The following is a 72,089-nucleotide window of genomic DNA, read 5'->3' on the forward strand; positions in this document are numbered from 1 at the left end:
AAGACGCTGATTAGACAGCATGATTCTGGGGGGTCTGAAAACCAGTCAGTCAGTACGTTTACATGGACATCAATACTCCGATTTTAATACGATTAAGACAATACTCTGATTAAGAGTCTACCATGTAAACAGAGATTTTTCATGACCTTAAGTCTTAATCGAAGTAAACACAAATCGAATTAAGACATGTGGAGTGATCCTATTTTAGTCGCATTATTGAAGGGCAGTACAGACATGTAAAAACCACACTATTACCGTCGTGTAGGACTTTTCGCCGCATTTTGCGACAGGACACACACATGGCAGTGGTCAACCGTTTGACGGCAAATAAAAGAGCTTCAACACCGCCGTCGTCTGTATGTACGTACAAATAATTAACACTTTTGCACTTGAAGCGTTCATATAACAAAACTGTGTATGGCATCATAACGAAGACGAACTTTGATGGCGTCGTGTGGTGACGTAATGACGCATTCCATTAATCAATCTATGTACTATAACATGTAAAACGGGAACATGAAAGGATTATTCTAAAAGCAACTCATGTAAACACCTTAATCATAATATTGTCTTATTCAGAATAAGGTAAATAATTCGATTCGATTACGATTGCATTATCATGCTGCAACATGAGGTGATGGTCGTGGATGAATGGCACAACAATGGGCCTCAGGATCTCGTCACGGTATCTCTGTGCATTCGAAATGCCATTAATAAAATGCACCTGTGGTCGTTGTCCATCACATACGCCTGCCCATACCATAACCCTGCTGCCACCATGGGCCACTCGATCCACAATGTTGACATCTGCCCTGTACAGTGAAAACCGGGATTCATCCGTGAAGAGAACACCTCTCCAAAGTGCCAGACGCCATAGAATGTGAGCATTTGCCCACTCAAGTCGGTTACGACGACGAACTGCAGTCAGGTCGAGACCCAGATGAGGACGATGAGCATGCAGATGAGCTTCTCTGAGACGGTTTCTGACAGTTTGTGCAGAAATTCTTTGGTTATGCAAACCGATTGTTGCAGCAGCTGTCCGGGTGGCTGGTCTCAGACTATCTTGGGAGGTGAAGATGCTGGATATGGAGGTCCTGGGCTGGTGTGGTTATACGTGGTCTGCGGTTTTGAGGCCGGTTGGATGTACTGCCAAATTCTCTGAAACGCCTTTGGAGACGGCTTATGGTTGAGAAATGAACATTCAATTGACGGGCAACAGCTCTGGTGGACATTCCTGCAGTCAGCATGCCAATTGCACGCTCCCTCAAAACTTGCCACATCTGTGGCATTGTGCTGTGTGATAAAACTGCACATTTTAGAGTGGCCTTTTATTGTGGCCAGCCTAAGGCACACATGTGCAATAATCATGCTGTCTAATCAGCATCTTGATATGCCACACCTGTGAGGTGGATGGATTATCTCGGCAAAGGAGAAGTGCTCACTAACACAGATTTAGACAGATTTGTGAACAATATTTGAGAGAAATAGGCCTTTTTTTGTACATAGAAAAAGTCTTAGATCTTTGAGTTCAGCTCATGAAAAATGGGGGCAAAGACAAATGTCGCATTTATAATTTTGTTCAGTGTGTATATATATATATATATATATATATATATATTTTAGTTGTTACGGGGCTGACGAGACGAGAGGCGTGCGGATCCATGTGCAGGCTTTTATTAGGCAGAGACGTGGTCATAACAGGCAGGGTCAAACAATGGCAAACAGGTATGGCAGGGACAAGACAAAGAGTAAAACTTAGGGCAAGCGTGGGTCGACGATCAGCGAATAGTATCCAGAGGGGCGAGACAGGAGAGGTAATCCAACAACGTAAGCGATAGTCCAGGCAGGGGAAAACACAATCCGACAAAGGCTAGGCAAGGCAAGGCTAGGAAAACTAATATGGCTCTGTAGGGCAGCAATAATGCGTACAATACTCTGCAACGAGGGAGAGAATGTCCAGGGTTGAAATAGTGTGTGTGATTAGTGATGCTGTGTGATCAGGTGTGCGTGTGATTAGTGCAATGAGTGATTGGTGACAGCTGTGTGCGTGTGATTGGTGAGATGGCTGATGGGAAATGCAGTCCATGTGATGTGTGGTGTGAAAGTCCATGTGGTGAGCGGGTGATCTCTAGTGGTGAATGAACGGGAGTGCAGACCAGATTCATGACATTAGTGGTGTCAATCGATTAAAAAATGTAATCGCGTTAATCACAGTAATGGGCTGTGATTAATCATGATTAATCGCAAATTTAAAATACTAGGATTTACCTGTAAATGTGTTGAAAAAGAAATGCATGACAAACTAGTTTAAGGAAACAGAACCTTTCACATTTCCGCCAGGTATGAGACATAATCCTTATTATTCTTTTATTTTTATTCAGCCTTTATACTGGCAATAAAACGTTTACCAAGCCACATCGCTTCAATCCCAGTATACATTTACCCAACTAAGTATTTCTAAATAAATACAAAACATTTCTTGCGACTTTACGTGAAGTATTATGACAAAATACATTATAAAGAAGAATTGGACCTGTTCTGCAGCTGCATTAGAGCTAATATTAGCATCATGCTACATAAGACAATTTATGAGATTAATAATACACTTTTACTCAGAACTCACATTAAACTTTGTAATAACTTCCTTTTGCGATAACATGTGGAATTTGTTTGTTTACTGTTGTTAAAATATGCTATTTATAGCCTTTTATATCACTGCACAAATTAGTATTTCAGATGTACAAATTCTCCTCAAGAAAATCACATACAGACCATATCTATCGTAATCGTGTGTTTATTATCTTATAATAGTGGCTGTTGTCATGTTTATTTCTGCTGTGTAAAAGCCTTAACATGTATGCTCTGCTGAAACTCACGTTGTTTGTGATGCTACAACAGCCTCTCCATTGTATATATTGTGACGGTTCCAGTGAGTAACCGGTTAATTCTGAGTTGCAGGTGATTGGCTGAAGGGAGTGGTTTCACACCTGAACGGAATCATGGCGCTCTTATGAAAGACTGGGACAGCTCTTCCAGGAGTGAGTGGAAGGAAGTGGGGACTGAGCTTCTGAGATTCTGCTGTTTTTGTTGCTCCGTATTTTGGGTTCCTTATGAGGCTATCGGAGAACTGCTGAGATGTGAGGGATAAGGGAGATCATCGCCACCTTTGATTCATCTCTCTTGGGTTGGCCGTTGCTTTCGGAGGTTTTCTGGACTGTGAATGGTTGGACTGATGTCTTTCATAAATGTTACACATTTACACGCACTTGCTGACACACTGATTACCATTTATACTGACGTTTGATGTTGTTCTGTCTTACACGGATAAATAAATTCACATAATTAGCTGTGATGTGTGGTGACTCCCTTATTTTGTTGCATTTCAGAAAAGAGAGCGTAACAAATGGGGGCTCGTCCTAAAGCGAAATTATAACGTAACCGGATGAAATTTGTTTGATTAAAATTTGGTATGATGTCGAGTAGATTGAAGTAAAATGTGTGAAATAGTGAGCTTTCGGTATGTGCGTTGTTGAGAGATGCACATAAATATTGTGTGTTTATTGTCTCGTGAGTTCGAAGGTAGTCCTCATTAAGGGTGAGTGCATTTTTCTTTTTGCAGGTGACGCATTGTTCATTTTCTCCTGGGTAGGAATTAGCAATGCTTAGCGTTGATTTGTTATTTTGCCTTTTTTATTTTTGTGCAGGCTTTTGGGTGAAGTACACCGCCGTGGTTGCGAATTGAGCTGTTTGTTCAATTTCTAAACTATCGGTATTTTGGTGTTTAATGTCGCTTTACTCTTGAAAGCTGCACGAAGACTAGGCATAGGTTAGTTTAGTGGGTTGGTAGGCAGTTTAGAAGGGGGAGAGTGAATAATTGTTTCAACTGTTTTGTGTTCCGAAAGGGAAATAAATGCACTGGCTTTGTTTAAAGACGTAACATTTTATGAGAACAGAATGTCATCTATAGAAGAATTTATTCAAGATCCATCAGAAGAGATATTAAATTATTTTGTAAAACAACAATTATGGGAACTTGTAGATCATTTTAAAATTTGTGATGTTGACAAGAAAATACGGAAAAAGGAACTGCGTTCTGTTGTGAAAAATTGGTTATGTGAAAATAGCCTTATGGTGGCCTTTCCACAGAGAAAACGCGATGTTGATGTAAAAGGTTCGTTAGATATTTTCTCTGGGTTATCTTTCGAGGAAAGGAAAGAAATCTTACAAATGCAGCAACTTCATGATAAAGAGTTGATTAAAGAGACTAAACGTTATGAATTGGAGGTTGAAAAAATAAGAAACGCGAATGTGCTCAGACAACGCGAGATTGAGTTTGAACAAAGTAAATTAGAGGCCGAGAAGTCCGCACAAGATCATGATCTGCAGGTGGAGCGGTTGAGATTGGTGAAGGAAGGGAGAATTATGTCAGATGTTGGGGAGAGAGGTTTATCTGGAGGGTTTGACTTGGCCAGTAATTTAAGGCTGCTTCCCAAGTTTAATGAACATGATCCTGATGTTTTTTTTTCTTTGTTTGAAACTTTGTCTGAAGAAAGTAATTGGTCATTGTCTATCCGAGTTGTCATGCTTCAAACGGTGATTACAGGCAAGGCACAGGAGGCATATGCAGCACTCACGATGGAGGACCGAAGGGATTATGACACGGTAAAGGTAGCTATTCTGAGGGCCTACGAACTGGTTCCTGAGGCCTATCGCCAGCGATTTCGAAGCTGGAGAAAAGGTGATCGCCACACACTCTGAGGTGGTGAGGGATCTGGTTTCTTATTTTGATCGTTGGTGTGTTGCGTCCGCTGTTGATGATTTTGAAAAGCTGCGTGATTTGATCATTTTAGAGCAATTTAAAAATATTGTGCCGGAGTATATTGCTACATACATAAACGAAAAGAAGCCTAAAGACGCAACGGAGTTTTGGCAGATGAGTATGTATTAACGCATAAAAAGGTGTACAGAGAAAATAGATCAGGTCAACAGAGTGGCAACTTTAATGAAAATAGAGTTGGCTTAAAGAAATTTGAACACCCTTATTCTTTAAAATCAGAGAACAGTGGTTGGGTGAAGACTGACAGAGACCTAGTGTGTAATTATTGTTTTAATCTGGGACATTGGAAAAATAAGTGCCCAGTTTTAGCTGCAAAGTGGAAATCTGGAAAAAATAAATCCCAAACTAATTATGTTAATCCTGTGTTAGTGACTGACCTTATGGACACTTCAAATTACTTTGATCATGGTACTTCCATAGTGGTTGGAGATGAAGTATGTGAGTCCAAAATATTAACCAGGAAAAACTTTGTACCGTTCATTACGGAAGGTTGTGTGTCTTTGCTAAACTCTGAGAATAAAATATCAGTTAAAATCTTGAGAGATACAGGCTCATCAGAATCCTTCATTCTTGAATCTGTTCTGCCCTTTTCTGAGGTATCAAGTGAAGGGAGGAGTGTTTTGATTAGAGGAATTGGATTAAACACTCCTTCTGTTCCTCTGCATAGAGTACACCTGACGTCCGATTTGATCTGTGGAGAAGTATCCTTTGGAATTCGTCCATCTTTGCCAGTTGATGGGGTTACTGTCATCCTGGGCAATAATTTGGCTGGAGGTAGAGTATGGCGAGATGTGATTCCACCTCCTGAAGTAGTGCCTATCCCAGTTACGGAGAAATCTGACATTCTGCATCAAAATTTTCCTGAAGTATTTACAGCTTGTGTTGTGACTCGTGCGAGGAGTCGTGAGATGTCATTTGAGAAACAAGAAGTGTCAAAATATGTTGTGCCTGGTTTGTCCACCCTTTCACCTATTTCGCATAGGGAGTTGGTAGATGCGCAGCAGAAAGACCCTGAGTTGCAGAAGTTGTTTGATGCTGTTATTCCGTCCCAGGAGGTAAGAAGTGCTGTTAGTGGATGTTTTATCCAAGATGAGATACTTTTAAGGAAGTACGTCCCTTGTAGAAAGGATTTGTTGGATGAATGTGTAATTCAAGTGGTGGTGCCGAAACAATTTAGAGACGTAGTACTACATCATGCACATGGTGAAGTTGCTGGACATTTAGGAGTAAAAAAGACTTATGATCGAATTTTACGACAATTTTATTGGCCCCATTTGAAAAAGGATATTTCATCTTTTATCAGAACGTGTCACACTTGTCAGGTAACTGGGAAGCCAAATCAGTTGTTGAAACCAGTGCCTTTGAGTCCCATAGTTGTTACAAGCAAACCGTTTGAGCACTTAATAATTGATTGTGTGGGACCACTGCCTCAGTCTAAATCAGGGAGTGCATATCTGTTGACCGTAATGTTTCAGGCAACTCGCTATCCAGCAGCCTATGCCATTCGAAAAATTACCACCAAAGCAGTTGTGAAAGCTTTAACTCAGTTCATATCTATTTTCGGAATACCTAAAATCATTCAAAGTGACAATGGTACTAACTTTACGTCACAAATGTTTGCTGAGATTTTGAAGGTACTTAAAGTGAAACACAATCAGTCAAGCATGTATCATCCTCAAAGTCAGGGTGCGCTTGAACGGTTTCACCAGACTTTGAAGTCACTTTTGCGTGCTTACTGTGTGGAGCTAAACCGTGACTGGGAGGAGGGTTTACCCTGGCTATTACTTGCTGCAAGGGAAGTACAGCAAGAGAGTTTGGGATTTAGCCCAAATGATTTAGTTTTTGGTCATCGCGTACGTGGACCTCTTTCTGTTTTGCGTGAGGGACTAGGTGAGGAGGATCCTCCGCAAAATTTGGTTGAGTATGTGAATGGTTTTCGCAGACGTTTGTTTTTGGCTGGATTGACTGCACAGAAAAATCTTGCTGTGGTGCAAGAGAAGATGAAGCAGCACTTTGATAAGCATGCTGAGGGTCGTGTTTTTACACCAGGTGATCAAGTGTTAATTCTGTTACCGTCTCCTGGATCCCCTTTTTGTGCTAAGTTTATTGGGCCATATACTGTTCTTCGGAAATTGTCTGATGAGAACTATCAAGTTGCAACCCCAGATAGGCGGAAATCTAAGCAGTGCTTCCATGTAAATTTGCTTAAAGCTTATCGTTCTCGAAATTCTGAAATTCAACCAATGAAATCAGTTGTCCCTGTTGCTACTACTTCTTTTGAGTCTTATCAACTTCCTGTTGAGGGGGGAGAAAATATGGTTGTGAATGAGGACATAGTTGTTCCTGAAGATTGTGTTTTGCTTCCTCGATTAAAGAATTCAGAGACTCTTCAGAATTTAGATGCTCTGTTTTCACATTTGACACAGGTTCAAAATAAAGACCTAACCCAGTTGTTATGGGAGTTTCCTGGCTTGTTCTCAGATATACCCACTCGTACTCATCTGATACAGCATGATGTTGATGTGGGAGATGCGCAACCTATTCGTCAACGTTTTTATAGGGCTCCAGTCAGTAAGAAGAAAGCATTGGAATCTGAAATTCAGTATATGCTTGAGAACGGAATAGCTGTTCCGTCATGCTCAAGTTGGGCCTCACCTTGCTTGTTGGTGAGGAAATCAGATTCAACTTATAGATTTTGTATTGACTATCGCAAGCTTAATGCCATCACTAAGCCCGATGCTTTTCCACTTCCTCGAATGGAGGATTGTGTAGATCAGGTGGGTACAGCTAATTTTGTGAGCAAGCTAGATCTTCTTAAGGGATATTGGCAAGTGCCGTTAACTCCTAGAGCTAGAGAAGTAACCTCATTTATTACATCGTCTGGATTATACTCGTACTCTGTTATGAGTTTTGGTTTACGAAATGCACCTGCCACCTTCCAGAGATTGATGAACCGAGTGGTTTTTGGGCTGGAAGGTTGTGCAGTGTATTTGGATGATGTTATTGTTTTCAGTGAGACCTGGGAACAACATTTAGTTCATCTCCAAGCTCTCTTAACTCGCTTGGCTGAGGCATGTCTTACAGTTAACCTGGCTAAGTGTGAGTTCGCTAAGGCTACTGTAAGATATTTGGGAAAAGAGGTTGGCCAAGGTAAAGTGTGTCCGGTTCAGGCCAAAGTTCTAGCCATTCAGCAGTTTCCTTCTCCGTCCACTAAGAAAGAACTCATGCGTTTTCTAGGGATGGTTGGTTTCTGTTTTAACTTTTCGACTGTGGTTTCTCCACTGACTGATTTGCTTAAGAGTTCGGTGAAATTTGATTGGAGCGAAAATTGTCAGAGAACTTTTGAAAATGTTAAACCGTTATTGACCACTGCTCCTGTTTTGGCTGCTCCGAGGCTGGAGATGCCATTCAAATTACAGGTGGATGCCAGCCAGGTTGGTGCTGGAGCTGTCTTGTTACAGACAAGGGAGAATGGATTGGACTATCCAGTAAGTTTCTTTTCTCGTAAATTTAACACTCATCAGAAGAATTATTCAGTGATTGAGAAAGAGGCTTTATCTTTAATTTGGGCACTTCAGTTCTTTGACGTGTATGTGGGGGGAGGAATGCCCATAGAGGTGTATTCCGATCATAATCCTCTAACATTTTTGCATTCTTTACAGTCGCCGAGTCAGCGCTTAATGCGTTGGATTCTCTTTTTATAGCCCTATAGTTTGATTGTTAAACATATTAAAGGATCGGATAACGTAGTGGCAGATGCGTTGTCTCGTGTTCCTGAGATGACCAATTAACTACCATGGTTGTACAGTAGTTTCTGTTTTTCTGTGCTCTTTTGTCTTCTTAATTTGCTTTCAGGATCCAGATTGCTGGTGGCAAGGTGGGCCGTGTGGGAGAATGGAGAGAATTGTGAAAATCATGTTTGTACTAGGATCAGAGGTTGTATAATAACATGGGTATAGGAATATGATTTCTAAGGTTATGGTGGTGGGATTTGTTTTTTGTTTTTTTTAATCTGGTTTGGACCAGATCTTTTTTTAAAGGGGGGTGTGTGACGGTTCCAGTGAGTAACCGGTTAATTCTGAGTTGCAGGTGATTGGCTGAAGGGAGTGGTTTCACACCTGAACGGAATCATGGCGCTCTTATGAAAGACTGGGACAGCTCTTCCAGGAGTGAGTGGAAGGAAGTGGGGACTGAGCTTCTGAGATTCTGCTGTTTTTGTTGCTCCGTATTTTGGGTTCCTTATGAGGCTATCGGAGAACTGCTGAGATGTAAGGGATAAGGGAGATCATCGCCACCTTTGATTCATCTCTCTTGGGTTTGGCCGTTGCTTTCGGAGGTTTTCTGGACTGTGAATGGTTGGACTGATGTCTTTCATAAATGTTACACATTTACACGCACTTGCTGACACACTGATTACCATTTATACTGACGTTTGATGTTGTTCTGTCTTACACGGATAAATAAATTCACATAATTAGCTGTGGTGTGTGGTGACTCCCTTATTTTGTTGCGTTTCAGAAAAGAGAGCGTAACAATATACAGTGGGGCAAAAAAGTATTTAGTCAGCCACCAATTGTGCAAGTTCTCCCACTTAAAAAGATGAGAGAGGCCTGTAATTTTCATCATAGGTATACCTCAACTATGAGAGACAAAATGAGAAGAAACAAATCCAGAAAATCACATTGTAGGATTTTTAAAGAATTAATTGGTAAATTCCTCGGTAAAATAAGTATTTGGTCACCTACAAACAAGCAAGATTTCTGGCTCTCACAGACCTGTAACTCCTCTGTCCTCCGCTCGTTACCTGTATTAATGGCATCTGTTTGAACTCGTTATCAGTATAAAAGACACCTGTCCACAACCTCAAACAGTCCAACTCGAAACTCCACCATGGCCAAGACCAAAGAGCTGTAAAAGGACACCAGAAACAAAATTGTAGACCTGCACCAGGCTGGGAAGACTAAATCTGCAATAGGTAAGCAGCTTGGTGTGAAGAAATCAACTGTGGGAGCAATTATTAGAAAATGGAAGACATACAAGACCACTGATAATCTCCCTTGATCTGGGGCTCCACGCAAGATCTCACCACGTGGGGTCAAAATGATCACAAGAACTGTGAGCAAAAATCCCAGAACCACACGGGGGGACCTAGTGAATGACCTGCAGAGAGCTGGGACCGAAGTAACAAAGGCCGCCAGGGACTCAAATCCTGCAGTGCCAGACGTGTCCCCCTGCTTAAGCCAGTACATGTCCGGGCCCGTTTGAAGTTTGCTAGAAAGCATTTGGATGATCCAGAAGAGGATTGGGAGAATGTCATATGGTCAGATGAAACCAAAATAGAACTTTTTGGTAAAAACTCAACTTGTCGTGTTTGGAGGAGAAAGAATGCTGATGTTGCATCCAAAGAACACCATACCTACTGTGAAGCATGGGGGTGGAAACATCATGCTTTGGGGCTGTTTTTCTGCAAAGGGACCAGGACGACTGATCCGTGTAAACGAAAGAATGAATGGGGCCATGTATCGTGAGATTTTGAGTGAAAACCTCCTTCCATCAGCAAGGGCATTGAAGATGAAACGTGGCTGGGTCTTTCAGCATGACAATGATCCCAAACACACCGCCCGGGCAACGAAGGAGTGGGCCTAGCCAGTCTCCAGATCTCAACCCCATCGAAAATCTTTGGAGGGAGTTGAAAGTCCGTGTTGCCCAGCGACAGCCCCAAAACATTACTGCTCTAGAGGAGATCTGCATGGAGGAATGGGCCAAAATACCAGCAACAGTGTGTGAAGACTTACAGAAAATGTTTGACCTCTGTCATTGCCAACAAAGGGTATATAACAAAGTATTGAGATAAAATTTTGTTATTGACCAAATACTTATTTTCCACCATAATTTGCAAATAAATTCTTTAAAAATCCTACAATGTGATTTTCTGGATTTTCTTTTCTCATTTTGTCTCTCATAGTTGAGGTATACCTATGATGAAAATTACAGGCCTCTCTCATCTTTTTAAGTGGGAGAACTTGCACAATTGGTGGCTGACTAAATACTTTTTTGCCCCACTTTTGCCCCACATATATTAGAATGTCGTGAAAAAGTTAATTTTTTAATTTTTTAAGTTAATTTTAAGTTAATTTTTTCTTGCAAGTTATTTCAAAAAGTGAAACTTTCATATATTTTAGATTCGTTGCATGTAAAGTAAAACATTTCAAAAGTTTTTTTGTTTTAATTTTGATGATTAGAGCTTACAGCTCATGAAAGTCAAAAATCAGTATCTCAAAATATTAGAATATTTACATTTGAGTTTCAATTAATGACTGTCCCTACAGTATAAATTCCGGGTATCTCTTGTTCTTTGAAACCACAATAATGGAGAAGACTGCTGACTTGGCAATAATCCAGAAGACGATCATTGATGCCCTCCACAAAGAGGGTAAGTCACAGAGGGTCATTACTGAAAGGTGTGGCTGTTTACAGAGTGCTGTATCAAAGCATTTTAAATGCAAAGTTGACTGGAAGGAAGAATTTGGGTAGGAAAAGGTGCACAAGCAACAAGGATGACTGCAAGCTTGAGAATACAGTCGAGCAAAGCTGATTCAAACACTTGGGAGAGCTTCACAAGGAGTGAACTGAAGCTGGAGTCAGTGCATCAAGAGTCACCACACTCAGACGTCTTCAGGAAAAGGGCTACCAAGCCACTTCTGAACAAGAGACCACATCAGAAGCGTCTTACCTGGGCTGTGGAGAAAAAGAACTGGACTGTTGCTCAGTGGTCCAAAGTCCTCTTTTTTTGTCACAGATTACACATTGCACTGATTACAGCTGAAACCCATTAGACACGTTTTATAAGCCTTGGACTTTCTTTCCCTCTCTGCCGAGTATTGTATGCATTTTACAGAGCCCCTGTTAGTTTCCCTAGTCTTGACTTGCCTGTTTCGGATTGTGTTTTCCCCTGCCTGGACTATTGCTTATGTTTTGGATTACCTCTCTTGTCAAGCCACTTTGGATACTGTTCGCTGTATCTGACCCACACCCGTTTGAGATTACTCTTTGCATTGCCTATGATATACCTGTCTGCCATTGTTCGACCCTGCCTGTTAAGACCACGTCTCTTGTCAATAAAAGTCTGCATATGGATCTGCACGTCTCATGTCTCGTCAGCCCCGTAACACTTATACTTATGTTTTACAAAACAAAAATCAATATTTACATTCATAGTACCCCATTGGTAGATTCACAAGTGAGGGTTGTGTAAACAAGACACACGGATATCTCTTTTGTCTTGTATTTCCTGCAAGAAAAATTCCATGTCCTCTACTCTCTGAAAAGTTGAAAAGGAAGGGAGCCCAAATTTGTTCTTTATCCCTTTCACTTTCATAAAACATGGTGTTATGAACAAGTCTTGCATCGTGATAGCCAACAAGGCATCATTCTCCTTCATCCTTAAGATCTTTGGCAGTTCAATCTTCCTTGCAAAGTGGTGTTGGTTCTCCTCCACCCACTTACAGGCCAGCTGAATGTTTTTCATCACTGCTGAATCCTGTGTGCAATATAAGAATTCCAATAATAATGTAATTAATGAAGTGCTGCTCATAAACACCTTAATGAAGCAGGAAAGGTAAATACATAAGTCAAGCAATACATAAACATTCCCTCTACATACATGGATTCCTGGTGTTGGGGTGATCTCCATGATATCTGACTCCGGTGGAGTGACTTCCATGTCATCTGGATTTGGTAGTTCTTGTTCCTGGGAGACTAGTTGTTGGACTTGACTGTGGGAAGTGACAAACATTTTTAGGCATGCATTGCTTTATTTTTTACATATTGCCTGCATACTGCAAATGCACAGTATGGAGGTTTTAATCAAAAGTGTAGTTATCAATATCATACCTTGTCAGAGGAAATGTCTGAATTAACTGATAGCACCACCACTTCCTGATTATAGGCATGCCAGACTGATAAAAGATAGCAATTGAATATCTTAGTCATTTTTTTTTTATTATTATTGCTGAAAGTGTTCTCTCAGTCCTTTTTGGAATAACTATAAACTGATGCAAACTCACCACAGCAAAATCAAATGGCTTTGAGAGTGCAACATGGAGTGCATACTAAAAAACAAAACCAAAACTATATTAACAAATGTGGTGTTTAGCACACAGACACAGCTGAATAGCAATAATAAGACCACTTACCATCAACATGAATACCCCACAATCAATTCCTCCTAGCTGAAGAGTGGCACCCTGTTAATTATAGACCTTATACAATTGGACCATATACAATAAATACAGTATATAGCTGTCATGTCCGGTGATTATTTTTTTGTTTAAGTCTTTATGTTTGTTTATAGTTTTGTTAAAAAAGTGCACTTGGTTTACTCAGTTCACCCAAAGCGGGTTATTCATGACAACTGTGTACTGCATTCTTTCTTAACACTCCACTACAGGTATGAAAAGTTCACAAGCAAAGAATTTAAAAAGTTGTACCTCAAAATCTGTCAGTACAGACATGTTCCAATGGCCGGGAGAAATGTGATTTGCCAATTTTCTAAAGTAATACAACAATAAAAAAAAATATTCTTTATTTACGGGCAATCACATGCAAACAAAGACATACACTCTTAAAAAAAGGTGCTTAACGATGCCATAGAAGAACCATTTTGTCTAAATGGTTCCATAAAGAACCTTTAACATCTGAAGAACCTTTCTGTTTCACAAAAGGTTCTTCGTGGCAAAAGAAGGTTCTTCAGATTATAAAAAGGTAAGAAAGAGATGGTTCGTTAAAGAACCTTTGACTGAATGGTTCTTTGTGGAACCAAAAATGGTTATTCTATGGCATCGCTGTGAAGAAACTTTTAAGCACCTTTTTAAGAATGTAATTGATCATGTTGCAATAAAAATGTTAGAGCTTTGTTAGAGCCAGGGTTTTGATTTTACTATGATTGAATTATAATTATATAATACTCAAAACCATAACTGGCCGAACATAAAAGTATGAGCTCAAACAGATCCACCATATAGTTCATAATGCGTGACACATTTCAGTTCATGAAGTCGAATGAAAGTACTATTCCATCACTCTTCACAACTGTAAAAAAAAATAAAAAATGTTTAGCCAGTTCCTTTAAAATGACGTAAAGACTATTACATAATAAAACAACTGGTTTACATAAGAACACAGACATTAATTTGTGTTAGTATGAACTCCAAACACATGCATGTTATTAGTATGAATGCAGAACAGTAGAACTTGAAATGTGCTATCCTCAGGTAAAAACCTGAAGATCTGAATGTAACTCCCATCTCCAAAGTCTCCAGGGTTCATGGAGTCAAAAAATAAAATCTCCCTTGACTTTGGCTTAAGGATCTGTGAAAGAACATGACATTAGAAATTGGTGATGCACAGAAGAAGAAAATTCTTGGCCAAAGCAAAACTGAAGATACTGAGCTAAAATTGTAAGTGTATATTTTAAAATTAGCTTTGGTCTGAAAAACTAACTACAAATTCTATTAATCTTAAAATACTTTACAATTGTAAAAAATTATTTCCTTCCATTAGTGTGACTTGACCTCAAAATTACTTTCAAAGTTTAGATAATAGGCTACCAACAAACCTACACCCTACAACAAGAGATGTCTGGTTAGTTTGCAGCTTCTATCCTGAAACTTAGGATTTCAGCTGAAAATTTTCAATGGCCAATATTTTTGGTGCATCCTAGAAGTTTGGACCAATCGAGAGCCCATAATGCACACTTGTGTAATTATGGACATAACAACCAATAAGTACAATTACATTATGCATAGCAGGCTAACAGCCACAGCCATATCACCCTGCAGCCCAAGACTGGTTGTCCACTGAAGCTAAGCAGGGTTGAGCCTGGTCAGAACCTGGATGGGAGACTCCTGGGAAAACTAGGTTGCTGTTGGAAGAGGTGTTAGTGAGGCCAGCAGGGGGTGCTCACCCTGTGGTCTGTGTGGGTCCTATTGCCCCTGTATAGTGATGGGGACACTATACTGTCAAAAAGCACCATCCTTTGGATGAGATGTTAAATTGAGGTCCTGACTCTCTGTGGTCATTAAAAATACAAATAAAACCATGGCACTTCTTGTAAAAGAGTAGGGGTGTAACTAAATTCTCTCCACTGGCCCTTGTCAATCATGGCCTCCCAATAATCCCCATCCACTTGATTGGGTCTATGACTCTCTCTCCTCTCCACCTGTAGCTGGTGAGCGCACTGGCGCTCCAGGTGGATGCTGCACACTGGTGGTGGTTGAGGAGAGACCCCCCACATGATTGTAAAGCGCATTGCGTGTACACGCAAATAAAGCACTATATAAATACATCATTCATTCACTCATATGGAAAAATGTAACTTACACATATAATCCAGTGCCCTGACTCCCATGAAGGAAGTAAAATTAAGTCTTTGGTTGCAGCATCATCCTGTGAAATGAGAATCATGGTGAACCACAGTTATGATGATTAATATCACAATATATGATTATTAATTTCTTGCACTAACAATTCATATCGTAACATAAGCAAATAATTAAAATGTGCGTGCCACATATTTTAAAGGATACTAACTGGTAAAGCTGGCAGAGGATCACTGTTATATGGAGGCAACCACATGACCACCACATAACTGTTGACAGCAAACACATCTTTGCCCTGAAAAGATAGAAACACATAGTGCAGTGTGACATTAAATATTTTTCATAACCCCTGAATTACTAAACACAACAAAAGCTATCAAACTGACCTGTGAAGCTGCAAGCGCAGCTATGAGCTGAAAGCACTGATTGCCAATCTGGTAAAAAAATATATGGAAGAATATTAGTAAAGTTGCATTCATATCAACCCAATGTCATCAGCAAAATAATGCCTATGAATAGATATTTACTGTTGCCTCTAATTCATCAAAGGCCAAAGACCAAAAGTCACTTCTCTTTAATGTTAGGGTTGGGCTCAGCTGAAGTAAATCTTCATTTGGATCTTTGGCTCTATCCAAGACATACACCAGCTGATAAAATGAAAAAAAAAATTGTTATGTAACTTAGTAAAACATACACATATGAACAGTAATCCAGATAACAATATTTATGACAATCATTGAAATATGAATAAATTACCAAATTCTGTTGTGCTGGGAGATAGTCAACATCCCATATCCTCCTGCCTGCATGTTCATCTGTTTGGCTTGTCGTTACACCTTGAACTAGGTCAGATGGGCTAGGACAGTCTTAAGAGAAGATCCATATTTGTAAATGATTTTTTTATGGTTTTAGTAAAACTTGTTTATAGTTGAAGAAAGTTAGAAAAGTAGTGTACAATCACAAGTAAAAAAAATAAAATAAAATTATTGATCTGAACTCCTGATGTGAAAACGGGAGCAGTAGAAAACATGAATTATCATGAAATATTCCCCAAGATAAAGCAGATCCATACTGTTAAATTCAGATGTATTATTGCTTTTTATTTAGTTTTCTGTCACTCACTGGATTGTATTGTTTCCTCTGCTTCAGTTGGTATCTGTGCAGCTGTGCCTGTAGTAAAACAAAACAAAACAAAACAACAACAGTACAGATTATAAGATAATAATGCAGATGACCATTCAATGTTAAACAACTGACAAAATAAACAGCTTAATTAATTTATCCATTACTATCTGACCGTTGTCATCCAGCTGCAGCCGAACATCTTTGCCCACTACTTTCTGGATGCTGGCTTTAGTTTTGGTATTGCATTTTGTGTTGTAGTGGTGTAGTATGTTTCTCATCACGAAGATGTGCTGAGAGGGTGTGAGGGTATTCAAAAAATAGTTGTTTTTCCTAATTTCTGCAAATAACTGTTCAGCGCACTGGCTGTTAACTCAACCAGCCAGTTCTGGGACAAGTCCAATCCTCCGAAGGGCGTCTCTAGCATCTTTTGTATACAGTGGGGCAAAAAAGTATTTAGTCAGCCACCAATTGTGCAAGTTCTCCCACTTAACAAGATGAGAGAGGCCTGTAATTTTCATCATAGGTATACCTCAACTATGAGAGACAAAATGAGAAAAAAAAATCCAGAAAATCACATTGTATGATTTTTAAAGAATTTATTTGCAAATTATGGTGGAAAATAAGTATTTGGTCAATAACACAATTTAATCTCAATACTTTGTTATATACCCTTTGTTGGCAATGACAGAGGTCAAACGTTTTCTGTAAGTCTTCACAAGGTTTTCACACACTGTTGCTGGTATTTTGGCCCATTCCTCTATGCAGATCTCCTCTAGAGCAGTAATGTTTTGGGGCTGTCGCTGGGCAACACGGACTTTCAACTCCCTCCAAAGATTTTCGATGGGGTTGAGATCTGGAGACTGGCTAGGCCACTCCAGGACCTTGAAATGCTTCTTACGAAGCCACTCCTTCGTTGCCCGGGCGGTGTGTTTGGGATCATTGTCATTCTGAAAGACCCAGCCACGTTTCATCTTCAATGCCCCTGCTGATGGAAGGAGGTTTTCACTCAAAATCTCACGATACATGGCCCCATTCATTCTTTCGTTTACATGAAAAACAGCCCCAAAGCATGATGTTTCACAGTAGGTATGGTGTTCTTTGGATGCAACTCAGCATTCTTTCTCCTCCAAACACGACAAGTTGAGTTTTTACCAAAAAGTTCTATTTTGGTTTCATCTGACCATATGACATTCTCCCAATCCTCTTCTGGATCATCCAAATGCTCTCTAGCAAACTTCAGACGGGCCCGGACATGTACTGGCTTAAGCAGGGCGACACGTCTGGCACTGCAGGATTTGAGGCCTTTGTTACTTTGGTCCCAGCTCTCTGCAGGTCATTCACTAGGTCCCCCCGTGTGGTTCTGGGATTTTTGCTCACAGTTCTTGTGATCATTTTGACCCCACGGGGTGAGATCTTGCGTGGAGCCCCAGATCGAGGGAGATTATCAGTGGTCTTGTATGTCTTCCATTTTCTAATAATTGATCCAATAGTTGATTCCTTCACACCAAGCTGCTTACCTATTGCAGATTTAGTCTTCCCAGCCTGGTGCAGGTCTACAATTTTGTTTCTGGTGTCCTTTTACAGCTCTTTGGTCTTGGCCATGGTGGAGTTTCGAGTTGGATTGTTTGAGGTTGTGGACAGGTGTCTTTTATACTGATAACAAGTTCAAACAGATTCCATTAATACAGGTAACGAGTGGAGGACAGAGGAGCCTCTTGAAGAAGTTAAAGGTCTGTGAGAGCCAGAAATCTTGCTTGTTTGTAGGTGACCAAATACTTATTTTACCGAGGAATTTACCAATTCATTTTTTAAAAATCCTACAATGTGATTTTCTGGATTTTTTTGTGTCTCATAGTTGAGGTATACCTATGATGAAAATCACAAGCCTCTCTCATCTTTTTAAGTGGGAGAACTTGCATAATTGGTGGCTGACTAAATACTTTTTTGCCCCACTGTACCTCTCATGGAAAATGTCATATAGGGTGTAGTGGTCAGATGACCAAGTGATTGGGTGGCAGTTTGTGTCTGTATCTGTTTTCTTTGTTTTGAGCCAAGGTAAACCGACCTTTAGCTTTCCCTCACCCGCCAGCTGCAGATTGTCTGTGGTTGCTTCAGCCAGCTGCCCCTCATGTCGTCTAAATGGCAATTTTTCAGGCTGCCTCAAATTAGCGTGTTGCCAGTCCCCTTGCAAAGTCGTATATGGAAACGTTTGGGAAGTGCTTCCAGCTAAGTAAAATGTCCGCATAGTCTCTGGGACTCTCTGATCTTAAATTAAATTTTATGGAGTACACCACTGCACAAGAGCAACTGCCCAACCACCTATGGAAAACACATAATTGATGTAATAATAATGTATATAAACAATGTTTAATAAATGCTACAGATGAACTTGTATGCTTGAGCTACAAACATTACATTCTCCTGGCAGAAGGACTTTTTTACAACTGTAGAGCAACTACAGATCTAACTGCACAGTGAAAGATGCATCTTACCTGAAGCTCCCCAGACCTTCTCAAAGATCTTGTCGTAAGATGACCTGTTCCTTATTTCATCCCGCAGTCTTAGGATGAGGTCCATTTTTGAGCCTTTTGAGTCCAGGCCACATTGCTTGCACAGTTTTCGAACCATGTCCACCTATTATTTTAACAAGAAATAATATTTAGCTTAATTCAAACACAGTAAATTAATAATCAGTGAAACCAGCCATTACCTTGAGCTTAATTAGTGCATCTTGGAGCCTCTCCTCTGTCATTTGGAGATCTGCCATTTCAGTAGCCTGTCTTGGTGCATGAAACTTTTCATGTTCTGTGGGTCCAACCCAAGGAGCCCAGTTGTTATAACTTGGAACAAAGCTGTTTGCATTGAACTCATCATTGCTAAGTGCATGGCTCGTTCCAAGATGGTCTTGAGCAAGACACTACAGTGACTTTATTTAAATGCAGTTGTGTGCTTTTATATTAATTGAGTCCAAATTAAAATTGCAACATAGAAATGCTGTGCATGCTGCTGCAGAGAAAATCTTGATGACTGAATGCCTATGCAAGCTGCTGCACAAGAGACTGAACTGCTGGGAGCTCCATTAATTAGGCATATAGGTAGCTAGGCAAATGCCTATTTTACTTTAACATGGTGTCTATGCCAGACGCGAGCGGCACAACATGACAAAGTCAATAGACCCGTTACGATAGGTAAAGCTGTCCGCAATGTATGCAGCGCGATGCGCCCAACACAACAAAACTTCTGCTACTGCTGCTATTGATAATATTCACTAACATTTCAATACTGAGTTGAAGTACGTGCTGTTGCTGTTATGATATTCACAATGTTGTAGGAATTTACTGTGCGAGCTGTTTCAGTTGTAATATTTACTCAGAATTTGCTACGCATAATCTACTGCTGCAGCACATTTCTTTTTATTTTTTTATTATAAGTAATAAATGCCTATTACATTTTAAAGAGTTAATTTATCCTCCAGAGTTATCACTAAAATGCCATGCAACTAAAGTGCTTTCTGCTGCCGCTGCTATATTAGCAACAATAATATGACTTGCTATGCATGCTGCTTCTAATATTATTTTTAACCTTGCATCTGAATTTGCTATGCATGTTATAAAATTTGCTAACATTGTGATCTGAATAGCTATGCATACTACTGAACAAAAGTACTTAGAATTGCTACTTCCCCTTTATTAAATAACCAAACAACCAATTAATGTTTATTTCGCTTTGAAGAGTTCTTTAAACCCTGTTGAATTGAATAGCAAAGTAATAAAATGGCTATTTCACCTAAAAATTCACTACCCTCCAAATGTTATCTTATTATTAAAATTTCATGCAAGCAAATGCACTTTCTGCTGCCGCTGCTATAATAGCAACAATGATAATTGGATTGCCATGCAGACTGCTACTAATATTTCTAACATTGTGTCTGAATTTTGCTATGTGTGCTGCTGCTATTAAAATTGAATAAACTAGCGATCTGAATAGCTATGCATACTGCCGCTACAGCTGCACGAAAGTACTTCGAAATGCTATAAGCATTTTTATTAACAAGCAACACAATCAAATAATACCTATTTTGTTTCGAAGAGTTCACAAAATCTACTGTAAGCCCCATTAAATAAGAAATAAAATGCCTATTTCACTTTAAAGAGTTATTTACCCCATGCGTTATCACTGAATTTCAAGCAACTAAAGTACTTTCTGCTGCCGCTGCTATATTAGCAACAATAATTGACTTCCTGCTGCTAATATTATTTCTAACATTGCAAATGAATTTGCTATGCATGCTGCTGCTATTAAATTAGCTATATACGATCTGAATAACTATGCATACTGCTGCAACAGCAGCACAAAGGTACTAAGAATTGCTGTAAGCCCCTTTTAAATGAAATGCAAATGATGCCTATTCGCTTGAAGAGTTCACGTACCATCCATTCTTATACATTGAAACTTCAGGAATTGTGAGTCGCTTTGTATAAAATCGTCTGAAAAATTAATAAATGTAAAATGTAAATGTAAATGTAAACTACGGTCTACCTACTGCTGCTGCAACTAAATGCATAATTTGATTTGCTATGCATACTGCTATTAAGATCATAGCCACTGGTTCCTCTCATCAACAACAGGAGTCTTGACAACGTTCCAGTACGGTGCCAGAGACTTTTGATGCCCATAGCAGAGTATGTGCCAGGCAAGACGCTTGTCGTTGCAGATACACTGTCCAGGAGCCTGCAAACTGCTATTACTAAAGAAACAGAAACACATGCGGATGTGGAGTGCTATGTGGATGCATATACAAGGTATATACAAGGTATACCTGCGACGTCCCATAAAATCGACTGTATCAGAAATGCTACTACAACATATGGTGAGTTGCAAGCCATAATCAAGCTGATCAGAGTTGGATGGGCACAACACAGGAGCCAAGTTCCGGTAGCAGCCAGAGAGTACACGGTTGCAAAAGCGGAGCTCTCAGAGCATGAGGGTTTAGTGATCAAGGGAAGGAGAATCGTTGTGCCAAGGGCAATGAGAAAGGAGATTCTGGCAAAGATTCACAAAGGTCACCAGGGCCTAACAAAGTCTAGAGAGAGAGCACAGGAGTCAGTGTGGTGGCCAGGAATTTCAGCGGACATAAAGAACACAGTGTTGTCATGTCAGATATGTCGTGAGCTGAGAAATACACAGCAGAAAGAGCCCCTGATCTCCACACCACTCCCAGAAAGACCCTGGAAAAGGATTGCGACTGATCTTTGTGAACATCATGGACAGAATTATCTAATTGTGTCTGATTACTATTCCAGATTTTTGGAGATACTGCACTTACCTTCCACAACAACATCTCATGTCACACAAAAGTTGAAGGCTGTCTTTGCAAGATTCGGGATTCCAAATGAGGTAGTGAATACAGTAGTGACAACGGTCCTCAGTTCTCCAGTGCTGAGTTTCAGGAACTAGCCAAGCGACTGGATTTCGTACACATTACATCAAGTCCTCACCATCCTCAGGGTAATGGTCACATTGAAAGGGCTGTGCAGATTGCAAAAAGAATCCTGAAACAGACAGATCCTCTGGTAGCTCTCATGTGTTACCGATCGACCCCCTGTGCCACTACAGGAGTTAGTCGGGCAGAGCTTCTAATGGGAAGGAAAATCAGAACAACACTTCCAACCCTAGAGAAGTATCTTCAACCCAAGTGGCCAAATAGGAAGTCTGTCATGCTGAAAGACAAATTAGAGAAAGACAGACAAGCTTTCTACTACAATTGTCTTAATGGAGCTAAAAATCTGTCAACACTGAGACCAGGTGACACTGTTCTTACCAAGCTGGACCATGAGAAGGTCTGGGCTTCACCGGCAGTGATCAGGCAAGAAAGTGTAACACCTCATTCCTATGTCATCGAGACGGACCAAGGAGCAGTACTGAGACGTAACCGACGTCATCTTCAAGAATTGCCTACTCCTAAGCCTGGACTGATACTTACAAGGTCTGGAAGAGTCAGTAAACCTGTTGTCAAGCTTGACCTGTAAAGAATCAGGAAGCTATATGCTCAGTAACTAGTTCTCACCTCGGCTATAATGATCTCACTTTTTGCAGACAGTGCAAAAGCAGAGTATATCAATATAGAGGTCCAAAATAACACAGCGCAATCACAATTTAATCCACAGTGTTTGACCGGGTTTTGATTTACTTATACTGAACCCCAAGTTGCAACATGCAAATCAAGTTTGAGATCATTTTCATTAAAACATCTAATTGCCAGATTTCCAGTGTCCAACCTATAATAATTTTTTTCTGTTCAAATAAAAATCTTTAAAGCCAGTTTTCTAAGTTTCACACTCTGGAGCAGAGCGGCAGTCCACCTGTCACTCAAGTGGCCGCGCCCTTAATTATGCAGAACTTTAAGGCTTAATATAATTTAAACGGATGAGTTATAAAAAAAAAAAATTCACCCCTCACAGTTGTCACGAAGGGCAAAATTACCTATAGACCAAAATATTTTTTTGAACCAGGCTATAAACATATTTTGTTCTGCTGTAAAGTTTTTTAACATGGGAGGTCTATGGGACTGACTCCCTTGTGGAGCCAGCCTCTAGCGGCCAATCGGTGAATTGCAGTTTTAGTCACTTCCGTGTTGGTTTCAAGAGAGGGAGCGGGAGGTTGGCGCTTGGTTCTTATTCATATTATTTTCCAAAATAACACAGCGCAATCACAATTTAATTGATTTACGGGTTTTGATTTACTTATACTAAACCCCAAGTTGCAGCATGCAACCTGCCTGTATAGCTTGCAGCCTGGGAGGGAGTGATAAATCTCGTATGTCTATAAAATTTCCAAAATTTTTATTTCATTGTTTCAAAATTTGTAGGAGGGATGCTTGGTTAGTTGATGAGTGTAGCCCTATCAAATTAGCGCCTCTGAATAAGATGTTCCCTTGACAGTATACATAATCAACCTCCAATAAAGATTTATTTTGTTTAATAAAGATAACTCTCTCAGACATCAGTGTGCCGTGGGAAGAATAGCAGAGACATGTCTGAAATCTTCAATCTTTATTAAGCAGTTTAAACAAATTATATTTTGCTTAGAAAGAAAAGTAACGCTCCAATTCTGGGTTTTCCCCTCCAGAGGGCGCGCAAAGATAAACCATGAAAGGAATCATTTAGTAGCCTACTCCTTAATACCTCAGGTGCAAAATAACAAATAATGCAACTAAAGAAAAACAGGAATAGTACAGATAGTAATTTATTATACTTTTAAGAAGAAACCCCTAGCTCAGAAGAAGAGCTATTCTAAAGATTACATCAAAGTAAAACAATAAAAACATATATATAAAAAAAGAAAGAATAAAAAAAAGTGTTAGCACTGTTGTTTGCTTATGGTGTGTGACAGAGCTTTTGGACCCAGTAGGCGTGACGTCAGACCTAACAAGCGGATAGTCGCGCTAATACATGGCTGGCTGTTGGGCTCTTGAATAATAATCACGTTGTCTGCGTTTGCCCAAAGTTATTTGTTGTCAAAACGCGGGCGGTGAAAAGGGGTATCCGCTTGCCATGCTAGCTGCAAAGCCAACGCAAGTGACCAGCGGGGAGAGGATTCTGCTTGGTCTTAAAGCCTTCGGCGAACGTGTTCCCAAATCAAACAATGATTTGTCCAAAAAGCCGAGTGGTTCTCACTGTTTCCAATTTACAGTTTTATATTCGTACGCTCTCTCATATTTAGGTGAGCATAGGCAAAATCCTTTTTAAGTTAGGTGATCATATTAATGACCTTTTTTTTTTTTTTTTTTTTTTTTTAAATGGAAATTGAAGAAATGCTTTTTATATATTAAATATTTATTTACATAGTAATTTCAGAAAAAGTTATGCCTATATCTACTAAAAGCAAGAATCTAACCTGCAAATAGCGTTCTTTGCACAAGGTAACACTGATTAAATTAGAGCTACAATAGCCTATAAACTATACAATCTGCAATGAAAAGTTAACTTCACTTATAAAGTTTGTGTCTAGTAGGCCTAGCTAAACTTACATTGCGAGGTGCGGAGTGTCAGAATATAAACAATACAATCTCTCTCTCTCGCTCTCTCGCTCACGCTCCCTCTCTCTCTCTCTAGATTTAGTGACAAACCTGTGAGCCTTTTGTTGAAATGTTAGCCAATAGAGACGGATTACGCCACTAGGCAGCAGTGATATATAAAGGGGGCTTTATAGACGCATTTGTACAGTTGAAAAAGACATGCTAAAGTATTTTCCGACAGTGAAGCAGGTAGCTGATAAAAGGACTTGAAAACACAATTGAAATGCAAAAAGGAACGTTCTTTAAAAGAATCCGATTATACCCGTCGCTTTGTCCGTTTAAAATGGAATATATATTCTGCTAAAACGTCTTCATTTCTTTTTAGATAGCTAATTCGTTGCTCGAATAAATATTCTCAAGATAAGAACCACAGTATCTTGCAAAGTCAAGAGGAAAACCGTTGATACTGACCATTTAACATCATGACAAGGTATAACTTTTTGTTGTGCTTAACGGTTCTTATTTCTTTGGGACTGTCCGGGAGCGATGAGCCGGACCTCTTTCAGGCTCCACTCAGTGAGATGTCCTCGGATGCTGGAGTCTCTCTCTTTGATCTGGAGGATGTGGACTCTCCAGAGTGTTCAGCGTGCGTTTGGAGAGAACAGAGTAAAGTCTTACGGCTGGAAACAATCAAATCACAAATCCTCAGCAAACTGCGCTTAAAACAAGCGCCCAACATCAGCAGAGAGGTGGTTAATCAGCTTCTTCCAAAAGCACCTCCGCTGCAGCAGCTTCTGGACCATCACGACTTCCAGGGGGACGCATCCTCCCTAGAGGATTTCATGGACGCCGATGAGTATCACGCCACTACCGAGTCCGTCATCACCATGGCCTCAGAGCGTGAGTTACAGAACTTTTAGATTTTTTTATTTTTATTTTTTACTTGTTTAATAAATTATGCAGCTTAAGCTTATGATCTAAACACTTTAAGTGTTATCTGCGCTCTTTAAAGGCAATTCCACATCTACTAAAAGTTTAGTGGCAAATGGCCATTTATTACATTTTGTATGGGACAAATGCGTAAGGTTGATCATAAATGTCAACATTGTAATGCTTTATAGAGAGAGAGAGAGAGAGACAGACAGACAGACAGACAGACAGACAGACAGATATATAGATAGATAGATAGATAGATAGATAGATAGCCTATACACACACACGCACACACATAATTTGAAATCTGCCTTCACTTGGTTGCGCTCGTGCCAGTTTACATGTAGGCTAATAAATCAATAAGGAGAATGTAAAAAGGCATGATAGACAGATGCGCTCAATGTCGCTTCCGAGTACATTATAATATATATATACATATATATTATATATACATATATATATATATATATATATATATATATATATAATATAATATATATAATCTGCATATAATATATACAGATTAGTATTTCAGATGATTAATAGATATTAGTATTAAAAATGATGTGCTTTAAAGCAGTTGCCAAAGAACCGTCTTGCACAAGCAGGCTATGTTGCCTTTAGTCTCTGCTAGAAAAAGTGTCCCAAAACACTGCTATTGTTTTCCTTACAGCAGCAGCAGCAGCGCCTTACGACTGCGCTTGCCTTTAAATGTGAAGTTTATAGGCATAGCCCGTTTTTTCACTTTAGTGCGGACACAAAGCCCGTGGAGGAGTTTGGGTCGAGGGGAGTGTGTGACCTTTTCGCTGAGAATAGCCGGGGTTCAACAACATTTACACACATAATGTATTCCGCACAAGGCAGATGAAAAGCCGAGCAAATAATCCGTTTTTTTTCTGACCAGGGTGAACAAAGATAGGTTTGTGTTCCCCTAACTAACCTCTGCGTTGATTGTCACACAGCCCACGTTCCCGCTGGCATAATGAACGCGCTTTACATTCAAGAGACGAATCACATAAATGATCATTTAACGGCTGCAAAGCTCATGGATGGCTTTTATAAATAGCTTTTTTGTTGTCATAGTTTGTTGTTGTAGCTGTGCAGTATGAGAACACCATGAAAAATGACTTATAGCTAAGTCATTTTGACCATCACATGGTTCACGGAGTGCATTTACTCATGTATTAAACAGCAACCGTATTTATTTATTTGTTTGTTTGAAAATTTAACTTTCAAAATATTTCAAGGTAGTAGAAAAGTTTCATGTAATTAGTCACATTTATGTTCTTTTTGTGTTGCATCCCTTTTCAAATTCTAATTTGAGTTTATTCAGTGGGCTCTCATTTTATTATATTCTTTTACTTCCTTTCTATTATTTTATTCTTATTTTGTGTTATATATAATATCCATTTTAAAGTTTAAATTGAATATCATAAAAATTAAACCATTACTATATTCTTTCAAGATTTTTTACAATGTTGTCTCTTTGCAGAGACAGTTTTCTTTTAGTTTATCTTTACTTTTACTTTATTATTCTTATTATTTTCAGTAATCCTTGTTTCTTCAGCTTCCCTCTCCCATCACTGCATCCATGATCATCTCCCATTCTCATTCTTTATAACACAAGCAGTCAGTTCTCCACTGGCTAACAAAAGCAAATGCTTGTGACATTAAATGCAATCCCACAAAAACAAAACTGTCTCTTTCTCACCAAAAAAAAGGTATTTCTCTCCTTATACCCCTTTATGTAGGCTACAGTATGCCCATTAAAAATAAAGTAAAATACATTACTCGACACATTGCTGCTCTTGTACATTCAAAGGAAAGTGTCTTGATAGATTTTCCCACTATTACAAGCTTATATTTTGGGTGCAGATATAAAGGTGGATATATGATATATTAGACGTTGCACTGGTATGTTTTGTTCTGCCTATGTTCTGAATTTGGCTGTGCATGTGTACAGGCCAGAGTAGAAAATTGACCATTAGAACTGTTGCCAGTCTATATATTTAGACCAGACCTTGTCAGTGAGTTTTCATAACAGCCAGTGGTTTTAGTTTTTTGTCAGTAATTTGTCTGCTTATACCCTCACCTCCCCCCCACACAATCACCCACCTCCCTGACTTAATTTTTTAATTGTTTTGTTAGATTGTTTTGTTTAACTTATTGCAATATGAATACATTTCCAAACAGTGGTCATTATGCTCTGCAACATTATACTTTTACTTTTTAATTTATTGCTTTATTGCTTTTTGTCTGTTTAGACAGCCATGAACTATCATCTATCAACCACCAAACTGTGCCAAATGCTAGGAGAAGACAGTAGAAATACAAAATGTAGGGCTCTCATTGTTATGAGAGATTGAATTATCTGAGATATATAATTTGCCATAACTTCTCTTTTTGTTCTCCAAAAATTTTACTCTGCAGTACACTCCCATAGAAACACACATTCATCAAGTCAGAGAGGAAAAGGCCTCCTATTGACAAGAAGGGTCAGAGAGTTCACAGCAACGTGATATATTGGATGAGGAGCCAATTAACCTCTTCAGGTCTTTTTCTTTGGCCGCAAAAGAGAACTAGTAGATTAAACACTACTACCCCCACCTAAAATGTCAAAAAGGACGGGTAGGAGATTAAACAACACTACAAGCACTGCCTCCCCCACCTAAAATGTCTTTCTCTCACACACACAAAAGTCACATACACACATATACACACATTCACAAACACCAACCCACTAACCACTCCCAACTAGGAAAAAAACCAAAGGTCTTTTATTGTGTTGACCCTATAAAAGGGTAATTTCCTGAAGGTGCAGGAACCATAAACATTAGAAGAGAGAATGCTAAAAAGACGAGACGGTTGTCCGACCATCCTCTGATCAATGGGAAGTGTGTGTGGGAAGTTTTTTTAGTATTAATTCACCATGTGAACACCTGTGTCTTAGACTACTCGCAGTCTTTCCTGTTCATCTGAGAGAGTGAAAGAGGAATAAAATAAAGGAAGAAAGCAAACTCATGTTTTTCTTTCCTGTTTTGTAAACACAAAATAATAAGTGAGGTAATTAAAGAACAGAAGTGTTGTAGAAATAACGCTTCATGTAGTCCATTTTTTTGCTAATAAACTTTCAATGGAACTGAAGTCCATTATACCCTGGGTACAATTTCACTGCTCTCTCAAGAATGCCTCTCTTTCTTTCTCTCGTTCTCTTTCCTCTTCCCACGGTTCAATGCTTCTCCTCCCCTTCTGGAGCAATTCCAGACCCAGATAAGCAGGTACTGAAATCATCACATACGACAAATAAAACTGCATCTCAAACATGTAAATATAAATTATATATATATATATATATATATATATATATATATATATATATATATATACACATACACACACATATATATACTGACAACTCAAAACTTGTAGTATTATGTATTATAACCTGAAAATATAATAATGTTTTGTAAGGATCTCTCTGGAGTTATATATGTACTGTTCTTGCATCAAGTAATGCCTGAGCTTACAGTAAAGTGAGTATAATCTCATTTCAATCTCATACTGTATATATCCTTTTCCCTTAGTCAAACTACATTCAAAGGCAATATATAAAGGTTGCAAACAGAACATGTTGCACATGAACATGGTCAATTATTTCATGATGATGAAACTGAGGCATAATTATGCTTTTGCTATATATTTCATTATAAATTTCTGTTGCCTTGGAATTGTTGAGGAGAATGATATTTTAGGTATTGTCTGGGGATTTAGCCAGCAATCATAGTCCATAAAAGAGTACCCATCAATTCTAAGACTTTGTGGGAATGTGCCTAAATATGCAGTTAAATGTTACATTAAAAATTGAATCTGAATTAGCAATCTGCTTTGGAATTTTCCCACACTGTCTGTCACTGTATCAAGATCATAGTTTATAAATCAAAACCTCTCTTTGATAGAGTAAGTGACTATTCCAGGTAGACCAGTGATTGACAAGAAACCGCTGAAAATTCTGAACAGAGTGAAACTGCAAACATGGATGAGTTATGTCATTAAGACAAATTAATACAAAATAGTAAGGTAATGAAGTGCAAAATCCCAGCTGCCTTATCCTTATCAGCCATTATGAACCCCTTGTAACTCTTAAACAAAGACCTATTTAAAAACCTTATGATTAAAATGAACTGGAAAAATACTTCCAGAACTAAGGCCACTGAAAAAGAGGATGGGCACTGTTGCACTCTATTGTGGTGCTAGAGCTTTACAGTTTGAACGATATGGCGTTAGAATGTAACAGCCAGTTGTTTAGCAACAAACAACCAATCATAAACTGAACAACACTTGCATCATTAAATAATGAACTTTCTACTGTCACAGAAACTTGTATTTCATTTCAGCATTTTAGTGAAAAATCAAAATGTCACCCTGTGATGATAATGCAGAATTGAATAAGTGAAAAGGCAAGGCATTACAGTGTATAAAGATCCCATGTGCTCCGTTCATCTAGTCAGTGAGATATATATATATATATATTATATATGTGTATATATATATATATATATATATATATATATATGTGTGTGTGTGTGTGTGTGTGTGTGTGTGGTATGTAAGAACACTATAAACAGATTTACAAATATACAATCTCGAAACATGAATACCCAGGATTCATTTGGAAGCCAAGCTAAAGACATATTGTTCAATTTAATATGTCCTGTTTACGAAGAATCACATGATAATCCGCTATAAGTATAGAATCACATACCACATGAAAACAGCTATTATTACAACAACAACCAAAAAAGGGGGGGCGGGGGGGGCTAGGTAATTCAACAATGCTGAGCATATCTGTTGAGTAATATCAACAAAATATGCACCATCACATATGGGATATACAGAGAGAAAATGAGGAGCACAGAGGTCAGAAGATGCCCCCTTTTTCATTGTCAGTCATCTCATTTTCAGTGCCAAAAAGAAAAATAATGTCAGCAAACATGAATATAAATTAATTCATTTCATGAATTATTTATTTGGACAGATTGCCATTTAAAATTAGGCCACAACAGTGATCTGTGAGCCAAGGGGGAACTGAAAAAAAAAAAAGGCTCAGATGTTATTTTTTTTTAAATGGAAACTAAAATGGAGGCACACATGCAGCTTTAGACTTATCAGTTAATTGCCTTAGTATTTAGAGTTTCCACATATGTGTGTGTGTGTGTATATATATATATATATATATATATACACACATATTGATATATGATAGCGTCTATTAAATTATGTTGTAATTGAACATATAATATAGTTTGCTCAAAATGTATGTATTTGTCAAAATGTGTGTATATATATATATATATATATATACACACACACATTTTGACAAATACATACATTTTGAGCAAACTATATTATATGTTCAATTACAACATAATTTAATAGACGCTATCATATTAAAAGGGGGTTTAATGGCAAGTTAAATTCATACTTTTAATATTTCAGAATCTTTCTGTGGTGATATATTTGCAACATAATAATAGTCATAGTGAAAAGCACTGTACAAAATAAAAATTGACTACACTTGGTTAAGCTCTACCCAAAAGTTAAAAGACAGTATGGTAGGTAACAGTAAATAAAAAAAAAAAAAAAAAAAAATAAAGTATTATTGCATAACATATAAGTAGGTTTAGGGAAACTATCAATGTTCTTTATTGTGACAAATCTGCAGAATTTGCATAGATTTTGCGGCCAATGGATCAGCCATCTGTCAAGAAATTGTTTATACTTCTCTAGTACATCTGACATAAGCCAGTTTTCTCCAGGTTTATTATTGATAATAATAATAATAATAATATAGCTTCTAGTTTTGTGCAATAGTAAGATTGTGCCTTAATCACTGTTTCTTGATTCTGGTGGCTCCAATGTATCCCTTAATGCATAAATGAGTATAATCATAAGCAATCTCATATCTACACTTTTGTGTATATATTGTTATTGCACTTGGTTAATGTATACAATAGAGATTTTTAGAACATTTTTTGTACACTAGCTAAATACCCCCATTATTATGGGGAGCGTGCAGGACATGCTTTTGTTGAGCATGGGGGGCTGCGCTGCCTAAACTGTGATAGGAGTCTTGTGCCTGGCCTTGTCCCCCAGGAGCATTCTGAATGAGGGTGTCACTTGCGATCTGTACCCCCCATTTTCTCAACACACACCAGTCCTCTGTCCCATGTCCTCCCCCACTTCAGCTCTTCGATCTCCTGGGATAGGGGGCCAAACAAAGAAGGAGCGAGGCAGCATAGGCTGGGATGGTGGGGGGGTGCTCTGTGGCCCCTGTCTTATTAGAAGGGTCGTGAACGTGTCAGAATGATTAATTTGCAGAGGTGCACAGGGATACCCTTGAGCCACATTTATCCAAAGTCTGAGATCTCTAGCACACACATCCCTTGATGTGTGTTTGACATTTGCTATTAGGAAAATTAAGAAAAGAAAATAGGAATATGATGCATGCAAAAACAAATCCAAAAAAATGCATAAAATGTTGATCAACCTAGACTACAGCAGGCATTACCACAGACTGTTTGTTTATAAAAACAACAACAGGTGATACATTACTGAAATAGCATCTAAATTTTGACATTCAGTCATGTAGTATTTGTAGTTTTCTTTACAATTCCACTATTTCACATCACATATAAATAGTAATTCAATGATAATAATAAGTAATTCAATGATAATCTATTTGTTCAGTTGGAATAGTTTGAAATTGAACAAAAACATATCAGACATTGCCTGCAGAAGAAAACCCTGATATTACATGTAAATAAAAGTCCAAAATCTCTGAATTTTTAACCCCTCCCCCATCCATCATTCAGTATTAGTCCCTAGAGAACTAAATGTCATTATCTGTAATGTGTTCTCTTTTTCAATATTAATTTCCATCCTGAACACCAGTCTTTACCATCAAACCATCTATATCGATATACAGTTTATGAAATATGATTAAAGGTTTAGTAGATTGGAAGGCAATGTAGATATCTGTAATGGAACAGTGATCTTTAAGGCTTAACTCTAACCCCTGGCCACTGGGGTGTGTGTGAATAATCTAAAGAGACAGGCAGAAGGGTATGTTTGCTATGGTCTCTGTCACTCTGTTGTCAGTTTCTGAACTTGTTGCTAAGAGCTTATAGCAAGGTCTGTGAAAAGTATGGTTTTGCAAAAAGCTGCCAGAATCATCAAATAAACATGTCATTGTTTTGTGGCCTTTGGGCAAATATTTATTTTGCAATGTATAAAGCTGGGATGTTAAATAGGCTATTTAATATAATTTTAGAGGTGCTTGTTTTTGCCATGTCTTCAAACATCTCATCCGAAGAATGCAAACACAGTTTAGCATGTGCATTATGATGTCAATGCTATCAAGGGAAATAAATATAAATATTTGCCATGTAAGTTTTGCAGTATAATACTGTAATATTGACTGTCAGCAGTTTAGGGGGCCTAATGGTTAGAAAGTTGGACTTGTAACCTGAAGGTCGCGGTACAGAGGGGAGTGAATTAACAGTGCTCTATACCACCTTCGTTACCCACAACAGAGGTGCTCTTGAGCAAGGCACTGAACCCCCCAATCGCTTTCCAGGTGCCACAGCAAAATAGTTGCCCAATGCTCTAAATGTGTGGGTTCATTACTCACTGCTGTGTGTGTGCACTTGGATGGGATAAATGCAGAGCACAAATTCCGATTATGTTTTACCATACTTGGCCTATACGTCCTGTCATCTTTGAAATGGGTACTAGTTCAAATTCAAAATACTGGAAAGTGTTGTTTCTCTTTAGAGCGTTGCTTTTTAGATGGATGCGGAGGCTTTTTAGATCAGGTATAATCTGTGATCTCTGACTCAGTTTGCTGGCTTTCCATGGCTTCAATATGCTGTGTTTTCCAACATTTAGCAACTTGGGATATCGAAATACTACTGGGTAAATTGGCAGTGGGAGAAATTACGCAGCCCAAGACAAAAACAGACATTCTGTCATGGAATGCACATTTCAAATTCGAATAACTGGCTGTAGCACTATTTTTCGGAAAAACAAGTAAGTGAACTTAATATGCTTTCTGAATATCTGCAAACCAGTTATAGTATTTTTATGCTATAGTACAAACAAAAACTTACATAAAGCACCTGTAAATAATTAAATAACAGATGAAAGACAAAACCAAATCCAGCAGGTAAGGTTTCAGGTAAAGTTGATGTTAAAGTTAAAGAAGCTGTGGTGACACTTTAGATTAGGATTTGTGCTGAATCACACACACCAAATCATCATATTAGAATTATGGATTAATCTTCAGGATTATGTAACGGTGTTAATCTAATCATCCTAAAGGTTATCCAACATAATCAAGTGTTTTAATCCAAGTCTTCTGAAGAGATACACTTGCTTTATATCATGTATAAAATCATTTTATTTTAATTTTAATATCATTTATATTCATTTTAATTTTAATATTTTATATTTAATGTCATTTTAATGTTAGTCAAATATACTTCAACTTTTGACTCAACTGTCCACAGAACATTTCCCCAGAAGTTTTGTTGAACATTTAGATGATTTGGGCATGAGACATACTTTTTTTCCCAACAGGTTGTCCTTTCATGGACAACATTCTTGTATTAGACATTAACAAAGACTTTCACAGTTTGCAGATTTTTCTGGGGATCTTTTGCTATGTTTTCTCACCCCTTTCAAGATTGTCCTTTGTGCTTTTAGAGTGATATTTGCAGGATGTCTGCTCCTAGGGAGAGTAGCAACAGTTCAGAATATTTTCACATTTGTAGACAGGGTGATATAAAATGGATAGTTCTGCTCCTTGATTAAGATTGGCTGAGCTGCATTTGAAGCCATGGTTAAATACTCTATAATCACACACCCTTGACCTTGTTACTACATCAGTAGGTCTATGTGTTGCTTGGCAACCATTCTGCTAAACATTGCTAGAGAGACATTGTTTGGTAGAAGGATTATTATTTGTCATCAGTTTGTTGCTGTATGTTTATGTTCAGGTTAGGGGATGTCCAAACCTGTTCCTGGAGGGCCACTGTCTTGCAGAGTTTAGCTGCAACCCTAATTAAACACACCTGAACCAGCTAATCAAGTCCAACTGACTGTCAAGCAAATGTGTTGGGTCTGGTTGGAGTTAAACTGTGCAGGACACTGGCCCTGCAGGAGCAGGATTGGACACCCCTGTAACTGTTTTATAAAAGCAAAAATTCCTCTAAAGCCATGGTTCACAGTGATTTTAAAACGGCAAAATGCCGCTTATTTTTGATTTGTCCAGGCTGGATTTGTCACAGGTTATTGATTTGTCATGGATTCATGAACATCCATGTCTTTAGAAATGCTTTTGTAGCCTTTTCAAATTTTGTGCATTTGTCTAAAGGGATGTTAAGGTCCTGTGAAAATGTTTAGGATCGATGCATGGTTCACACTAACCAGTCTTTCTTGAAAAGATAAAATTAGTCAGTAACCAGGATTTGTGTGCTTTTATTTAAAAGACAGATTACCTTTGTGACCCACAGTTCCATGCTCATTTACACTTGGTTAAATTGCATCCGGAATGCATCTCCTCCTAAAAATCACCTCCTAAATTGTTAGTATTTTGCAGCATGATAGATTTCGAGGTCTGTCTTGAATGCTTTTCAGACAACTTTTACACGTGGTCTTTTTGAATAGCTGGTCAGTGAAAATACGTGTCCAGACATTATGAAATATAACTTTAACATTGCTGTGGTATTTGTCTTTTTCCCAATGGTTTGCACATTGTAACTGACTTTTTTTTCTTTTTTCTTACTGAAAGCTTAAAGTTAATGTACTGTTTTTAACCATAAAAATAATTCATCTTGTGCAAGTTCAAGTTGTGTCAAGTTTGGCAATACAGTTACTGTTGTAATGTTTATTTAATCAATTAGTGATTAGATTTGATACATATGCTTACATGCATGCATAGTTTTAAAAACTCTGAATTAACTGAACAATTGCTTCTGAAAATGATTCACAGTTTGCCGGTTTCAAAATACACTGTACACTGATGACACCTGCTGGTCAAAACTGTGTAAATGCAATGAGAACACAGCCTAAATATGTACTAGAACTGTCTGGAAAGTATCTTGTCAGGTAATATGTAAAACTGAGACATTTATAGAAGAAGATACAAGAAACACTGTACATAGGAGAATGACATCTTAGTCCCCTTCAAAGTTGGCACATTGGGACCTCACACACTGTTCAAAAAACTCTGCCAAATCCTTTGTTACAATCATCTGTAATCAATCATCTATTATTCATCTGCAGCCTTTTCATGTTTCCTGAATCTTATTGACAGTCTGAAATCTTTTAAAAATGATTTTCAAATGTGAACTTCTTCAAAAAATATCTCTATTTTTCATATTACGTGGCTGAATGCATACTCCCCCAGATTACACCTTTTACAAACCAAATGTTTTCATGAAAGTGTAATTATCACTATTAAAACTGAACTTAATAAATTGTAACATTGACCCAAGATCAGTTACGACCATAAATGATGCTCTAGTTAATGGATTTACCAGATCAACACCACCTAGCAGTTGAACCATACATTTTGAAATGTTTCAAAACATCATACCTTTTCTTTTTAGAGCGATTATATGCACACTTATGTTTTCCCGTATCATTTAACTCTCCTAACTCCAACCACTAAGCCAAAAACCTCCTGTAAACCTCCTTCCTCAGCAGACAGTATTTGTGTCCCTCAACCAAAATTTGATAAATACTGCAGCTCAGTAGCTAACACTTTAAATTTTACATGGCCCCAAATTTAAATGTACAGCCCCAAATTTAGCACAATAAACTCAAGTAAGCCCTGACATGGTGAAAGCGTGATGTGAGGTCTTTCCTTTTGGGTCCACTTCAAGTTGAAACCAAACTGATAAAAGCATAATTGAGGGTAAAATGGAGACAGCTAAAATGTTGGTGGATGCTTCAGCCACAAACGAAGAATTCATCCTGAGCATGCTGACTTCAGAACTGGAAAGGCAATGCAAATATCTCAAAGAGGTCTTCGCTTGCAACTTCCCTTGTTATAAGTTGGTTATGAGCTGGTTTAAGCTGGTCATGTGCTGGACCTAAGCAAGTAGCTCCTTCCAAGGACCAGCTTAAACCAGCTCATAACCAACTAAGGACCAGCTTAAAGCCAGGCTCATAGAAATACGTGCCTCTAGACACATTTCTGCAACACCGTTTTTACGTACCTTACTGCACGTTTCACTGCAGTTTCAAAGTGAAATATCCAGTGAGTGGCACTAAAACGCGTTCAATACATGACCCTGGAACGTTTTTATTACATTGACATAGACATGTATTGCTGTGTTTTTATTATGCTACTTCAGGTACGTATTGCGGCGGTTCAGAATTTAAATATCCGAGGGAGGGTATTTTAATATCCGAGGCATGGGAAGTTAATGCTCTATCGCAGGGGTGTCAAACTCAGTTCCTGGAGGGCCCTGCAGAGTTTAGTTCCAACTCTGCTCCAACACACAAACCATGTAGTTTTCAAATTAGCCTGAAGGACGTGATTAGCTGGATCAGGTGTGTTTAATTAGGGTTGGAGCTAAACTCTGCAGGGCTGTGGCCCTCCAGGAACTGAGTTTGACACCCCTTCTCTATTGTGCTATCTCCTACTCCAAACCCAACCCTAAACCTACCCAATAGTGTTAAAAAATGCAAAACTGATATAAAAATGCATTTGTTGATGCAACTGTGCCATTTGAACTTCTTTATATGCAGGTTTGTTTTGTCAAACCGTAGTGTCATGGGATTCATACAAGTGCAACTCTATACTGTGTGAGCTAGCTACCGAAGAAACCAACTGATTATGAAAACCCATAAATCTGAAGCTGGAAATGTAGCATTCAAAAGTATCAGTTTTCAAATCTCTCAGCATGTTAAAATTGTTTTGAAGTCATAACATAATATTCTTCAAGTAATTGTGTGAAAATTAGGCTTTGTTAATCGACACTGGACCTGTAAATCATACTTGGTGCAAAAAACCCATACATATACATGTGTATATATATACACACACACACACACACACGTATATATATATATATATATATACACACACAGTACATACATACAGGGTACAACAGGGCTAAAGGCACACCTTAAGAAAAAATGTGCTATTCACTGCGCCTAAAATGTATAATTGCAGAAAAAATAAGCTAAAATTATGTTGTTGTTTTTTTTTTTTTTAAATAATGTCTAAGACTGTCACCTGTGGGACGCTTGGCACTCTTTTTTTCATTGTCTGTTTTCTCTATCAAATATTTGAGTAATCATCATAAAGTATATATCATTTGAAAGCTTAAAACCTCAGAATTCATCCTGTGAAAACCATTTTGAAATCGGACATTGCGTTACCATGGAAATTGTACTTTAAAATCTTTTAGCGGTCTCCTCCCCCTTAGTGGGCGGTGTCAAGTGCGATATTACACAATGTATTACGGTCTTTTAGAATCAAAACGTTTTATAATCTTAACAAAATACATATTGTCGGAAAGGTCTGACTCTCAGGATTCCGTATTTGGTTGTCTTTTTGTGTGTAAATAAAATCTCACAGGAACCTCAATTTTTCTCATATCAACTTCAAATTTGGAACATAACTTATTGAGACATAAGGCTTTAATTTTATGCCAATTTTAGACTAAAACCTGTTATGTAAAATATTTATTTTATATAAAATATAAAATAAATAATATTTTGTATTTTCTTTACAGTAATTTTAAACTTCTATAACTTTTTGTTACTTTTATATTTTAAAATAATTCCACTTTTGCAGTAATCTGCTGATTGTCCTCTTTAAAAAGAGTCCAACCTCATGTCTGTATTCATGAATTATAAGAGTTTAAGTTTGGATAGTGCACTTTCATGTATATGTTCAAAAATGGGTGGTGACAGTTAAGGGGTTAATACTTGTTCAAAATAATCACTTTAGCAAAGTTTGTACTATTTTCTGCTTATTTTGAAAAATAAAAGAATAAACTTTTGTTCAATAAATATACTGTCATTAAAATGTTATTATAAAAATATATTTTAAAATACAGAAACAAAATAATTTTAATAAGTAAAGATTGTAAAAGCATTGAAGGAGATCCAATAATAATTTATATATATATATATATATATATATATATATATTATATATATAATAATATATATTTACAGTACTAATAACAAATTATAAATATACAAATTAATAATAACAAATTATATTTTATTATATGATATGATTAATATCAACCACTGATAACCAACCATGATTAACCACTGGTGGTGGTTGAGGAGAGACTCCCCACATGATTGTAAAGCGCTTTGGGTGTATAGCAATACACAATAAAAGCGCTATATAAATGCATCATTCATTCATTCATTCATTCATGCATTCATGATGGTTTCATTTTAAACATGGTGATTATCTCGAATATGGACACCCAACATAATATATGATATTTACCATCTGAATCTAACCATGTCATGTCAACAAATGGAAAAGTCAGCCATCTATTAATTATCATGTTAATTACTGTGCCTTTTAGCCCCAACAGCAGGGGGGCATTTTACCCCAAATACCATACTTTTACATATTCTTTTGTTATTTAAAAACTTTTGCTTTAATTATCTTAAACAAAACTGAAAATTGTTAAGACCTTTGTCTCAAAATATATGCATTAATTTTAGCGATTCTAATTTGAAAGTGAAAGTGAAGTGACATATGGCCAAGTATGGTGACCCATACTCAGAATTTGTGCTCTGCATTTAACCTATCCAAAGTACACACACACACACGCACACGCACACGCACACGCACACACCTGGAGCAATGGGCAGCCATTTATGCTGCGGCGCCCAGGGAGCAGTTGGAGGGTTCAGTGCCTTGCTCAAGGGCACCTCAGGCGTGGTATTGAAGGTGGAGAGAGCGCTGTACATTCACTCCCCCCACCTACAATTCCTGCCAGACCTGAGACTCGAACTCGCAACCTTTGGATTATGAGTCCGACTCTCTAACCCAGGGGTAGGCAACATTGGTCCTGGAGTGCTGCTGTCCTGTAGAGTTTAACTCCAACCCTAATCAAACACACCTGAACAAGCCAATCAAGGTCTTCAGAATTACTAGGGCTAAAGGCAGGTGAGGTTTTGAGTAAACTCTGCAGGATATCGGCACTCCAGGACCAACGTTGCCTACCCCTGCTCTAACCATTAGGCCACGACTTCCCCTATTTGCTACTTAAATCTACAACATTTAAAAAAAAACAAAAAAAACAAAACATAAAATATTAGATCAAGTAAGCTCAGAATCAACTTTGCACTGCTGCGCGCGATCGCGTCAAGGATCAGACAAATATACACGTGCATCTTGAAAAGCGAATGCTTTGGAAAGTGCTACACCACGTTTTTTGTGCCATCTAGTGGTTTAGATGATAATAATATCAAAGGCGCCTTTTACCCCAAGGCGCCTTTAGCCCTGTTGTACCCTATATATATATATATATATATATATATATATATATATATATATATATATATATAAAGAAGCAAGTAGATTGAATAGAAAATGAATAAGGAATGCTAGTGTTAGAGGGTCTTCTTTTTTCAAATAAAAATCAAACAAGTCAAAAGAGTAGAAAAAAATAATGAAAGCTAGTGTTTAGAGGCTTTTTATTTAAAAGAAAATAAGCAGTTGGAGAATAAAGATGGAAAAGATGTTTTTAGCCATTTCTTGAGGATGGCTAAGGACTCAGCTGCTCGGATTGAGTTAGGCAGGTCATTCTACCAGGAGGGAACAATTAATGTAGTGGAAGTCCTTGCCATGAGAGCATTGCAATAGTCCAGCCTGGACAGAACAAGAGCTTGAACAAGGAGTTATGTAGCATGTTCCGAAAGAAAGGGCCTGATCTTCCTATTGTTGTATAAAGCAAATCTGCAGGACCAGGCAGTTTTAGCATGCGGTCTGAGAAACTCATCTGATCATCAATCACAATCACAACTCCAAGGTCTCTGGCTGTTTTTGACGAAGTTATGGTTGATGTGCCTAACTGGATGGTGAAATAGTGATGAAGTGATGGGTTTGATGGAACCACAAGCAATTCTGTCTTGGCAAAGTTGAGTTGAAGGTGATGGTTCTTCATCCAGCAAGAAATGTCTGTTAGACCTGCTGAGATGTGAGCAGCTATCGTCGGATCATCAGGATGGAATGAGAGGTAGACTTGAGTGTCATCAGCATAGCAGTGATATGAAAAGGCATGTTTCTGAATGACAGAAACTAGTGATGCCATGTAGACAGAGAAGAGAAGTGGTCCAAGAACTGAGCCCTGAGACACCCCAGTAGCTGGATGTTGCGACGTGGACACCTCAGCCCTCCAAGATACCTCAAAGGAACTATCTGAGAGGTAAGACTCAAACCACTGGAGTGTGATTCCTGAGATGCCCTTTTCCAATAGGGCACCAGTGTGAAAGGATGTATTAATGATGTGAGTGAGAGCTGGAAAAACTGCAGGAGAAATGGCTTGAAGGAGATGAGATGGAATAGGATCAAGCGGACAAGTGGTAGGGTGATTGGAAAGGATGAGTTTAGAGACTTCTGCTTCAGAGAGTGGAGAGAAGGATGTGAACGAGTGTATTCTTGCTGGTAAGATCTACTTGACAGTTTGTGGTGTGGAGAATTGTGCACTGATGGTTGTAATTTTATTAATGAAGAGTGTGGCAAAGTCATCAGCTGTTAGAGTTGATGAAGGAGGGGGAGGATGAGAAGGACAAAGGATGGATGAAAATGTTTTAAAGAGCATGTTGTGATAGTATGTCCTTTTATCAGTGGAGACATTAGCAGAGAAGGAAGAGAGGAGTGACCGATACACATTAAGGTCAGTAGGACTTTTTGATTTGTGCCATACCCTTTCAGCAGCCCTGAGCTTAAAACGATGCTCGCGGAGAACATCGGATAGCCATGGGGCAGAAGGGGTCATATGGGCTGGCCTGGAAGACAGGGGGCAGACAGTGTCTAAACAAGATGTAAAAGTGGAGCAGAAAGTATTAGTAGCACTGTTTGCATCAAGAGACGATAACTGTTTAGGGGGAGGAAGCGAAGATGAAACCATAGCAGATGAGCATATGTTACGTCAAAAGATGATGTGGAGGGGTATGTGTTGTGTTAGGAACCATGTTGAGGTTAAGAGTGAGGAGGAAGTGAACCGAGGTGTGCAGTGGAGTATCCAGCACATGATCAGTGGAGCAGTGTCGTTTGTAAATAAAGTCCAGTTGGTTGCCTGATTTGTGAGTAGCCGTAGTTAACACTCCTTGAAGATCAAAAGATGCAAGCAGAGTGTGGAAGTCTGCAGCCTGAGGTTTATCTAGGTAGATGCTGAAGTCTCCAAGCATAACAAGAGGAGTACCAACCTCAGGAATGTTTGAGTGCAATACATCTAATTCTTCAAGAGAAGTTACCTAGCAGTCCTGAGGGTCGATAAATCACTACAAAATGATAGTAACTGGATGTGATTCAAAGCTCTTGATACTCAGAGATGGTAAAAGATTAAATTTCCAATCATTAGAGATAAGCAGACCAGTACCTCCACCTCTTCCAGTCAGACGGGTGGTCCAGGAAAATGAGAAATTATTGGAGAGTGCTGCAGGTGTAGCATTGTCCTCTGGTTTGATCCAGGTCTCTGTCTGGGCCATGAGGTTTAGCCTTGAATGACTAATAATAGATGTAATGAAATCTGCAGACTGGCAAATTCCAGAGACCAATAGAAAAATAAAGTAGTGTATTCCCAGACATAGGTAAAGTGTGCAGGTTGTTAGGATTGCGCTGCCTATGGTGTGTGATGCGTGGTTTGCGAGTGGTAGTAATTGCAGAGATTTGGAAAAACAGAGTAAAAATCAGACAAAAAAAAATCTGAAACGGAAGTGAAACAAAGGTGTAGGAAAGAGGACGAGTAAAAAGCCATACTTATGTCTCTTGTCGGTGTCCTTGCTCTGTGGAGTCACACGGTAGAGTCCTTTTAGCAGTGGAGACATTAGCAGAGAAGGAAGAGAGGAGTGACCGATACACATTAAGGTCAGTAGGATTTTTTGATTTGTGCCATACCCAATTTGTCCACATCATCTTTACACTCTTCGGTCTTCACACGAAGAGGGCTTTACACAAGGGCTGCCACGACCACTGTGGTATACTAACCTTATTTATACCCCTCCAAAAAACTGTAATTGAATTCAGCTGGACACGCTTTACTGTTTATCACAACAAAGGCCCAAGTAAGCGCATGACACTAACAAGGTACGCGATATAGTACGAGACCAAACTTTTTATTCGTCCTCTTTCCTTCAGCATGTCTCAACACAGTGAACAAAACAACAGGGCAATCCAGCTTACTAAAGAAATGTTTTACAGATCTTATGGAATTGTGGTTAGCAACAGCTGGAGAAAACTTTGCAGCTCTTATCAGTAGAGGCAGACACAGCTGAGCTTAAAGCAACCAATGCAATGCTGCACTGTTAGACGAGGTAGACCACTGGTCAAGACAACCTTGTGCAGGGCAATCCTTTGGATCATAAATGTCCTAGAGGACAGCAAAAATGGAATGGACATGATCAAGTTTACTTTGGGCTTGCTGACAGATTTAATGGGTGAACAGATTTTTGAGAAAACAACCAGAACCGGAAAAATCACATTGTTAACTGGTTCTTAAACCCAGAAATGGTCTGCTTTCAAGACCCATTCATATTTGCTTCAAACGTTTCCAGAAGAAGGAACAAACTCTTTGCTGGGCCAGGCAACAAGAGCTGCAGATTTTACCCCAGCCTAAGCACAGCACTCTCTAAGAAGTGTGCTGCTTTCAAAATGATGTGGCATTTTGAAGCATCAAAATGCTGACCTACTAGAAAGGAATTTGCCGCAGATTTCTCTACCTGACCTGTGTGCATCTTACACATGAAGGGGAAACCTTCACCTTTAAAACAAAATCTGAAGCCAAAGCTTTTTATGAATGATGGACAAATATCAAGCGTATAACATTAGTTTTGGCAGGTCACGTGAGTCAAGCTTGCATCAGCTGACTCTCAGCTGATCACATCTACCTATAGGAATACGACACCTATCACGGCATCTCTACACAAGCGCTATTCTGTATTATTCAGCAGCTTTTGCTTGCTCGGGAGCAATTACCCTTCTCCATCCCCAACTCCTCCTTTCGCCACAGTCAGGACTTGGCTTCTGATATTCCTGTTGAATCAGACTCCCTAATCTTGAGTTATGTGTTACACTAAATGTAATTAAGTACATTAATGATCTGCTTGGTTCTGGTCTGTTAACCCTTGGGGGGTTATTATTATTGCTCTCCCTGCTCATTCACTGACAGAAATGATAGTTGCTGCTATAGGGAATCATTTCACTTGTACAGACTGTTTCTAAACATCCGGTCTAGACTGGTCTAAAGATATGTACATGTTAGATGCTGTGCCTGTTTGTATGCTTTGACAATTCACACCTCTGCACCTCTACTTTATGTTTTATGTTTTACCTACCCTTTTTATGTGTGTCTGATTACAGTTGATATTTACATACAACAGTGGTATTCAAGTGGTAATATTTAGGATGGTGGGAGTTCAGTAGTTGTGTGGTTAATGAAGAGTTGCTGGGAGTGTAATGGTGCTAGAGGAATTCTGCAACTTGCCTCAGTTGCCTCAGCAAACAGAATGTTTTTATGTTTTTGGTTTGGTTTACTTCCTTATGCTTTTTTTCTTCATTCATGTTTTGTTTAGTTTTTTTGTTTGTTTTTTTTTTAAACCAAAGATATCAAGAAATTTAGTTGGGTACCTGTTATGTCATATGTTAGTTATGTCATATGTGCAATGGTTATTTTTTCACAGCAAACTATGTCAAATGTTTTATGTGGAGGAATCGGCTACAAATAAAACACAAGAATTCAGTTTTCTGTTTCCAGTTTTACCACTGATCCAGTCACGGTCATTATATGTTTCTGGAAAGCTGTTTCGGTCTTTTTAGTGAATGTTAAAGTCCGCATTAACTGAAAGTTGCTGCCGACTTTATTTCAGTGTAGTGACGTATTTCCGACTGAAACGGAATATTGAATAGAGGGCAGGGTTTTATTTTAGCTCTCCTCCTCGGTTGGAAGGCCGTGGTTAAGCATATTCTGCCCAAGCCGTCAAACTGACATCATCAGAGAAGGAATGTCATTACAGAGCGGAAGTAAATGTTCAGATTTTGATTAAAGATTACCGTGACAAACTTTTTTTTAAATTTAGTTTATTAACTTGCACGGATTAATTGTTTACCTCAAGACTAGCAATGTATGCTAACAAAATAAATAAAGTCAATTTTGATTTCATGAGGACTTTAATGGAATGATGGAAACTTTGTAAACATAGATCTTAACTGTGTAATAGAACCAACTTGAAACTGCACCAATCCTAAAAAAAAGGCACCATCTAAAATGGCTACCGAAATGTCAGCCTTCATGTGCTAGACTGGGTATGCAGACCCCTGGCATTTTTTTACCCGCAATGTTTTTTGTTTGTTTTTGTATTTGTTTTTATTCAGCTATCGTGGAGTCTGATCATGGACCTTTCTTTCCCACAGGCTACATGTAGTGATAGACCTGACACTGCAGTCAGATAAATCATTTTGCCAATTTGAGTCATCTTTTATTGACAGTTTTCACGGATCAAGTCTCCCCTTTCATCTGAACGATGCTTAGGGAGGACATATTACAATATCCAAAATTGTCCAACTATATTCTACCTCTCCTACTCCCAAGCTTTATAAAGAAGTGATTGCTCATCAGTCCCGATACAACAATTTCAACATCTTATGCAGAACGGCATTAGATGTTCTTCATTCACAAGGCTTTTTCTATTTGCACAGGGGAAAAGCCGACTAACTACTAGCTCGTCAACTTAAATCCAGATCTTCAGACCAACATATCTCACAAATTGAAGATGATTCTGGGGAATTATATACTGTAGATTCCCTAACTAACAATAATGTTTTTGAATTTCCATTCCTCTCTTTATTAAAAGTCCTTGCTGAGTTTTTTGTTTTTTTGTTATTTATGTATTTTTATTTGCCTTACTATATTATTAAAATGAAAGCAGAACTTCAACCACTTTCAACCAAAAAAAAAAAAATCTAAGTACGCTGGTTGCCAGCCACCATTAAAAACCAAGAAGAAGAAGATGAAGAAGAAGAAAAATTCTAAGGCTATCTTACCATTTCATGTCGGCAAGACCCCAGGGCCTGACAGATTCCCAACTAAATTTTAAATGATGTTTTCTGCTAAATTTTCCCCTTCTACTCTGTACACAGTTTGAACACTGTCTATCTTAAGGCACTTTGCCAAAGTGTCTTACTGAAGCTTTGATGACACTTTTACTGAAATCAAATGAAGATCCAAGAAAATGTAGTTCAGGTTACCTTAAGTTTTTTTGCTGAGGGTAGTTTTTTTTGCTAAGGGTTTGGCCCCAAATTCATAGAGTAGATCCAACCTTTGTATACTTCTCCAGTTGCCTCAGTGGTTATTAATAAATTGTGATCAAAGGATTTCTCACTGTCAAGGGGTATACAATTTCTACAAATATAAATGTCTATAATAGTGTAGAAATAGGTAAGATCAGGAGTGATTGGAAGAAAAAGATCGGATTAGAATTTTTAAATGGTATTTGGAGCAGTGCACTACAAAGTACATACTGTGCACAAATTAACCTAATACAGTTTATGGTTTTATACCTTTTGCATCTAGCATGAATACCTTCTTTTAATCATACTTTTGATAAGACGTGTAACAAAGCCACTAGAAGGCAAGCCTGCAACCATCAGCTGAAGATCCAAATAATTAGTAGTTTCTTCAGAAGGATTTGGTAATACTTGAGTCATTACTAGTGGGTTACCTTGATCTTCATTTTAGAATTAATCATTCATTATGCATAATTCACATTAATTATGAACCTGTATACAGTAGTTCTTAGGAGTTCTCCAGGATATATGAAAAAAATAGTAGTTATTGATTAGCTAATAGTGAACTACCAGATTCAACTGTGTGCTATTACTTACTAAATCGTTAATCGGAATTTTTTGTAAGGTAATAGTAGTTACTTTAATGTTAATAGTGCATTAGTCATTTGTTCCTGTGTAGTTATTTGTTAATGATGGAACAGTTTTCTAAAGTGTTACCCTGAAGTCAGTTGTAGTTTCTCTTTTCTTCAATGAGGCTGCTTGTTAACAGCAGGTGTTCATCATTAATGCACAATCATCATTTAATTAGTCACTTAATTATTATTAACTTTAACTCTTTGAGGACTTGGGATTTGAGTTGAGACTTGAATGCAAAGACTCGAGACTTGAAAGTAATGACTTAGCCTCTGTATATATAATTTTAAAGCTTCATTAAGCAGTTTTCATCATAGAAAAAGCTAGGAATTAATATAACCATTTAAGTTCTAATTGTTTAGTCAGCAGTATGGTTTAAGGCAGGGGTGTCAAACTCAGTTCCTGGAGGGCCGCAGCCCTGCAGAGTTTAGTTCCAACACACGAACCAAGTAGTTTTCAAATAAGCCTGAAGGATGTGATTAGCTGGATCAGGTGTGTTTAATTGGGGTTGGAGCTAAACTCTGCAGGGCTGTGGCCCTCCAGTAATTGAGTTTGACACCCCTGGTTTAAGGCAGTTCTGGAGGAAACAGATATCATTGTTACAAAGCTGACCTTGACCTTAAAATAGTAACCCCCCTCTTGCAACATCAGGAATGTAAAAGGCTGCCAGTGTTGACCCTTGGCCCCTTTTCTTAACTGGACCCACATCTCTAAATAACCCTTTGACCCTGCTGAGTCTATTCAGGTTGCCTAAGTAACCTTCAGTTTACCTATGAGTGACAGTTTCCATGTTCTTTATGCAAAGTGGGGGAGGTACATTCCACTCTATGCATGGACAATCATGAATCAAATCATGGGTCCTTAAACATTCCCTGCTTGGAGCACAATAAGCAGTGTATAGGTGTTTTTCCTTTTAGGTTATTTCTACAGAAAATATATGGATCAAACTATGTTTCATTGGTTGTCATGTAATGCATGATAAAGGACAGATTTCAGTTTTGTCTTTTATTACTATCTAGGCATATTTGTCTGAAAAGTCTTTTCAAAATGTATTCTCCACAATGACCATGAAAAATGTGGCAATTCCAACACAATATTTAATCGTTCCGTCAAAATGCTAGCACATTTGCTATCTAACACCAACATAATAGCCAATCGTAGCATAATGACATAATGACTTTTCCCAATTATGTTTTTCGACATCTATGTGTTATTGGCAGGTTAAACCCTGCCTCATCATAAATTATTTTATTTGGGGTCTAAATTAGTCTCCAACTATAACTTTTTGAAAGAAATCAAGCACAGTATGTGTAAATGCCTTTTAGCATATCCTACTGTCCATTTATATATCTGTCAGTTTACACATGGAGTAGCATAGTGCAAAACTCACTATAGAACAAGACATAATGGATAGACACCATACCTGGACATATTGATGCCTGAGTTCCTTGACCCGTTTACTGTTCCTTTCAAAAGGAATTGTGTACCACCTCATCGTTAGAGGGCACTCCACTCCAGACTCTTTCCACTTTAGCCAGGACTCCATTTCCCATAATCCTTTGCACGGACTCATCAATTGCATCACCTGTCTCTCATCAGTTCACAGCTGTCTGACATTAGAAGGACTTTAAAAGTAGCACAAACACTCTGGCTGTATCCAAAATCTCCCTCTATACCCTCATTCACTGTTCCCTACATTAGTCCACTTGAAGGACTGAATGAAAATGAGTAAATGAATTTGGACACTGAGCACACCGGAAGGACTGCCACTTTTGCTTAGTTTGTGTTTTCTGTTTAATAATCATTTGAAACTGGCAAACTGGCAGCTCTGGTGGTGAGATTAAAGGATTCGTCTTGAACTCTGTCATGAAAATTATGTATAAACTCTAGTTAAACTATCTAATAATCAATTTACAATTAATTTATACCTGTGTTGTATTACGCTTGTACACCGTGGACGAACGCATTGTAAAATGAATGGATGGATGATTCAGCACCATCTTCTGGCGAGACTCGGGAATTCATTCGGTGTACGACTCTCACAGTGCATTATGGGTATTCTCTAGCCGTTGAGTGTACATCGGTTGTACACTCGTTTTTGTGGTGCATTGTGGGATTGAATGAGTGCACTCGAGAACGTCCTCTATTTTTAGTTTTGGACACCACTAAAAATGGCTGTCCCCTCAAATAGTGCCCTATTTAAGGGTATAGGGGGCGATTTCAGATACAGCCTCAGTCTTTGCTGGTGATTGAATGTTTAGTTCTTCCACATTTCCATGTTTCCTTGCCTTCGTGTTTTGATCCTTGGACTGTTATTTTGTTTTTGATTGATTGCTGCCTGCCCTGACCATTGCCTGTCTTGCGGATTACTCTTTTGCCTGTTACTTGGATTATACTGTTTGCTGGTGTTCGACCCTGCCTGTTTTAGCCACGTTTCATAATAAAGCCTTGCATTTGGATCCTCTACTGCGTTGTCATGGCTCCCCATTTGTTACAGATATAATGAGGATTCACGAGTTCTAAAACTCAGCACTGAACAAAAACTTTTGTTGTTTTTGTTATTTGTTTGTTTGTTTGTCAGTCATTTTGAGGCTTTTATTGATATTGAAAATTATCATGAAATTATGTACACCCATCAGAGTTGTCCGCTGTTAGACGTTGGTGAAAGCTAAACTCTGTACATATTGTGTTCTCATCAAGCCAGACAACATTCTGAATTACAGCCATTAGCAGTTTGACAAATTGAAATTTAAAAAATTAAAAAGAAAAAATAATCCACAAAAATATGGTATTATTATGTTTTCTGCATTGATTCTTTTCTAGGTGTTTTACCTGTATTTAGAATTTTGCACTTCATTGTGTTGTGTTTTAGGGTTAGCGGAAATGTTGGATAATGTCTTTTTTTTAATTTTTTTTTTTTAATTCCAGTATTCCGTGGTTTATTACGGGGTATATAACAGGGTTTTAGGCTTTTCACACCAAACTTTGTCAACCTGATGCCAGGACACTGACAATTCTAAACTGTGAACGGAACTGCCATGTTGAGGGATCAATAATATAATAAAAGAGGAAACTTGTAAGTGCATTGTTGGGTTTATATTAAATTGAGATTGTAGTTATTCACATCATAGCACCACCAGCTGTCAGCAGGAAGTGTGCACATTCAAATTACATAATTCTACTCTATTTTTTTTGTAAAAATTGTATTTCTTTTTAATTGTAAGTCTGGTAACTAACTGGTAAGCAGTCTCCATCTGAGACTTTGATCTCACTCTGTCTCTCTCTTTATCTGACTGTTTCACACTCTTGAAGTTTTGTGGCTGAATTATTTATTTTATTTAAAAAATATATATATATATATATATATATATATATATATATATATATATATATATTAGTCACAGTAGTTATGCATGTAATTAAAAGGCTGTGTATTTTCGTATTTTTGTATTTCTCATTTGTTTGATATGGAGGTCATTTTAGAGAATAGAAGTATGACCATTAAGAATAGAAGTATTATTTTTTAGGACCATTTATTCTTTTCCAGTCACATTTTTTGTATGTGCATATTGCAAGTATGACAATTGGCACCAAGTTTCATACCATTTTCGGACGCCAGCATGAAGACTAGAAAGGGTTAAGGTTGTTTTCCTGAAGCTGCTTGCAGCTATTTTTCTATTTTAGATTTATATTGTTTTGTTTATATCATACTGTCATTCTATTTGACCATTTTAAATGCAATTTCAGTGAATAATAGCATTTTATTTTGCTTCCTTTAGCTGAACCTCTGGTGCAGGTGGATGGGAAACCCAGCTGTTGTTTCTTCAAGTTCAGTCCAAAACTGATGTTTACCAAGGTCTTGAAAGCCCAGCTGTGGGTTTATCTGCGGCCACTACAGCAAACTTCCACTGTTTACCTGCAGATCCTTCGCCTTAAACCTATCACTGAGCAGGGAAGCCGACACATCCGCATCCGGTCACTCAAAATCGAGCTCAGTTCACAAGCTGGTCATTGGCAGAGCATTGATTTCAAGCATGTGTTGCAGAACTGGTTCAAGCAGCCACACACAAACTGGGGCATTGATATAAATGCCTATGACGAGAGTGGCAATGACCTGGCTGTGACGTCTCTGCGGCCTGGAGAGGAAGGACTGGTAAGGACCCTTAGACCTGCTAGACCAAAAATACTGCTATAGTGGAAACAATAATCATCGTACTGAACCAAATGTAAATTTTTTTTTTTAGCTTTATGTCACTTGAGAAGCATTTGAGACTGCAATTTCTACAAGGTGCTTGACCCATCTCTGTATGTCTACTTCCTCCCGTAATCTCCAGCAGCCGTTCCTGGAGGTCAAGGTTCTTGAAACAACCAAGCGCTCACGGAGAAATCTGGGTCTTGACTGTGATGAGCACTCCACGGAATCCCGCTGTTGTCGCTACCCGCTCACAGTGGACTTTGAAGCTTTTGGCTGGGACTGGATCATTGCACCCAAACGTTACAAGGCAAACTACTGTTCAGGCCAGTGTGAGTACATGTTCATGCAGAAGTACCCACATACTCATCTGGTTCAGCATGCCAATCCTAGAGGCTCGGCAGGGCCATGCTGCACGCCCACGAAGATGTCGCCGATAAACATGCTGTACTTCAATGATAAACAGCAGATAATCCATGGCAAAATCCCAGGAATGGTGGTGGACCGTTGTGGCTGTTCATAGAATTATGTGTTTTGGTTGAGCTAAGGGAAAGTGATGGAGGGAGGGTGTTAGGGATGAAGTCTGGCACCTACAAGTCTCTGCAATTTCCTTTTATTTTCCTTACATTCCTTGGAAAGAATACTACATAATGTACAGAGAACAAAAAGACATTTGTTGTTTCTTTCATAACTCTAGTAGAACACTCTTAGGTCCAGGATCCTAATAAATCCTAATTTCTCACTTTATTATTTGAATCTGAATTTTAGTTCTACCATCATTTTATATATATATATATATATATATATATATATATATATATACACACATACATACACCATACAAACACACAAGAAGACTTGGTTTCTTGGTTTTTATTTTTGATGCATTGTACTGGGTAGTTCTGAGATTCAGGTCCAAAATCTCGCTTTACATCAAATATATCCTTATTGTCTTGTTGCTTTGTGCAGTATTACACATTCAGAGAAAATAGAAAAAAAAAATACTTGATGCTGGAAACTTGTTGAATTATGGCTGGTAAGGGGACAGTGTCAGAATGGAAGATGATATAAAAATGTAGTGCGAGATATAATAGAACATAAGACAAAATACTCATTAATTTGTGGAGTTGTGTTGACTTATCCTTTAGGAAAGTATAATATTATTATATATTTTTAATTATTATTTGCATATATATATATATATATATATATATATATATATATATAATATGCATCTTTCATTTGTGAGAAAGATTTTGACATTGAGTCCAAAGTGTTTAAGCCAGCATACTAAATCTTATTCTAGGTTTCCTACATGTATTTTTATTGTACTTTAATGCTGATGTTATGCATTAAAGAAATCATGACAGGAGACAAATGCACCCCACCCCCTCCACTAAAGCTGCTTTCACTATGGTGTGACATTCCAAATAGTCTATAGGCACCCTTTCATGACTACTTTGATCCTCGTTTTACTCATGAAAATGACAAAGGAAGACATTTTTTATTTCTACCACTTTTAAGGGGAAAATGATCATAACCATTTATTTTAGACACACAAATTTATGATGTAGTACTATTCATTTGTTTCTACATCTGTGGTAGACAAAATCATCATGACAGAAAACTAAATAACAAAAATGAATTATTTAAAGAAGTGAAAAGAGTGTCACAAACAGTAATTTAATAGTAATTTGTGTTAAAAAAAATGTTTTCTGTGAACTTCAATTTTACATAAAGGCTATTTTTAGAAATGTCTTCTCTGCTTACATAAACTCTGCCTTAACAATCGGTTATCAATAAATCAGTGTCAAGGTAAACCAAAATAAAACAAAAATGTTCATGGCTATATGCAGTTGTACTGAATACAGATGAGTTTTCAGCTGTACTGAATGCAATTACATATAGGTCACTATGTTGGCACGTATTTACATGAATAAAAAGAACAGATGTCACTGTGGATCACAACAGTATTATTTGTAGATCACAACAGTACTATAATACACTTAGCTGCAATTTAGAGAGAAGTCATTTCATTTAACTTTAGTTGTATTTAATTAAATACCATTCTCTGTCCCTTACCAAACTTTACAGTAAACTTTGGGAGTGCTGAAAAAGCCAAGGATGGAGAGGGGGAGTAGTACAGTAGAATAGAAATCTTTTTCTATTCTTCAAATATGTCCCGTTGTTAAAAACAAAAGCACTATGATGTTGGATAAAAGAGGAGCCTTCTTACACTAAATCTAAGTAATATATGTATATATCACAAAAGAGAAAAAGACAAAAAAGGCAGTGTGATGGTGCTGAAGGGTATAAAAGATTATTTTGGGCACTCTACTTACCAACAATAAATTTTGCACTATGGGAAGTAAATGGCAAGAGGAACTTTTATTTCCAATTCTATTTGACCTTTTCAAGCACAAGAACTTTGTAGATGGATTTTAATAACTTAGTAATGTCTATGGAGTTTACACAAGGGATAGTCCATCCACCATATCTGTCTTTATGCCTTTGAAATCTTTCTGCTGAAGCAGAGACTAGTTGTTGGCCCAATCTAAAACAAATCATATCTAAAATTTCAAAGCTGATCTATGTCTGAAGTTTTAAATTGCTGTTTTGTAATACTATCAAATCCACAAAACTGAACTTTATAAAGCCTTAACATTCTAGATAACATCTGATTTGAAAGGCAAGTTTTGGAAACTATTGCTTGTGGCTTGAAAAAAACAGTGGCTATGCACCATGAAAACGCAGGTCTTGAATTTAGTATTAACTAGCAACGAACATTTTAAGGTACACAACAGAAACAAGGTTATATGGGCCACAAGTAATTATTTCTACTGAAAATTAAATCAGACACAAAATAAGTAAAATCTACCTCATCAAAACAGTTTGAAACCTTGCTATGAAATTAAAATTGATCTGAAAACAGCCAAAATCCTCTATATTTATGGTCAAAATACAAATGCATGTAATTGCATCAGACTTTTTACTCTTGCCATTTCAGTTCTGTCAATGTTTTTTAGAACATTATTACTTGAATGATGTACAAGTCTTCTAAAATGCCACAGGGTCTCTATATTAAGGTCCTTTAAGGATACAAAGAATGGAAAGTATGATATGGAGATCATAAGCCATCACCCTGTTAAGTTGTACAATTCGAAACTTCTGTATAATGTAACGTTCTTAATGTTTTTGTCATACAATATGTGGAGAAAAAAGAATTGTGATTTGTAAATGTGAAAAAAATCCAAATGAAAACATTCTACATTATATACAGTTGACAGACTCTGCTTTGAAGATTTACCTACTTATTTTAGTCATGTTCAACCACTCTTTATGTTGTGTAGAGAAATTATGAAATAGTTTGGTTTTCATGCAAATAAGAAAACATCATCATTATTTCTGTCCTTGTTTTTGTTTGATCATGTTTTGTACAATAAATACTTTATTTAGAATACAAAAGGACTGCCCCTTTCTTAATACACTGACTATTTTGACTGACTGATTATGTCAATAAGAGTTGTTTCAGGTATTTATTTATTTTTTTAGTTGAAGAGGTTGGGATGGCTCGATTTCCAGCTTTTTTTTTTGTTCAGAAAAGATCATGAGGAACTGAGTTTGGAAAAAAATAAAAAAAATAAAAAATAAAATTATATATATATATATATATATATATATATATATATATATATATATATATATATATATATACATACATACAGCATCTGCACAGCTTCAAAGAATTTGAAGAACAAGCAGAACCAATAATAAACAGGTTCATGCAATCTACTAAAATCGCTGGTGCAAAATGGGTAAAAGACAAGGCAGCCCAGTCCTGTTCCTAGAGATCTACCTTCCTGCAAGATTCAGCTCCAACCCTGATCAAACACAATTGGACCAGCTCATTAAGATCTTCAGAAGCACTTGTTAATTACAGACAGGTGTGTTTGTTTAGGGTTAGAACTGAACTCTCCAGGCAGGTTTAGAGCCCAGATCATTATCACCCTTCTAGCACTCTTTGACTTGACTTGACTTGACGGTGAGCAGAGTCCCAATCCACTCTGCCCAGTCAAGTCAAGTCAAGTCAAGTCACCTTTATGTATACAGCGCTTTTAACAATACAGATTGTGTCAAAGCAACTTTCCAATATCAAAATAGGCAAATAGTGTCAATAATGTAAAATAACAAGATTAAACACTCAATTTTCAGTTAAAGGCATTTCATTATTGAATTCATCGTTCAGCTCAGTTCAGTTTAAATAGTATCTGTGCAATCAAGTCGACGATATCGCTGGAAATTAAGTGTCCCCAACTAAGCAAGCCAGAGGCAAACAGCGGCAAGGAACCAAAACTCCATCGGTGACAGAATGGGGAAAAAAACCTTGGGAGAAACCAGGCTCAGTCGGGGGGCCAGTTCTCCTCTGACCAGACGAACCAGCAGTTCAAATCCAACTGCAGCAAAGTCAGATTGTGTAAAGGACTCATTTGGTTCCTTGTGGTCTTGTCCCGATGGCTGTCTAGGTGACGAGGTCCTCACTAGGGATCTGTCTCTGGGGTTCATCTAGGTGTCCTGATCTCTGCTGACGTTCAGGGCTGTAGAGGTCATCTCTAGGTGCTGATCCACCATCTGATCTGGATACGGACTGGATCGGGTGGCTACGGTGATCTCAGAATAAGAAAGAAACAGACTAATATTAGCGTAGATGCCATTCTTCTTACAATGTAACAAGTACATCGGGTGTTATGGGAAGTGCATAATTAGTGCAGCCAAACAATCCTTTAACGGATTTGAATATTAGAAGCGTATTACTGTATGTGTAAGCCAGGTTAAAGAGATGGGTCTTTAATCTTGATTTAAACTGACAGAGTGTGTCAGTGAGGGCACTTAGAGTGTAGACAAACAGAGCAGCTCTTTGTTTGCTTCGAAGCCTGCTCTAAAGGGCTGCCAGATACAAAGCAGAGACTTTCTCACTGGATCATAGATGCCATAGCCTTGGCTTATGCCTCAGTAGGCTCGCAGTGCCCTATATGAGGGCCCACTCCACTAAAGGAATGGCCTCCTCCTGGGCATGGTCTAGCAGAATTTCTATCAGTGAGATTTGTGAAGCTGCTGGTTGGTCATCATTCTCCACCTTTGCCAGATTCTATAACTTAGACGTCCCTGCCCTGCAGGCACAGAATTGTCTGCTTATTCTACCTATTTCTCCCCAAGGGTGTCAACTGTCACAGTTTTTGGTAGTTTGGACTGTGTTTGTACCGTTTTCTCTGAGTTTTTCACATGGTTTCTGATTTGAGTTCGTCATTGTGTTCACAACGTCAGTGTTACATGTGTTATCTGAGGATTTATTAAAGACTGTTTACCTTCATCTTCGTCTTTTGTGTGTTTGGAACACAGTAACCCATGAGAGAAGACCCAACTAACATAAGGTATAAGTGGCGTGTTTCTCTGCATTGTTGTTTTTGTTTTTTTTTTTTTTTGTTATTTTTTTGTTATGGATGATCCTGCCGTCCTCGTCCTCCTGCTGGAGTCCTCGAGAGAGCCTTGCCGCCTTTGTAGAGTGGGTGTAACAATTTGCTGCTGACTTCCTTCTCCGGAGCCTGCCACGACCGACGAGCTGTCGCTTTCTTATTCCGAGGTCACAGTAGCCTCCAGATCCAGTCTGTATCCAGATCAGATGGTCACTGCAGTCACCCGGATCTGGTCTATATCCAGCCCCAGGGGCGGACTGGCCATCTGGACGTTCTGGAGAAGTCCTTTTGACGGCCGTCGGCCTGGCTGGTTCAACATCAAAGAAAAAGTGTCAAATTAAGTGACATTGACGGTAACCTAACCTTTGCCCTCCTCTCTCATGTAGCATGTAGCCTATGAGCACTATAGTAAAATCCTAGGACACCCCTAGTCCGAATGTTAACTGTTATTTATCACTCCGCATTGTCTGGCAATTCATTCATAGAGAGACAGCAGCGATTCTAGGTTTATGTTTATCATTGTCATATTATTTATTATTTTGCATTATGCTTTTTATATGTAAATTTCAAGAAATTTAGTTCATACGATAGGCTAATACATTTATTTCAATCCCCTGCTGAAAAAATATGGGCCAATCGTATAATTTGTAATGGTTTTACTGGTTATAATGAAACTGTTATTGGTTTTAATGGAAACTGTAATGGTGCCTGTTGGTCTCTGCTGGTAATTGGTCGCCTTCTATTGGTGGCTTAAAAAACGAACAAAAAAAACACTAAATCCTAATGTAATATGTCCCAAAACACACTACAGGAACCATTACTTAATTGTTTTAATGGTTAAAAGTTGATGGTTTCTAATGTTTGTAGCTAATGGTATTTGTAGTGGAAATCATTAGAATTTCTGTGATGGTTTCTGTTGTTTTTGTCAGCAGGGCCACCATGGGTTTTGTGATGTTATTTGCCATAAATGCGACAGGATTGCTGTAATATTGTGAGATAGTAGCGGCTGCTTGTTGTTTTGGTGGGCCTATTTGCGAGAAAATCCAGGGCCATTTTTTACTCCCAGTCTGTCCCTGTCCAGCCCAGATGGTAGATCAGCACCTAGAGATGACCTCTACAGCCCTGAATGTCAGTGGAGACCAGGACAACTAGATGAGCCCCAGAGACAGATCCCCAGTGAAGACCTTGTCTCCCAGATGGCCATCGGGACAAGACCACAGGAACCAGATGAGTCCTCTGCACAATCTGACTTTGCTGCAGTTGGATTTGAACTGCTGGTTCGTCTGGTCAGGGGAGAACTGGTCCCCCGACTGAGCCTGGTTTCTCCCAAGGTTTTTTTCCCCATTCTGTCACCGATGGAGTTTTGGTTCCTTGCCGCTGTTTGCCTCTGGCTTGCTTAGTTGGGGACACTTAATTTCCAGCGATATCGTCGACTTGATTGCACAGATACTATTTAAACTGAACTGAGCTGGACGATGACATCATTGAATTCAATAATGAAATGCCTTTAACTGAAAATTGAGTGTTTAATCTTGTCATTTTACATTATTGACACTATTTTCCTATTAAATACTGTAAAGCTGCTTTGACACAATGTGCACTAGGGATGAGCTGCCGCTGGACTCAGAGGATGTTGATTTGTATGATGATATGCCCCCACTTGTTCACGCCTTCATCATCATCAGTCTGCCGATGGAGGTCGGTTTTAAACTGTCTTTCCCCCCCGATCTCGACCACGGATGTCATTCCCCTATCCACTGCTCTCCTTGTAATGGGAGTCGCTATTTGGTGTGTGTGGGCTGCACAAACCATCCCAGAAAACCGGAGTGCCATGAACTCCCACCTCCTCTTCTTTGTCCTCTGTCATCCTCTGCCCCACTGTCGCTGCATCCTGCCAGTCCCTCAGCTCATCCTCAGCTTTTCATCTGTGGAGTTGTTGTGCGACTGTCAGTCTCCAGCTCCATCGAGGTCAGAGGATCCCTGGTCTCCACCTCAAACCTTCGGTCATCCATCCACCTCCTAAACCTCCTCCTGCATCTCTCCACCGGGGTGCCATCCCTATGCCAGCCCTTTCACCATCCCTTCTTCATCTCCTCATCCTCTCCTTATAGCACAATGTCACACCTTCCGGGAGGGGGTGTTCTTAAAATGGGAGGGTTGCCCCTGAAGCTGCTGCTGTTTCCCTGTCTTGGCTTTCATGGAGCTAATGAAAAGGACAGGGAATTTAGAACAGAGCCATACCGCCAAATGTAAATTTATAAAACATGTCAATAAAAGTCAAGACTTAAAGGTTTGTCTATGGTTTTCTTTTTGACTTCAAAGGTCCTGACTGAACTATTTCGTATTTCGTATTTCGTGTTGCATGAAGGGAAAGTACTTTCTCCTACAGAAAAGCCTGAAAACCTAGTATAGACCTGGTTACTTTTAGTCTCTTTAGAAGAAAACAAACACATCTCCGGGTATTTGTTCAATACAGTGGCTAAATTAATGAAAATAAAGCATCAACAGGCGTTGACATTTCCCAACAGCACTGCAGTAATGACTTTATGAACTATTTTACTTCCAAGATTAATGCTCTTAGAGATAAAATTGTAACCATGCAGCCGTCAGCTACAGTGTTGCATCAGATAGTGTGCTATAGATACCCTCAGGAAAAATTCCACTCATTCTGTGCTATAGAAGACGCGAGCGGTGCGGCGCTGTGCGAAGCGACGTAACAACATACAATAGAAAAATAGAATTATAATCAGTGATGCTGTCTACACTGGATGCAGCGCAGCGCTGTGCAACAAATCCCCAACAGTAAACTGCTGACTCGTTCTATTTATGACGTACTGACACAAAGTCCAAATGATTTGCAATGCTTTGTCACGTCCAGTGTAGATAGGCTACTATGTGAAACAACATGGCAAATGTGAAGTAAAGAAAAGTGGACACGGAAAATAGATGACTCAAATGTGAATGGACTGAACAGTTTTGAGTGAGTGAGTGATTGATATCATCTTTGTTATGGATGTTGGTGCACAGTGAGTTCACAGTTTTAAGGTAAGTTTGCTTTTATTTTCTGCGACGTCGCAAAAATAAATTAAAACCATTCCTAAAATAGAATTCCATGTAGCCAATTGTCACATGTCACTGTCGCAGGTGGTTAAGACAAAGATTACATGGAAAAGATACTTTTTATTGCATCACGTCTGGTTAGGACACACAGTGTTACAGTTTGATCCCCCCCACAAAAAAAAGCTAAGCATGAAAATATTAATGCTGACAGATCTAATAATTGAATCTGCAAGTAGGGAAAGTGGAGAGAAGAGATCCAGTCTGGAGATGAGCAGGAACAGTTGATTTGCATGGCAGACATGGAGATTCAGATTTTTTGTTTGTTCATTTGTTTTTAATATTCAACAGGCAAAGTTCTTCTGTATCTAAATGCAAAATGTTCATAATTGTTTGAATAAAACAGACTACTGGGGGAAAAATCTCTATTTATCTTGTGGCCATTTTGTGACTATTTAACAAAAGCAACAATATAATAATTGTAATAAGAATATATATATATATATATATATATATATAAATATAGGTCAGTGGCCCTTGGCTTGGTATTGTTGGTAGAATTCGGCCCTCAGCGAAAACTAATTGAGGAACCCTGCCCTATACCATCTAAGCTACTAAAAGAGGTGATTCCAGAAGTCATACATCCTCTTCTGAATTATTTATTTATTTATTTACTCTATTATTTATTTGTCATTATGTCCCACAAACCTTCAAACTGGCTGTCTGTAACGAGGGAGGCGTCATGACGACAGAGTGGGGAACCAATTGCAGGCTTTATTGAAAGAGCATGGTCAAAACATGCAGGGTCAAAACACCAGCAAACAGAAACATCCAAGGCTCAAGCGAAAGAGTAATCCACAGAACAATCAATGGTCAGTGCAGGTAGCAAACAATCAGGAAACCAGGTAAAAAAGTCCAAGATATAAAAACATGAAGGCAAGGCAAAACAAGGACACACAGGCAAGAACATGGAAACTAGAAAACATACAGGCTAACATTCAATCATCAGCAAAGTCAGAGAATGTGAGTGCTACTTTTAAAGTCCTTCTAATGTGAGACAGCTGTGAACTGATGATGAGATCTGATAAGGGACAGGTGATTGCAATTGATGATGTGTCCAGGCAGAGGATTATGAGAAATGGAAATGTGTGAGTGATAAAGGGTACAGGATGGGGTGCCCTGTAGCAGAGCTCGTGGGCACTCCAGTTAGAGATCGTGACACTTTTATTAAGCCTCTCATTAAAAAACACAACTTGACCCTAAAGAATTATTTAATTATAAGTCACCATATAGCGCTTTTTACAATATAGATTGTGTCAAAGCAGCTTTACAGTATTAAACAGTAAAATAGTGTGTCAAAGGAACCAAAACTCCATCGTTTTCCTCTGGCCAGATGAATCCAGCAGTTTAATTCTGGGCTACGACAAGGTCAGATTGTGCAGAAATCATCTGGCTCCTGTGGTCTTGTGCTGATGGCTGTGAAGAGGTCTTCCTTAGGGCTCATCTAGTTGTCATGGTTTCCGTTGACATTCAGGACATTCAGGGCTGTTGAGATTGTCTCTAGGTAGTGATCCACCATCTGGACTAGATATGGACTGCAACACGTTCTCACTCCCAAGTCGTCACATATTGATGCTTGGTCAGGACCCCTTGGCGTTGCTTTTTGACACTCAAGGTACCCCTTTAGCATAATTTTTTGGCGTGCAGCGTCCTCCATTGTTTTCAGTTGTTTGTCTTAATTTAATGGTTTGCATGCATTTGTAAATTATAGAAATCATTTTATCTAAATGTATACTTTCATTGGAGCACGCAACCCCACCCCTACCCTAAACCTACCGACTTCTGAACAATATAAAACACATAGCAGGCAAATAAAAGTACAGTCACAGTTATTTATTGCAAAAACTGACCATAAACAAGCAGTATAAAAGCATTACAAACAAGTTGTGTTGCATTCCAAGTCTTTGAAGACTGTTTCAATCGCTGAAAATGATCCCTCTCTGTTAACGTGCTTAAATCTCATTCAAAAAGATACTCCCGTAGCATGACTCAATTGGTCTCGGTAGGTTTAAGAGCCAATAGCATTTCACATCCAAGGCTGATGTAAGGCTTCTTCTGGCGACATTTTTTGAATTTGCGCACAGACTGAACACACAGGACCTAAGCTGGTGGACGGAGACAGCGATAGCGTCTATTCCTCTCACAAATCAATCATTTTGCCTCGGAAGACTTGGAATATTACTAATTTTTAAATAAATTATAACTGTAGTTGTATCTGGCTGTTATATCTTGTGTTTTATTGACAAATGGTAGGTTTAGGAGCAGGGGTTGGGTTACGTGCTCATAAATGTGTAAATAATGTAATATAAATAAAAATGTTGTGACTGTTTACACTGAAAAATCACACCCCAACATATGATGTTTTATTAACAAGGTTCGGGAGGAGAGCGATCAGATAATCAGTCTGGCCCAGGTGGAGCTTGTCACCTAATCACCTTAACAAGCACATCAGGTGTATATATACAGCCAACTCACCTCTGTTCTATGACAGTTTTCCAGCATCCCGCCTCCACCCCAACTCCGCACTCTAATCTAATTTCATCCCATTCTTGGGATGGGGGGTTCTCTTGGTTCGGGCTCTATCCCAAGCTCAGAGCCCTCCCTTCGGACAGCACGCCAAATATGCTTACTAATTGCTTAATCATATTATATGTTAGTGCGAACTCGTGAAATATGCAATAATGGCAATATTATTACCCAATATATAATTTAATCATGACGATAAAATTCCCAGTGCCTTTCGTGTCAGCATATTGACGCCAAGGGTTTCTTATTTAAAGCAATGGAGGACCCTGCCCGTCGAAAAATGATGCCAAAGTGGTACCCTGAGCATCAAGAAGTGACGCCAAAGCGTCCTGACCAAGCGTCAATATGTGACAGGTTGGGAGTGAGAATGTGTTGGATTAATACAGCCTAACAATCCTTTAACAGATTTGAATAATAGAAATGTGTTAGTGTGTTATGTGTAAACCAGGTTAAAGAGATGGGTCTTTTATCTAGATTTAAACTGACAGAGAGTGTCTGCCTCGCAAACAATTCTGAAGATTGTTCCAGAGTTTGGGCACTAAATAGTAAAAGAATCTGCTGCCCACAGTTAATTTTGATATTCTAGGTATTATCAAATGGCCAGAGTTTTGCGAATGCAGTGGACGTGAAGGGCTATAATCAGTAAGAGGTTGCGCCAGTACTGAGGAGCTAAACCATTCAGGGCTTTATAAGTAATTAGCAAGATTTTAGAATGCATACAATGTTTAATAGGGAGCCAGTACAGTGTTGACAGAACCGGGCTAATATATGGTCATACTTCCTGGTTCTTGTAAGAACTCTAGCTGCTGTAATTTTGACCAGCTGAAGTTTGTTTATTAAGCGTGAAGAGCAACCACCCAATAAAGCATTACAATAATCTAACCTTGAGGTCATGAACTCATGATTTAACATTTCTGCATTGACATTGACAGCATAGGTTTAGATATATTTTAGATAATTTAGATATATTTTTGAGATGGAAAAATGCAGTTTTACAAATGCTAGAAACGTGGCTTTCAAAGGAAAGAGTGCTATCAAATAGCACACCTAGGTTCCTAACCGATGATGAAGAAATAAAGTATCACAACAATTAAGTATCCTGGGGACACGTAGCAGTTACATAACGTATTGGTAATTTTTGGTAATTTCATGACTTACCAATTGACAACGTAACTACGATGTCACATGCCTGTAATTTAATTACCATCAAATTACCAACTCACAACGTTGTCAGTACGTTCTCCTAATGTCGTAATATTACCAAGCACGTCCCAGATACATACTCTATTGATAATATATTGGTAACTTAATGACTTACTGGCAACGTAACTGCAACGTCGCATGCACGTAATTTCATGACCATCATTTATACATTCTTTATATGTTCTGATTACCAGAATTTGCTATTTAAAAAGCGTAAGTAAACGTCAGACACAAGATTTAAAGTTCCCTTAAGATAAAATGTTCTTTTCACCAAGTCAGAATATGGATGATTGCTTATAGTGCAAATAAAGGTTGAATTTCTGTGCAATAATATGTAGATTTGTTAAAGTTTCTCCTCGAAAATGATTTTAGAATTTTATTTCAATCCATAAAACATTTTAAAAACGAAGAGTGCCTTAAAACTATAATTTAATTTGGGTTATAATTTGCTTTTAGTATTATTTTGTTTATTTTATTTTTATTTTTATTTATTTTAGTATTATTTTGTTTATGTTGCTTGGATTTATTGTTCCATCTCATCTGCCGCAGATAGCTACTGAAGCAGAACAGCGTGTTTGTCTGCAGCACTTTTTAGCTAACATTACTTTAGCTGCGTCTGACAAAAGAATTAATTTTTCTGAGGTGAGTCTTGCAATTTATAACAAATAAATAGGTTTATAAATGTTTAAAATAAAGTGCTTGAATTCTGGAAAGACACTAAAACCCTTTTTTATTATCATTGTAGGTGGGGGGAGTGAATGTACAGCACTCTCTCCACCCTCAATACCACGCCTGAGGTGCCCTTTGAGCAAGGCTCCGCAGCACAAACGGCGTGTGTGTGTGTGTGCAGGGCCGCTGCTGGCCAAATGGGTGCCCTAAGCAGGATTGTATTGTTGTGCCCCCTCCCTCAAATATTATGGAAGTAAACAAAATACCTACTATAGGGGTCAAAATAGAACTTTAATAAAATATAAAAGTAAATAAATTGCTAAATTAAAATGTATTATTTACAATTACAATTCATCTATATGTCATCTAGCAGTGGTTCCCAACCACGATCCAGGAGGCCCCCCAAAACTTCAAAAGTTTTTACAAAATGACCCCAAAAGTTTTCCATGTCTCCTTAATCAAACACACCTGATTCAGATCATCAGCTCATTATTAGAGACTCCAAGACCTGAAATGGGTGTGTCAGACAAAGGAGAGATGCAAAATGTGCAGTGTTGGGGGGCCTCCAGGAGCGTGGTTGGGAACCACTGATCTATAGCAAAAAGGTGGCCAAAAATTAGAGATTAAGTGGATATTTGAATCAAATGTTGGGTCAATAGCCTATTAGACAAGGACTTGATCGTCCTGTAAGTGTAACAGCAGCAATTACCAGGCCTTTGGCTCCCTTTGCAGGCATTTGTAATAACATGTAATGTTGATAAAAACAAACAAACAAAAAACAAACAAACAATGGACACCATCACAAAATTTGTAATGGTTTTACTGGTTATTGTAATTGGTCACCTTCTAAATCCTAATGGAATATGTCCCAAAACACACTACAGAATGTTTTTTAATGGTTAAAAGTTGATGGTTTGCAATGTTTGTAATGGTATTTGTGATTCATTTTTTCAGCAGGGTTGCCTCATTGTTTTTATATAATGCATTTTAAGTCATTTTAAAGGCTAGGTTTGTTTTTATAACCACACAAATATTATCTTAATACTACTTTGTATATTATTATTTGAAGTAACAAAACCATGGTTAATTTTTTTAAACCATGATTTAAAAAAATATATATATATATTATTTTTTTATTTGTGTTAAAACCATGGCTAACTTTTGTAAGTGAACATGAAAAAGCTGAGAGAATATTAGACGCGTTGATGGTGGTGAAATTATTACCGACATTAAAACACGTTATTGACCTCAACACCCAAAAAAGTTTCACAGGATTTTGAATGTAAGTTAGCCTACCTGAAAGTGACACACGGGCTTCGTTTTCATCTTTTTTTCCTTCTCTTGGCGCCGGATTGTTGATGTCTTTTCACGGGCATAGTTATCCATCAATTATGATCATTTGCATTCAGCCGCAAACATGAGGTGTGAGCGGTCGCTGGTGCGGGAACGGCGCGTCACTTTTTTTGTTTTTTTTTTGTTGAGCAACTGGGATGGTGCCCCACTGGGAGTTGGTGCCCTACGCAAACTGCGTACTCTGCGTATAGTGAGCGGCTGTACTGTGTGTGTGTGTGTGTGTGTACTTTTCATGGGTTAAATGCAGAGCATGACTATGGGTAGCCACACGTCAATTTATTGTTATGTGTAGTAACGTTACTGGTGGCCATTGAGAGTTACCATGGCAACCGCGGACACATCATCCCCAGGATACTTAATTTTTGTGATTAATTACATATTAAAATGACCAGAAATATACCTAGCACAGTTGTGTTTTTCTTTCGCGCCTCTCGGCCCGCGTCCCGCTTCTCACTGACAGAATTTCATGTTAAATGTTCACGCGATATTACCATAATTTTAAATTCCAACTTGTAAAAAACACTCAGGTGCTTGTCCTTTTTATGAGTCATTTTCCAAAGCCTTTTCGCTTCTCAAGACGGCCACCGACAATAAACACAATAGCTCTGTAATTGCGCTCTAGTCAAAAGCTATAGTTATAATAACTAGATTAAAAAGTTCGTCGAGACAAACTTTAGGTTGGCTTGAGAAAGCCTAGCCTGAATGTTTAAAGTAGTTGTGAAAGCTTGAAGTTTAAAGGTTTTCAGTTTGAAATAGGCTAGTTAAGTATTCATTTACTGGTTTTTAAAAGGTAAAAACCAGAAAAAGGTTGATAGCATGATTAGCATGTTACTAGCATGATTAGCAAGTGACTAGCATGTCGCCAGCATGTTTCTAACATGATTAGCATGTTACTAGCATGTTGCTAGCATGATTAGCAAGTGACTAGCATCTTGCTAGCATGACTAACAAGTGACTAGCATGTCGCTAGCATGTTTCTAACATGATTAGCATGTTACTAGCATGTTGCTAGCATGATTAGCAAGTGACTAGCATCTTGCTAGCATGACTAGCAAGTGACTAGCATGTCGCTAGCATGTTTCTATCATGATTAGCATGTTACTAGCATGGTGCTAGCATGATTAGCAAGTGACTAGCATCTTGCTAGCATGACTAGCAAGTGACTAGCATGTCGCTAGCATGTTTCTAACACGATTAGCATGTTGCTAGCATGATTAGCAAGTGACTAGCATCTTGCTAGCATGACTAGCAAGTGACTAGCATGTCACTAGCATGTTTCTAACATGATTAGCATGCTACTAGTATGTTACTAGCATGACTAGCAAGTGACTAGCATGTCGCTAGCATGTTTCTAACATGATTAGCATGTTGCTAGCATGATTGGCAAGTGGCTAGCATCTTGCTAGCATGACTAGCAAGTGACTAGCATGTCGCTAGGATGTTTCTAACATGATTAGCATGCTACTAGCATGTCGCTAGCATGTTTCTAGCATGGTTAGTATGCTGCTAGGATAGATAGAAAGATTAGAAATATTAGATAGATGAGTTTGAATGGATTAGAAATAGTACATAGAAGGGAAGCTTGATTGAGTCTCAAAGGATTCTGGGAGTTTAAAAGTTGTATTTTGACAGTTGGAGTTTGAATTGTCTTGGCTCATTTGAACATTCCGTAATGCTAAATCAATGGGATTTTATGATTTTTAATCTTCAGTTTTATGAAAACTATCAGTCCAATCAGTTAGAAAAGATATAGCACACTAAGTGAGATCAGTCTGAACAGCTGGGCTGAGTTTGGTGATTCTAGCTTGAAAGCTCTAGGAGGAGATGCATTCAGAAATTTAGTCTAAGAAGAATAATAATAACTAGAATGTACATTTCCAGACGAACATCGTACACTCAATTACTTATAAAAGATATAGCACACCTCTCCTCAATATGTTGCATGATTTGACATCTCATTCATGGGTCTACGACAAAAGGTGCAGAAGGAGTAGCGCACCGAAGTTTTGTTTGGGCGAATAGTAATAACAATACTAGAATGTACATTTCCTGAAGAAAATGTGAGTGGTGCTTGCCGTGGCAAAACTCGGCGCTGGGCAGATACTACAGTGTTCTGCGCGATTGTAGAGAGCCAACTCCCATGTCTGTATGATGTTGTGGAGCAGAGATATGACTTCTTTATGTTGCTATACGGTTGCTAGGGTTCTCTATGTGGTTGCTGGGGTGTAGCTGCACAGTCACCATGGTGATACTTGCAGACTGGTTTTTCTGCCTCAACAAAAGAGGCCACCCCCATATCAATACCATTTTCTGGTGCTGAGAAATTGTTTATTCATGTGTTTGTTCAGTTGCTAAGGTACTCTAATTGGTTGCTATGGTGTGACTATACAGTTTATGGAATGGTATTTAAAGACTATTTGACAGTCTGTATCAACAGAGCCCAACCCCATGTTTCTACAATGTTTTGGTGCTGAAAAATTGTTTATTAATGTCCTTTTACGGTTGCTAGGGTGCTGTAAGTGGTTGCTAGGGCATAGCTATGAAGTTGTCATGTCAGTACTTATTGGCTGCTTGATAGACCGAGTCAAAAGAGCCCTCCCCCAAAGTCTCTGTGACCTCCTGATCCAAAGATATAATCTCACTAATTTTGTGCCAATGTTAAGTCTATGGGACTTTTTTGCCCAAATTTTTTCATCCAGCAGACGAACATCGTACACTCAATTACTTATAAAACATATAGCACACCTCTATAACTGGGAGGTTACTAAGCGTATTGCTAAGCGGTTGGTAGTTGTCACACATCATTACTATGTAGATTTACAGAGTTATTCGTATGTTCTAAGTCTGATTTAACACTTAGCTAATCACTATTAGCATGTAGCTATTCACTGCTAGCATGTGTAGCATGCATGAGGAAAGTCCTGTTTGCGATCACGAGTCAAAAGAGCAAAACCTGCATGTTTCTATGACACTTTTATCCAAAGATATCCCTTTTGATCTGTTTTCAATGGAGGTCTATGGGGTGGTTGCTAGGGTGCTGTAAGTGGTTGCTAGGGTGTGGCTATGAAGGTCATAGGTCATTACTTATTGGTTTCTTAAAAGATGAGTCAAATGAGTGTGTGTGAGTTACAGAGAGAGAGAGAGAGAAGGGGTTCCTAAGGGCCTGCGTGTGTGTGTGTGAGAAAGTGACAGTTGAGATTCAAATTCACGAACATTCCGCCAATGTAAGTCAATGGGATTTTTTTGCCCGCTTTTTCGTCCGCTGTGTGAACATCGTAGGTCCGATCGCTTAGAAAAGATATAGCCCACATCTCCTCAATGAGCCGGTCGATTTGACGCCTCTTTCATGGGTCTGTGACAAACGGTGCAGGAGGAGTAGCGAACCGAAGTTTTGTCCAGAAGAAGAATAAGAAGAAGCAGAATAATAATAATAAGTATGCAAGAGAACAATAGTGATGCCTTGCCTTTGGCAAGCACCACTAACTAGAATGTACATTTCCTGAAGAAAATGTGAGTGGTGCTTGCAGTGGCAAAACAGATACTACAGTGTTCTGCGCGACTGTAGAGAGCCAACTCCCATGTCTGTATGATGTTGTGGAGCTGAGATATGGCTTCTTTATGTTGCTATACGGTTGCTAGGGTTCTCTATGTGGTTGCTAGGGTGTAGCTGCACAGTCGCCATGGTGATACTTACAGACTGGTTTTTCAGCCCAATCAAAAGAGGCCACCCCCATATCTTTACCACTTTCTGGTGCTGAGAAATTGCTTATTCATGAGTTTGTTCAGTTGCTAAGGTACTCTAAATGGTTGCTATGGTGTGGCTATACAGTTTATGGCATGATATTTAAAGACTATTTGACAGTCTGAATCAACAGAGCCCAACCCCATGTTTCTACAAGGTTTTGGTGCTGAAAAATTGTTTGTTAATATCCTTTTACGGTTGCTAGGGTGCTGTAAGTGGTTGCTAGGGCATAGCTATGAAGTTGTCATGTCAGTATGTACTGGCTGCTTGATAGGCCGAGTCAAATGAGCCCTCCCCCAAGTCTCTGTGACCTCCTGATCCAAAGATATAATCTCACTAATTTTGTGCCAATGTTAAGTCTATGGGACTTTTTCGCCCAAATTTTTTTGTCCACCAGACAAACATCGTACACTCAATTACTTATAAAAGATATAGCACACCTCTCCTCAAAATGCAGCATGATTTGATATCTCATTCATGGGTCTACGACAAAAGGTGCAGGAGGAGTAGCGTGCCGAAGTTTTGTCTGGGCGAATAGTAATAACAATACTAGAATGTACATTTCCTGAAGAAAATGTGAGTGGTGCTTGCAGTGGCAAAATTCGGCGGAGGGCAGATACTACAGTGTTCTGCGCGATTGTAGAGAGCCAACTCCCATGTCTGTATGATGTTGTGGAGCTGAGATATGGCTTCTTTATGTTGCTATACGGTTGCTAGGGTTCTCTATGTGGTTGCTAGGGTGTATCTGCACAGTCACCATGGTGATACTTACAGACTGGTTTTTTAGCTCGAACAAAAGAGGCCACGACGATATCTATACCACTTTCTGGTGCTGAGAAATTGCTTATTCATGAGTTTGTTCAGTTGCTAAGGTACTCTAAATGGTTGCTATGGTGTGACTATACAATTTATGGCATGATATTTAAAGACTATTTGACAGTCTGAATCCACTGAGCCCAACGCCATGTTTCTACAATGTTTTGGTGCTGGAAAATTGTTTGTTAATGTCCTTTACGGTTGCTAGGGTGCTGTAAGTGGTTGCTAGGGCATAGGTATGAAGTTGTCATGTCAGTACTTATTGGCTGCTTGATAGGCCGAGTCAAAAGAGCCCTCCCCCAAGTCTCTGTGACCTCCTGATCCAAAGATATAATCTCACTAATTTTGTGCCAATGTTAAGTCTATGGGACTTTTTCGCCCAAATTTTTCATCCATCAGACGAACATCGTACACTCAATTACTTATAAAGATATAGCACACCTCTATAACTGGGAGGTTACTAAGCGTATTGCTAAGCGGTTGGTAGTTGTCACACATCATTACTATGTAGATTTATAGAGTTATTCATATGTTATTATTCTGATTTAACACTTAGCTAATCACTATTAGCATGTAGCTATTCACTGCTAGTATGTGTAGCATGCATGAGGAAAGTCCTGTTTGCGATCACGAGTCAAAAGAGCAAAACCTGCATGTTTATATGACACTTTTATCCAAAGATATCCCTTTTGATCTGTTTTCAATGGAGGTCTATGGGGTGGTTGCTAGGGTGCTGTAAGTGGTTGCTAGGGTGTGGCTATGAAGGTCATAGGTCATTATTTATTGGTTAATTCTTACAGTTTGGTTTTTCAGCCGAAACAAAAGAAGCCACCCCCATATCTATACCACTTTCTGGTGCTGAAAAATTGCTTATTCATGTGTTTGTTCGGTTGCTAAGGTACTCTAAATGGTTGCTATGGTGTGGATATACAATTTATGGGATGATATTTAAAGACTATTTGACAGTCTGAATCAACAGAGCCCAACCCCATGTTTCTACAAGGTTTTGGTACTGAAAAATTGTTTATTAATGTCATTTTACGGTTGCTAGGGTGCTGTAAGTGGTTGCTAGGGCATAGCTATGAAGTTGTCATGTCAGTACTTATTGGCTGCTTGATAGGCCGAGTCAAAAGAGCCCTCCCCCAAGTCTCTGTGACCTCCTGATCCAAAGATATAATCTCACTAATTTTCTGCCAATGTTAAGTCTATGGGACTTTTTCGCCCAATTTTTTTCATCCACCAGACGAACATCATACACTCAATTACTTATAAAGATATAGCACACCTCTATAACTGGGAGGTTACTATCGTGTTGCTAAGCGGTTGGTAGTTGTCACACATCATTACTATATAGTTTTATACAGTTATTCGTATGTTCTTAGCCTGATTTAACACTTAGCTAATCACTATTAGCATGTAGCTATTCACTGCTAGTATGTGTAGCATTTGATCACGAGTCAAAAGAGCAAAACCTGCATGTTTATATGACACTTTTATCCAAAGATATCCCTTTTGATCTGTTTTCAATGGAGGTCTATGGGGTGGTTGCTAGGGTGCTGTAAGTGGTTGCTAGGGTGTGGCTATGAAGGTCATAGGTCATTACTTATTGGTTTCTTAAAAGATGAGTCAAATGAGTGTGTGTGAGTTACAGAGACAGAGAGAGAAGGGGCTCTAAGGGCCTGCGTGTGTGTGTGTGTGTGTGTGAGAAAGTGACAGTTGAGATTCAAATTCACGAACATTCCGCCAATGTAAGTCAATGGGATTTTTTTGCCCACTTTTTCGTCCGCTGTGTGAACATCGTAGGTCCGATCGCTTAGAAAAGATATAGCCCACATCTCCTCAATGAGCCGGTCGATTTGACGCCTCTTTCATGGGTCTGTGACAAACGGTGCAGGAGGAGTAGCGAACCGAAGTTTTGTCCAGAAGAAGAATAAGAAGAAGCAGAATAATAATAATAAGTATGCAAGAGAACAATAGTGATGCCTTGCCTTTGGCAAGCACCACTAATAACTAGATAGAAAAGTTTGTCGAGACAAACTTTAAGTTGGCTTGAGAAAGACGGACCAGAAAGTTTGAAAAGTTTAAAAAAAGTTTAAGAAGTTTAAAAAGTTTAAGTTTGAAAAATGTTAAAAGTTTTAAGTTTGATTGGTTTCAGTCTGAAATAGTTTGAAGTTTAAAGTAGTTTTAAAAGCTTAAAGTTTGATACATAGATAGATAGAAAGACCTCAGAGTGGTTGCTATGATGGTTGCTAGGCTAACTTTGGTGGTTACTAAGGTGTTGCTATGCGGTTGCTAAGGTACCAAGTGTGGTTGCTAAGGTGTTGCTATGCTGTTGCTAAGGCTCCTGGGGCAGTTGCTAAGGTATTGCTATGCGGTTGCTAGGGTACTTCGGGTGGTTGCTAGGGTGTTGCTAGGCGGTTGCTAAGGTACCCGGGGTGGTTGCTAGGGTGTTGCTAGGGTACACGGGGTGGTTGCTAAGGTGTTGCTAGGCGGTTGCTAGGGTACCCGGGGTGGTTGCT

At 38.5% G+C, this 72,089-nt stretch overlaps 1 protein-coding gene across 2 annotated transcripts; it reads left to right on the forward strand.

The window, feature by feature from the left end:
* Positions 1–24,231: 24,231 nt before the first annotated feature.
* Positions 24,232–51,370, forward strand: gdf11 (growth differentiation factor 11). 2 transcript variants are annotated; one of them, XM_058791383.1, is made up of 3 exons: positions 24,232–25,258; positions 50,261–50,634; positions 50,816–51,370. In XM_058791383.1, exons 1-3 carry the CDS (start codon positions 24,841–24,843, stop codon positions 51,194–51,196), a joined length of 1,173 nt encoding a protein of 390 aa, XP_058647366.1. In that variant the 5' UTR covers positions 24,232–24,840; the 3' UTR covers positions 51,197–51,370. The 2 variants fall into 2 exon arrangements, with proteins under 2 accessions (XP_058647366.1, XP_058647368.1); XM_058791385.1 differs by having other exon boundaries at positions 50,819–51,370.
* The last annotated feature ends 20,719 nt before the right edge of the window (positions 51,371–72,089 follow it).

Source organism: Onychostoma macrolepis, chromosome 11 (assembly GCF_012432095.1).
Source record: "Onychostoma macrolepis isolate SWU-2019 chromosome 11, ASM1243209v1, whole genome shotgun sequence".
Taxonomy (NCBI): domain Eukaryota; kingdom Metazoa; phylum Chordata; class Actinopteri; order Cypriniformes; family Cyprinidae; genus Onychostoma; species Onychostoma macrolepis.

Bases quoted from the DNA above. Each gene is read 5' to 3' on its own strand.
- gdf11 (XM_058791383.1), top strand. From the start codon at position 24,841: ATGACAAGGTATAACTTTTTGTTGTGCTTAACGGTTCTTATTTCTTTG. The intron at 25,259-50,260 runs GTGAGTTACAGA...TGCTTCCTTTAG, and splicing joins CATCACCATGGCCTCAGAGC to CTGAACCTCTGGTGCAGGTG. The intron at 50,635-50,815 runs GTAAGGACCCTT...CGTAATCTCCAG, and splicing joins GGCCTGGAGAGGAAGGACTG to CAGCCGTTCCTGGAGGTCAA.